Below are 71,556 nucleotides of genomic sequence, written 5' to 3'. Positions count from 1 at the left end.
TCCAGGCTGGTTGCTATCTCAACACAGTCCAGCTCCATCCCTGCCATCTCACTGGCACCTATACCTCCACCACTGTGCCAACTCTGCTCCATCTGCAGCTCCCTGCTGCACTGCTCCTTGCTGCCACTGCTGTTCCTGCCCTTCCTGTCTTCAGTCTCTCTGCTGCTCTGTCTGTGCAAGCCTTGTGTTGGCCTTTTGTTCCTCCTGTTGCATTTGTTTCTCTTTGTATGAGGTCCAATATCCTTCAAGGTAAGAACTTGGCCTCCTTACTGCTCCCTTCTCTAGCTGTCAACCATAGGATGGTTAACTGGAGTGACATAATTTTGCATTAATTCCATTTGCGCTGCTACTCACAGATATTTTAGTAAGAAGCAATTTTTTTTTTAATGTTTTCTTATTATTCTAGTGTAATGGCAGATGTTAATAAATGCATTTCACTTGAGCTGTTTTAGCAATGTAGACATTTCCTTTTCTGTTGAGAAATCCAGTCTGTCTGTCTCTCTCTCAGTTTCTCAGCATTGTCCTAGATACTGATGAGATGCAAATGTCTCTCCCTCCTGAAAAGCTCCTTAGGATGAAGTCTACTTCTGAGACGTTTCTCATCACCTTCTGTCACTAAGCATGATGTTTTCTCTTCTTGGCCATCTCAAATTTGCCATGCAGATACTTCCCCAAGGTTGCTCTATTATATATACTCATTTTACTGTTTTTGCCTTACTAGGTTAATATTTTGAAAGATGCAGTGTTTCTGGATGAAGGCATTAGATCAGATTTGTGGTTTTGTTCTTGGCTTCTCGTGCAGTGGAATGGAATCTTTTTTTTTCTCTCTTCTTTTATGCTCATGCAACTGCATCCTCTGACTCTGTCACTTTTTCATGGGTGTTTCCTTGGCATGTTTTCCTGCAACATGAGTTTCCGTAACCCTTTGGGAAATTTAGCCCATGGTAGTCACGAGGGTTCTGGGGGAAAGGCATGATCATGTAATCATGTATTGTGATTGTGAAACTGTGGTTGCTCTTGTTAATAAAGGAGGTCTTCATGTCATACTATTATGTCTTTACTAAGACATTGAAACATGGAAATCGGTTGTCCAAAATTTTATAATTAAGGCTAAACATATTCCAGGACACCACAATGCTTTTGTAACTGCTCTCTCTCTCTTGCTCCTGCTTGCAGGATTTCAGATATCAGATTTTCAGCAGCCAGCAAGGATCCAGTGCCTTGCCCTCTATTCTCTGGCCACATTTGAATTAAACGCCTATTATAGCATAATAGACTCAGCCAGGTTTAGCAAATTCAACTCTCAGAGCTTAAAATTAAGCAGGGTCATGGTTTATACTGTTGTTTTTTTCCCTTTAGAATCCTGTTTTTTCCTGTCCTTGTAGCCACTGTGTACAGTTGTCTTAAATCCTCATCAATTCATATGATATTAGTGGTCATTCAGTTAATACCAGATGTAATGACCCTAGCTATAACCATTCTACCTGCTTGCTTCTCAAAGGTTCAATTAAATCAACACCAAACAATATGGATAAACATTTACCATTAACTCCTAACATATATAAACACTGTTATGTATTGAAGCTCTTTTTCTCTTACTGCATGTACCATGAGTTGCTGCATTGTTACTGTTTTAGCAGGTTGATATGGAACTTTTGGTGCTTCTTGCTCTGCTCAAGCATAAGTCACTGGTCCCACTTTCCTGGTGAATTTATATGGTCCATGCCCTCTGGCCAGGAGTTTACTGTCACTGGTTAGCAGAAGAAGCAAGACTTCCTGTCCTGGCCTGCACTCTCAAGTATGGGCTTTCCATCTTTACGGGCTTTTCATCTTTACCACATAGGCTACCATGCTCTCTTCAGTGGCCTTGGGTTCAGTGCCCCTTCCCCCCCCATGTCATCCATAAAGTAACTCAAAGGGATAAAACCCTGTAGATGCCTGGGGAACCTCTCTGTAAGCAACAAGAAGATAGGGAAGCCACTGGTCCCAGTCAGTACCGGTCTGTGAGACAAATTTACAGAGCACTGACTTCAGGGTCTGGTTGAATTGTTCCACTAAGCCACCTGTTTGATGATGATGATAGGGGGAGGTCTTAATGCCATGTATGCCTAGCAACTTGTAGACACCTTGCAGTAAGCTAAATAGGAAGTTTGCTCCCTGACCTGTCAATCTCCCAAGGGAGACGTACCCTTGCAAAGAGAGGGCTTCAGGGTATCGTGTAGCATAATCACATACCACCAATATATACCTGTTCCCTTTCCTGCTCCTTTCTAAGGTGCCTGCTATGTCCATTCCTATCCTCTCAAATGGAGTTTCAATTATAGGAAGAGGATGCAAATGTGTGGTAGGCACTGATCTGCCTGATGTTAATTGGTACTCCTGACATGTTTTACAAAATTCAGTCTCATCAGAGTATAGGTTTGGCCATCTGAAATATGCATCAATGCGAGCTAGTGTTTTATGTTTACCCAGCTGTCCCTTCGAAGGTATGGAATAGCCCAGTTTCATTACAGTTAACCTTAGGCAGCTTGAACAACTAGCAGCTCAAGTTCACCTCTACATTCATACAGGATTCCTGTTTTTCACAACATAAGCCTCCTCAGTTAGCCCTTTGTTCTTCTGCTTTACCCCATCAGTCACAGACACATCATTATACCATGGTTGGATTATGGCCATGCAGTGTGGAAATGTTTGATGGTATGTCACGATCTACTGGAGTGTCTGGCTAGGTCTACTAATGCTGACCTCAGGAACTTTTCTCTGCATCTCTGTGCTTTAGGTTTGGTTGGTTTGCTCAATGTCTTTAAAAGGTAATTCTGCTAGAGCCTCTCTTGTACTCTGTGCTCTTGTCATTATCATACACTGTTGAGTTTTAGGAAGCAGGTATACAGTCACTGCAATGTCCTGGCCTAAAACTACAGGATATGGTAACTGAGCTACTACCACTACGGGCATTAAAAATGTTTGTCCATCTACTGTTATATAAACCTCAGGGTAACTTCTTTCATCCCCATGTACACAGCTCACCTGTACCCTAGCCTCCTTCCAGTCTTCTGCAGGAACCAAGCTTTCCCTTACCAGTGTCTGAGTACTGCTTGTATCAACCATTTTCTTGCTGACCATATATCAGTACTGCAATAGTTGGCCCTGTCTCCTGTTCAGCTACAGCTTTTTGGATCTGCTCTGGGGACTGTACACCAAAGGGTTGACTTAGTTTTCCGATGTTGACCATAGGGTTTAGTATTACCTAATTCTCCACAGTAGAAGCATCTAACTTCTTTACTGGCTCTTTTTATATGCATGTAGGCCACTTTGAGGTATACTAGTATTTTAGGTGGAGAACGTCTACTCTGAAAGTATGTTTTGCTATTAGCATGACCAAGGCCCACATCATCCCCTACAGACTTACGGCTGAAGTGCTGGTCTCGGCTGAAGCTGCAGGGTCCTTGACTCCTGGCAGAGATGAAGACTTTAGCCAGTTGCTCGTTCACCATCTGCAGATATTGTTCCAGGATCATCTCAGATATTTATCTTACATTGTTATTTAAATCTGCTGTCGAACATGACATAACTGGTTTGAACTAGCAGCGAACGTGGGACAATCTCTGAATTTCTTTTCTCCCCCCCTATTTGTTTTCACAATTTTAATGGCATGGCCTCTGCTCGCCATCTAAAGCTAACAGTTGTGCTCTTCCCCATAGCCACACCTCTATTCAAACACTCTTTTGGGTTTGTTTGTCCAAGAGGTTGCATAGGTGCATGTATGAGCCTAAAGCCCTGAGATAACATGGTGCATTATAGGCCAGTTACTCCAGCAAAAGTAATGCATTTATGGGCCCATGGCCGAAGCAAACATGATGCTTTGTATGGGCCTTTGGCCCAAGCAAACACAGGCCAAGGGGACCATCCATCCATCCATCCATCCATCCATCCATCCATCCATCCATCCATCCATCCATCCATCCATCCATCCATCCATCCATCCATCCATCCATCCATCCATCCATCCATCCATTTTCTAAGCCGCTTCTCCGTCAGGGTCGCAGGGGGATGCTGGAGCTTATCCCAGCGGTCATCGGGCGGAAGGCAGGATACACCCTGGACAGGTTGCCAGTCCATCGCAGGGCACCAAGGGGACCATACATGCACTAAGTCAATGTAGTGCATCTATGAATCCGTGGCCTTATGTGGTGCTAATGTATGGTCATAGTGCATGTATGGACCCATGGCCCAAGCTAGTGCAATGCAAGCGAATATAGTGCATTTATGGTCTTGTTGTCTAAGCGAACATAGTGCATAGGCTTGTGGCCTGAGTGATTGTGGTACATAAAAGGGCCTGTGGCCTTGAACAAATGGAATGATGTTCTGCGCTGATGAGTGTATACATGGGCCTGTCAGCTGATTCATGAGCAAATGTTCACACCCACACCCCAAGTTGATGTAGCAAATGCAGTAGGCAGTACGAAGCTTATGAGCTTCATGCTATGGTTATGCATGGGTCATGGCTCCAGACTTTGCAAACATTAGTCACTCTTAGAACAGAACACAGTGGGCACAAACTTCATAGGCACCCTGCATACATCATGTAGTAGTAAAAAACACAATAGATGAAAGGCACCTAAGTTTTGTAAGCACCAATCACTCTAAACAGTAGCAAAGGGGATGTAGCTCAGTGGTAGAGCATTTGACTGAACATCAAGAGGTCTCCAGTTCAAATCTAGGTGCCCCCTTGCCTGAAAACCTTAGAATTACTATGGTGTAGTGTACTGGGTAAAATCTCCATCTTCTATGCTGTAGCTTGGGGTTCAATCCCCACCTGGGTAAGCACCCTACACTATGCCAGAGTCCATGTGCAAGACTCCTAACACTACCCGTGTAAAAATTATCAAATTGTAAATTGCTCTGGATAAAACGGTCTGCCAGTTGCTGACATTTAAACAGTTCTCTCCTTCCTCCCCACCACCACCATGGATTGTCCAGAGTTCTACTTCCTCCATACCTATCCAGCCAGATCTGTGAGGGTTTCTGTGCACCAAGACCTCGGCCAATTCTCTTGGTTCTTTAATTCTTAAGATTATACAATTTGAAGGATGACAATTATGAAAGATTAAAATATTGTCTCCTATTACTCCTGTTTTCTGGCTATATCTGGTAGAATGGCCTTACAAAACAAATCCAGAAGGCTGCAGTCAGTAACCTCTGAACACTTTTCTACATCCATTAGATTAGGTAGTGACGTTCTTCAACTGTGTTGCACCAAACAAAAAATGTACATGTGATAACAGGGGTGTGGGTGTGGATCAACCATGTAACTTTATCTGAATAACACACTAAATACTTAATATAAGCTAATTAACTTTTAAAATTTACCAACCATGACTTTACCCTAATATAAACCTAAACAGAAAACTTTGGTCCTCAGCCTATACCAGGTAACAATACTAATTCCGTCTGTTGAGAATGAATTGATTTTAAACAAAGAATTAAATTAAAGAAATTTAATTAGATGTCCTCTTTAAACATTATCCATTGCCTGCTAGGTGGAATTGGCATAAAGAAAAAATAAATAAACGTCAACATGTGCTTGTTGAAAAACAGTCTTGCTTGCACAGTGGTAAGCATATGACAGGAAATATTTTTCTTCGAGTGTGCTGAACTGCCCAATGGCGATGCATTACGAACATTTAGAGAAGACATAGTTTCAACACACTCAACGTTAGTCAAAGTTGACGGTTGTTTCTGTTTCATTATCAAATCATCGCTGCGCACCCTGAGCTCTAGAATTGGGTCCATGGCTGCTTTCTCCAGTGCAATAGAGACACACAAATGCAAAAGTGTTGTTAATTACTGCGGTTACAATTCAAGACATAACCACGCCTCCTGACTCTGAGCTCATACCCAGAGGGCATCATTACAGGGTGGCTATTTAATGGCAGTCATCCTCGGCTGAGAACTGCCGAGCATGCCATGCAGCTCACTTCAAGTCTGATGACGTTTATATTAATGTTGTGGCTAATACAACTCAGTCCAGCATTTTGTAAAGCTGACCCGGTCCGCTGCAGGCTGTGGGCTGAGCCTCAGATGCCTGCCCTGTCTTTGAATGGAGACTTTCTAATCGGAGGGACTTTTTCTATTCATTTTTACACGAGTTCAGAAGAGAACACCTACACCAGACAGCCACAATATTTACAGTGCTCTGGGAGGTCTGTCTGTGAGGGTGAACAGTTGCAATGAGCGCTAGAGAGAAATTATGATAATCAGTTTGACAGTTTTTCGTAGTCGTGTATAAGTTATTATTTGCTATAGTGTGTGTGTGTGTGTGTGTGTGTGTGTGTGTGTGTGTGTGTGTGTGTGTGTGTGTGTGTGTGTGTGTGTTGAATACAAAACATACATATAAATCCAATCTACATTCTCAATCTAATGTTTCTAAACAGTATGATTTTCAGAGAGCTGCGCTTCGCCCGTGCCATGGAGTTCGCCATCCACGAGATCAACAACAGAACAGATCTCCTGCCGGGAATCACGTTAGGATACCAGATACACGACTCCTGCGGTGCCGTACCGATGGCGATCAAAGTTGCACTTCAGTTTGCAAACGGCATGGAACCATTTTTCAGTGATACTGATTCCTGTTCAAAATCTGCAGCTGCTGCTGTTCCTGCTCTCGTGGGAGATTCTTTTTCCTCCACCTCCATTAGCATGACTAGAATGTTGGGTCTTTTTGGAATCCCACAGGTAGGTTGTCCAAAATGCTGGGATAATAGAAATCTAATATTCTATTATTTAAGTTTAGTAACAACTGAAGAACAGTGTCATGTCCCACAAATAACAGCAAAAATGCCTTAAGGTTTCCTAAATATTTATTCTTGTTCCTTTTTTATGCTGAATTACAGGTGAGTCACTACGCAACCTGCGCATGTCTGAGCGATAAGCGTCAGTATCCTGCCTTTTTTAGGACCGTACCTAGTGACCACCACCAAGCGGCCGCACTAGCAAGGATGGTCAGACACTTTGGCTGGACATGGATTGGGGCAGTGCGCAGCGACTCAGACTATGGAAACAGTGGGATGACATCGTTTCTAAAGGCTGCGCAGGAGGAGGGAATCTGTGTGGAGTACTCCGAGTCCTACTACAGAACAGATCCGCGCAGTAAACTGGAGAGAGTGGCGAACGTCATCCGGAGATCAACAGCCCGGGTAATAGTAGCGTTTCTTTCCGCAGGCGAAATGAGAGTTCTCTTAGAAGAGCTGGCAAGGCAACCGCTGCCTCCCCTTCAGTGGATCGGCAGTGAGGCGTGGATCATTGATCCAGAGTTTCTGCGCTTTAACATGTGCGCTGGGGCGATAGGATTTGGGATCCCCCGCTCGGTGATTCCAGGTCTCCGTGAGTTTCTTCTGGATCTCTCTCCAGCACAAGCACTGAAATCTCCTCTGCTAACGGAGTTTTGGGAGAGCTCGTTCAGCTGTAGCCTGAAAGGCTCCTCAGAGGGCGCGCGGGAATGTGATGGCAGTGAGGATATCCGCGCGCTGCAGAACCCGTATACAGACACGTCGCAGCTTCGCGCGACTAACCTGGTGTATAAAGCTACGTATGCCATAGCGCATGCCATCCACGGTGTTATCTGTAATGACACGCAGTGCGACAAGAGCGCTACATTCACACCATGGCAGGTATAAAACCGCGTTCTCTAAAATAGACCACAGCTTCTACTATAATTTGAACTAGCAAGTTAATTTAACTATCAAATATTCTACTTGCGATTTTCTAAAATTGCAGCAGCAAACGGGAGCTTTTTTTATTTAATGTCACTTTTAACAGCATTTCCTGTTCCATGAGTAATATCAAACTTACAGACATGTGGCAACACAAAGTTGTCAAACTTTGTGTTGCCGAAGTCATTTTAAAAGATCCCTTTTCTTTCCTTTAATATTTTGTATTACAAGTGATTAACATGTTTGTAGAAAATAAGATAATAGGAAATGTTTTTCATAATCATTTTACCATTGGCCTTATTAATAATCTAATAATTGAATTGGACTTTTACAATTCTGATTGAACAACAAGCATTGAAATGACTGTTTCTCGTTTAAGAATATTTCAGCATCTGTGAAACGCCACTGCACACATTTTCGTTCACACTAAAATTTGGCGCTGAAACTGTGAAACACTATTTATCATAACGAGGTTAGAATGGTCAATATACTCATTCACGATGAATAATAATGTCGATATTAATTTGTTCATATTTTTTAGTAATCCGTTCAACGAATTTGTTACGGTTAAAAGTCACAGTTCTGTTCACGGTTTTTTACATTGTATGTACCACTACAGATACTCGACCAGCTCAAGAGGGTAAACTTCAGTACAAAGAATGGTTTTCAGGTCTCGTTTGATTCCAGTGGAGATCCTATGGCCGTCTACGAGCTCATAAACTGGCAGGTTAAGAAAGATGGTGGTTTGGATTTTGTGACAGTGGGTCACTATGACTCATCCAGACCAAGAGGCCAAGAGTTCAGTATGAGCAGAGCTATCAGCTGGGTGGGAGGACAGACCGAGGTATAGTACAGTCTTCCAGTAGTCTTTAACATGTCATCAGATGTAAAATTAATTCACTTCTTTTTGCCTAAAACTACGACACGATTATTGAAAATTTGCAATTCCAAAACCTCGAAAAAAATCAAGTACTCCATATGTGTACTTTATTTAAATTGTTGAAAATATTTTATTTCTCATAAAATAAGAGAATTGTACGGAGCCCGCTGGTGACATCATGTATAAATAAAATAAGGTGTGGCCTGGCCAGGCCTTATTAACGAGTGGTAACGAAAACCTAATGTATGGCCACGGCTTCACGGGAATTAGATCACGGCTTATTAAGAAGTGGCCGCGAATTAAGATCTCGTTCCCACGCTTTATTAAGTCATTATTTTTTATAAAATGTAACCAGCCGTGCACCATAGTAATTGGGGGGGGGGGGGGGTGCTGTTGCTGGAGTGTAATTTCGACTTTCATCCTATCCCTAAACCCACCCTTACCATCAACAGAAAACCTCACCCTCTCTCTGTTCCTCACACTAAACTTGACACTAGTACAAAAAAACATTGATCTGTGTATAGCATTTTGACTTTGTGATTTTTTTTTAATAAAAAATGAATGATTTGTCTAATGTCTCTTAGGTACCAAGATCTGTGTGCAGTGAGAGCTGTCCTCCAGGAACCAGGAAGGCTGTGCAGAAAGGAAAGCCAGTCTGCTGCTTTGACTGTATACCATGTGCAGAAGGAGAGATCAGCAACAAAACAGGTCATGTATTGTCAGTGAGAAATTTCACTCTGGATAATTGTAGCTTTGTTTTTTCACTTCCTCATGGTTCTTTCTAAAATAAGGTTCTAAATAAGTTTTTCTAATATCTCAGACTCTTTGAACTGTGTGGGCTGCCCTCCTGAGTTCTGGCCAAACATTCAGCGAAGCAGCTGCCTCCCCAAGCCTGTGGAGTTCTTATCCTGGGATGACACTCTGAGCGTCGTCTTGACAGCATTCTCCCTCACTGGGGCCTTCATAGCTGTATGTGTGGCTGCTGTTTTTTATAAACACAGAACTTCTCCAATTGTTCGAGCAAACAATTCAGAGCTGAGCTTCCTGCTGCTCTTCTCACTGACTCTGTGTTTCCTCTGCTCACTTACTTTCATTGGTCAGCCCTCTGAGTGGTCCTGTATGCTGCGTCATACAGCGTTTGGGATCACCTTTGTCCTCTGCATCTCCTGTGTTCTGGGGAAAACAATAGTGGTGTTAATGGCCTTCAGAGCTACACTTCCAGGCAGTAATATCATGAAATGGTTTGGGCCTCCACAGCAGAGACTCAGTGTTCTTGCCTTCACTCTGATACAGGTCCTTATTTGTGTTATTTGGTTGACAATTTCACCCCCTTTTCCCATTAAAAATTTTAAGCACTACAAGGAAAAGATAATCTTGGAATGTGGATTAGGTTCAGCTATAGGTTTCTGGGCTGTGCTGGGTTATATAGGATTTCTGGCTCTGTTGTGTTTCATTTTGGCTTTTTTAGCACGAAACCTGCCTGACAATTTTAATGAAGCCAAGTTCATCACATTCAGCATGCTCATATTCTGTGCAGTTTGGGTTACTTTTATCCCAGCTTATGTCAGCTCCCCTGGAAAGTTCACTGTAGCTGTAGAGATATTTGCTATTCTGGCCTCAAGCTTTGGTTTGGGTCTTTGTATTTTTGCTCCCAAATGTTTCATAATAATGTTTAGACCAGATCAGAATAATAAGAAACACCTTATGGGTAAAGTTCCCTCCAAGGCTCTTTGAAACATTCACAAAAATTGTAAATGTGGTGTTGTGCGTCATTACCTTATGCAAAATGCACAAATTAATGATTAGGTATTTTAATACATAATACAGCAGCAGCATTGCCATCATTTTAATTAAACTGAATGTTATGTTTCCACTGAAATGATAATAGATGATAAAATATAAGGTCATATTAAACTTAATTGTTTATAAAGCAGCTCTTCAGTACCCTGCATTAAAATGCAATCTGTATGATTCTTATGAGAATGTATTGCTTGCAATATTAAAGATATAATGGAAGACTTCTATCTAATTAAGACCTGGTCCCTATTTCCTCATCTCCCAATGCAATGCTGTACTATGTAGATTCATCTTACAGAACTAATCATTTGTATTTAATAGTTCTCCTGGCATGTTTTGAACTGTCCAAAGATGTTAACATGTATTACAAATTACTCAGTTCTGTGTGTCATATTTGCTTGTACTTTTAGAATATTTCATTCTAAATCTATGAGCATTGATATTTTAGCATTGGCACAGAACAATCACCAAAGAATTTTATTTTTCTGCTCAAGGAAAGTGCTTTTTTATTGAAAAAAGTAATAAAGGCCACACACAGCAATAACAGCGGGGAAGGCCACTTTTAACCACACAACATTGATTATCAGTAAACACTTAACCACACAAACCAAACATTATCCAAACAAATAAGCAGCATCAATAACAAACACAACAAATGTCCTATGTAATAGACAGGGTGACATGCTAAATTACCTGTGCCCCAGGTAAAAGCAGCTTTTCCTGTCAGCATGAGCCTTATGTTCATTTTTAGTAAGAGCTGGCCTTGCCCTGGTCTTATTCCTAGCAAGCTGGCCTCCTCCCACATCAGCAGGCAGCTGTACACCAGTTCCATGGGCATCCTAAACTCATGACTGAAGATAAGAACAGCTGGGGTGAACCTGTTCAACTCCTGAACAGCAGAGCATTCAAGCAGGGCCAGAGATCCTAATCATGCTGGTTCTGGCCAGTGAGGATGTCAAGCTGAGTGTTGAGCGTCTGCTTGGCAAGGACATTACTTTAAAGGTCATGTGGAACAGTCCAAGTCTTCTGAATGTCCTGCTGATTATAGATCTAAAATTCCCGGTCACTGTGGATTATAGATCTAAGATACTCGGTCACTGTGGAGTTCCTATGGCGCTCTGAACTAGCAGAAGTAGTCTTCAACTAGCCAGTCAAACATGGTGGCCACATTCTGGTCTGGGACTGCTGAAATCCCTAAACCAACCGTTAGGGGTATACTTTGTGTACTTCTGGTGCTGGTCCCAAGCGCAGATAAATGGTGAGGGTTGCGTCAGGAAGGGCATCCGGCGTAAAACTTGTGCCAAAACTATCATGCGGATCACAAATATGATTGCCATACCGGATCGGTCGAGGCCCAGGTTAACAACGACTGCCTCCGGTGCTGTTGACCAGCAGGGTGTCAGTGGAAATTGGACTACTGTTGGTCAAAGACCATCAAAGAGGAGAGGAGGAAGGCGGGTTAGAAGGCAGCGAGAGAGAAGGAAAGGCAGGAGTGTGGAGGTTAGAGTAGGGACTCTGAACACTGGGACAATGACTGGTAATGGCAGAGAGCTTCCAGACATGATGGAGAGAAGGAAGGGAGATATTCTGTGTGTCCAGGAGACCAGATGGAAAGGAAGCAAGGCCAGGAACATTGGAGGTGGATTCAAACTGTTCTATCATGGTGTAGAGAGGAAGAAAAATGGAGTAGGGTTAACCCTAAAGGAACAGCTTGTGAAAAGTGTTCTTGATGTAAAGAGAGTGTAAGACAGGATCATGAGCCTGAAGTTGGAGGTTGATGGTGTAATTTTGAAAGTGATCAGTTCATATGCACCACAGGTTGGTTGTCAGTTAGAGGAGAAAGAGGAATTTTGGAGTAAGATGGATGAAGTGGTAGATGGTGTCCCTAGAGAGGAGAGATTAGTGATTGGTGCAGACTTCAATGGACATGTTGGTGAAGGAAACAGAGGGGATGAAGAGGTGCTGGGTATGTATGGTGTTAAAGACAGAAATGCAGAAGGTCAGATGGTTGTAGATTTTGCAAAGAGAATGGAAATGGCTGTGGTGAACATGTATTTTCAGAAGAGGGAAGAACACAGGGTGATGCAAGGAGTAGAGGTCGTAAAGGTGGATGACTTCAAATATCTTGGGTCAACCATCCAGAGCAATGGACAGTGTAGAAACGAGGTGAAGAAGAGGGTGCAGGCAGGATGGAGTGGGTGGAGACGGGTGTCAGGGCTGATGTGTAACAGAAGGATAGCAGCAAGAGTGAAAGGGAAGGTTTACAAGACAGTAGTGCGTCCTGCTATGATGTATGGTTTGGAGACTGTGGCTCTGTCTAAAAGACAGGAGGCTGAGCTGGAGGTGGCGGAGATGAAGATGCTGAGATTTTTGTTGGGAGTGACAAGGATGGACAAGATTAGAAATGAGCTGATCAGAGGCGCAGTGAAGGTGGAGCAGTTTGGAGATAAAGCCAACATTATATAATGTTTATTATTTTGTCTGACTTTCTACATATTTATACTCCTATCAAAAAAAATAAAAATAACAGAAGTGGTGAGACCAAGACAAGATTTAGACTGAGACAAGATTTTTCAGCATTCAAAAATGAAAAGAAAGAAGAGAAAAAGCACTGAAACAACTAAAAAGATTATTTACCGTTCATTATACATTATAAAAATAAAACATAAAATATTGTGAAATATTATTGCATTATAATAATAGTCCAATATTGCATTGTAACATTGATGGTAGATTATTCCCTGTCCTTTCATTACCTATGGTCAAGTAAATATAAACCAAAAGACCTACATACATTTTTATGTATTTATGTATTTAAAAATCCATTATTATTAAATGAAAACATTCTGATCTGTCCAGCTAAGCTGTCATGGAAAGATCAGTTAGACTTTATATGAAATAAAATATAAAATACAAGTTCTTAAAGTTACTTTTTTTTGTGGGCCAAGTTTCAGGTTGTCTTCTCCAAAAATGCCTGGTAGAAAAAAATGTAGGTAAAAAACATTCTGTAAATTGTAAATTTAATCCAAGTACTTTAAATATGCACTTATTTAAGTGCCTCTAGGTCAGTGCATATTAGCGTAAGTCTTCTAATCCACTACTACTATTGATGATGATGATTATGTTGATGATGATATTATTATTATTATTATTATTATTATTATTATTATTGTTGTTGTTGTTGTTGTATAAATACATAGATAGTTGGGCAAATAAAATAAACATTTTAGTGTTCTTTTTAATTAAACATACATTTAATAGTAGAATTGCAGGGGACTCTTGTTATCATAGCATTGATAATTCTGTTATTAGTTACAAACTAGCAGAACAGACTCAGCACTAATATAGAGACACAATTAGCTGACTTGATAACTAATCTGAACTAAGTAGGTATGGTCTTCTTGTACAATGTCTGTACAATTTACTGTCTTGTTTCATAATTATAAACACGTTAGTGCTTTATTAACCCTAATGCTGCTGCTGATATTCTGTTATGAATGTGTGCTAGGTAGTCAGTTATTTTAGCTAATATGAGCTAAGCTAATAGGCAGTAAAGCTTTATGTAGATATGGAACTGAAAGATGTGTAATTATGTAATCATATCAGAACATGCTGTGATCAGTCTCAGCTCTCAGACTTTCTCTTCAGTAGTAATGACAAATTGAGATCATCTGTTTGGGTGTATTTTCATTATATTATATTTTTATATGGCATAGCTACAAAACTCAGGGATGTTTTCACATTTGGATTGTACACAGATAAAAAAGGACTCAATAAACAACATATTTACCCTTACTTTTTTCACAATTTCTTTATTAATATTTTTGGTACTAAAGTACATCATTTCTTAAGGGGATTTTATTACTAATGTATGTCACTTTATAATACTTTTACTAATTTTCATTAACTTCTAGTTCATTAACAATGAGTTACCATGTGTTTCACTTTATAATACTGTTTATGATCATCATTCACTCCTAGTTAGTTATTAATGAGTTACCATGTGTTTCACTTTATAATACAGTTTATGATCATCATTCACTCTTAGTTAGATATTAATGAGTTAACTTGTGTTTCACTTTATAATACTGTTTCTGAACATCATTAACTCCTAAGGAAGACCACAATAACAACATGTTCATTAATAATGAGTTACCATGTGGTTCACTTTATAATACTGATCCAGATCATCATTCACGCCTAGTTCATTAATAATGAGTTACCATGTGTTTCACTTTATATTGTTCCTGATCATCATTAGCTCCTAATGAAGAGCAGCAACACTTCAATCATCATCTAACAGACAGTAATTACACAATCACTTCGTAATATTTAGAACCAAGTGAATTTGAAGGCAAGACACATACACAGGCAGATACTTCCATGAGCATCTCTTTTCAATTGACCCTGCCCTCAAGAGGAAAGGAGAACTCCTATTCAGAAGAAACACTGACAAATGTGCTTCTTCTGAAAAGAATGGTGTTTTCTTTTCTAAGGATGAGAGGAAAGCAAACTGGTCTACTGAATACTGTAGTAGTTTAGCGGTTGTCCCATAGGCTGATGTGCAACTTGGTTCTCACTGCCAAATATAAAGATGTGCACTAGCCTTTTAAGGTTTCTGATCAAAACAAACACATGATTAGATTAATTAATTAGTAATTTATGAGTAGTTATTCTATGAATCCATAGTTACTAAGTACTTATCTGTGAGATTCAGTAGTTACTGTATAGTTAATAGTGAATGACCCTAATCATTATTTCTCTATTACCTACTGAGTAATTAACTAGTAGACCTTCATAGTTAAGAGCAGTTATGTAAGTGTTAATGCCACACTGATTGTTCATTCCTGCTTAGTTCTTGATTAGTTATTATTAACTAAGGAACAGTATTGTAAGGTGTTACCTGAATTGGTCAAGCAGTGGACCTGGTCTTAATACAGCTCTACTTGAGCGTGCATATGGCTCAAGTGAATTGTGCTTAAGTTCACTGTCTGAATCTCAAATCATTGAGACGCACTCATGTTTTGCGCAAGCTCAATGTTATACTCTAAGCTGACGGAGCAGAGATGCTTCAGTATCAAATCCTCAGTGCGCACCCTAAATTCAGAATGAGGGCTATAAGGCTTTCTCCAGTACACAACTCAGTACATTGGCAGCGCACAGGTGCAAAAGTGTTGTTAATCACTGTAGTTACAGTTCAGGACATAACCACGCCTCCTGAGTCTGAGCTACCCACTGGGCATCATTACAAGGTGGCTATTTAAAGGCAGTCATCCTCGACTTCACAGGGCTGAAAACCATAGCAAGCAGACTATGCAGCTGATTTCCAATCTGAGGACGTTCATACCAATGCTGTGGATATTTGGGTTCAGGCCAGGATCTTGTAAAGCTGACTCGGTCAGCTGCAGGCTGTGGGCTGAGCCTCAGATGCCGGAAATTTTTATGACTGGAGATTTTATAATTGGAGGGGTTTTTTCTATTCATTTCGACACAACCGCAGACCAAAACACTTTCACTAGACCACCACTCCAGCTACACTGCTCTGGGAGGTCTGTCTGTGAGGGTGAACGGTTGCAGTGAGCACCAAAGAGAATTTATGATTATCAAATTATCACTTGTTTGCAGTAATGTGCTAGTTATTGACTTAGTGACATCTGAAATTACTTGTTAAAATGTATTGAATACTTGTAATACATTATTGGATCATGTTTACAAAACACAACCATACATATTTATGTATTATGTAATGTTTCTAAACAGTATGATTTTCAGTGAGCTGCAGTTCGCCCGTACCATGGAGTTCGCCATTCACGAGATCAACAACAGAACAGATCTCCTGCCGGGAATCACGTTAGGATACCAGATACACGACTCTTGCGCTGCAGTGCCGATGGCAATTAAAGTTGCATTTCAGTTTGCAAACGGCATGGAACCATTTTTCAATTACACTGATTCCTGTTCAAAATCTGCAAGAGCCGCTGTCCCTGCTGTCGTAGGAGATTCTTTTTCCACCTCTTCCATTAGCATGACAACAATATTGGGTCTTCTTGAAATTCCACAGGTGATTGCTTGTTGCCGAAATTGAGAAATATTCTAAATCTAGATTGCTATCATTTGTGTTTAGTAATAATTGAAGAATATGACAATGAATGAATAAGATGAGCACTCCTTTCAGGTTTCTCAAATAAAGCTTTTTTTTCGTTTCTATACTGAATAACAGGTGAGTCACTATGCAACTTGTGCATGTCTGAGCGATAAGCGTCAGTATCCTGCCTTCCTCAGGACTATACCAAGTGACCACGACCAAGCAGCCGCACTGGCAAGAATGGTCAAGTATTTCGGCTGGACGTGGATTGGGGCAGTGCGCAGCGACTCAGACTATGGAAATTATGGAATGGCGTCGTTTCTAAAGGCTGCGCAGGAGGAGGGAATCTGTGTGGAGTACTCCGAGTCCTACTACAGAACACAACCGCGCAGTAAACTGGAGAGAGTGGCGAACGTCATCCGGAGATCAACAGCCCGGGTAATAGTAGCGTTTCTTTCCGCAGGCGAAATGAAAGTTCTCTTAGAGGAACTGGAGCTACAGCCGCCGCCTCCACTTCAGTGGATCGGCACTGAAGCGTGGATTATAGAACCAGAGTTTCTGCGCTTTAACATGTGCGCTGGGGCGATAGGATTTGGGGTTCCCCGCTCGGTGATTCCAGGTCTTCGTGAGTTTCTTCTGGATCTCTCTCCAGCACAAGCACTGAAATCTCCTCTGCTGACGGAGTTTTGGGAGAGCTCGTTCAGCTGTAGCCTGAAAGGCTCCTCAGGGGGCGCGCGGGAATGTGACGGCAGCGAGGATATCCGCGCGCTGGAGAACCCGTATACAGACACGTCGGAGTTGCGCGCAACTATCCTCGTGTACAAAGCTACATATGCCATAGCGCATGCCATCCACGGTGTTATCTGTAATGACATGCATTGTGAGAAGAGCGCAAAATTCGCACCTTGGCAGGTATAAAACTCCTTTGACTAAAACACCCCCTTGCTTTGTATTATAATTTGAAAAGTCATGGTTGCATTATATATAGGGATTAAATTAATATAATTATAACAATTACACTCTTTCAGATATTTTTTCATTACGGTGGCAAATTATAGATATTTTACACAGTTATATGCATTTTATATAGGGTATATAAGATATAATTACAGACAAGAAAATAATAACTGCAACTGCAAAATGCATTTTAATTTTAATAGAAAAAACAAGCAATGAAACTTTGGCTTCTCTTAAAAAACACTTGAGTATCTGCGAAGCCACTGCAGAGACAAATTTCCATGCACATCACCAACAATCACAAAGAAGAATTATCAAAATTATTTTTGAGCTCTTTTCATAATTTTTACATTGTGAAGTATTTTTCACAACGAGTTTAGAATTGCCCACATTATCATTTACACAAATCACAATGGCAAAATTAATTCAGAATGTTAATGTATTTATTAACGCATTACATCAATTAATCACGGTTGAAAATCACAGTTCCGTTCACAGTTTTTCACATTGTATGTGCCATTGCAGATACTCGACCAGCTCAAGAGAGTGAACTTCACTACAAAGAATGGTTTTCAGGTTTCGTTTGACTCCAGTGGAGATCCTGTGGCCGTCTACGACCTCATAAACTGGCAGGTTAATAAAGATGGTGGTTTGGATTTTGTGACTGTGGGTCACTACGACTCATCCAGACCAAGAGGCCAGGAGTTCAGTGTGAGCAGAGCTATCAGCTGGATGGGGGGGCAGACTGAGGTACAGTACAGTCGTTCTGTTGTCTTTACTGTAGCAGAGCTAATACACAGCTTTTTAAGCTGTGTAGAATACATCGATTTAGGGTGAGCGTTATTGTTATTTTTTCTTATGTCATTTTTTCTTAATTTATACTTAAAAAATTGAAACGTGATAAATATTCTCAGGAAATAGAAGGTGTTTATTTGCTTTATTATTCACAGCAATTGCTACATGAATGATTACTGACATATTTTGTGGCGATTATTGCCTTAAATTAATTCAGTACTATTAACTCAAAAGAAAAACATGTAATGACTACACATACATAGAAATATTTCAATTACATTAATTCTGTGCCTTACCGTAAACACTTGCTTAATGATAACATTATATGAGCACTGGCCTCAAAGAACTGGGTTACTCATTCTCTAAAAAAAAAAACTTCAATACAACCAGTATTCCATTGGGCCAAGTTATTTATATTTATAGTATTAACAAAGATTGCACTCATTAACTACAGCTCAAAACAACAGGAAGTTATTATAAATACATGTGACATGCACCCAAACATTTCATAAGAAGATGGCATACAAAGATGGCATGCATTAACTTCTAATTAGCATTATTTGATCATGCCTGATGAAATGCTTAAAAAAAAAAAAAACAACAACAAAAAAAAAAAGATAAATTAAATGAAACAAGCAAACCACTTAAATTGATTTCTGTTTAATATATCATCAGATATAAAATTCATTAAAATAAAATTCCAGTCTCAGTGAATCCATCACACACAGTTATTTTTACTTAAAGCTCCAGACAATTCTCTGAAAGTGTCAAACTTGAAAAATATAAAAAAGTAAATAAATAAACATTCAGAATGTGTATTTTATTTACATTTTTGATAGTATTTTATGTTCTTTACTCAGTTCAACTAATGATTGAGTGAATGGGGTTGTGGTATGTAGGGTAATATTATTTGAATAACACATTATAAATGCATAAGAAAGGTTTATTTTATGCATGACTTACATTCTACAAATCATCTATAAAATTTCCACCCCAACCATAATGTCTTGAAAACCTAACCCCCACTCTGTTGCTAAAACTAAACATGGCACTAATACTAACTCTAACACTATTGAGCATCAACAAACTTTCAAAAATTGTTTATTAATGAGTAAAACTTCTGAATTAAACAACATCATTATTTAGGGTACTTCTAAATAAACTGTATGACTCAACTGCATAACTTTCTATCCTCCAATAACCTCTATGAGCCTTTTAAGTCTGTTTTTTGCACCCTACACAGTACTGAGTCTGCCCTTGTGAAAGTTGTAAATGACCTGCTGCTGTCTACAGATGATGGATTTCTTAACGTCCTGATTTTCCTAGATGTAACAGCATCTTTCGACACCATTAACCATAATATTCTTATATCTAGTCATCTGTTGGCATTATTGGCCTTGCCCTTCTGTGGTTACAGTCATACCTTGCTCATAGGCATCAATACATTTCTATGGGCTCCCATGCTCCTGTTCATCATGATGTGCGTTTTGTTTTGGTTTAAGTCCTGCCCCTTGTTTGGTAACTCCTCCACTGATTGTTTTCCCCTGACCCTTGTTATTCCTGTGCATCTAAGCCCTGTATTTGCCTCTTGTGTTTGCCGGTCTTTGTTTGATGTATCAGTCTCTGTCTGATATTTTGGTCTGTTGTTAGAACTGTTTGTATTGCTTGTCATGTTTGTACCTGATTCTGTCCATATTGGCTCTATGACCCTGGACCGTCTTGACCATGACCCTGGATTTGCCCCTAATAAGTCTTGCTTATCTCAGCGTATGCGTCCGTCTCCTCGCTCCTCCTTACAATAGTTCATATTTTCTTCACTTTTTTCAAGTAATACATTTCACTGGGGTACAATTTTGAAAAGGATTTGTTAGTTAAACCTAAAACATATTACTTTCAACTCACAACTCACAAAAAAACATATTATTTTCAACTCAACATATTACCTTAATCTAAAGAATTGTTCCTTTAAAAAATGTATGTAGGTTTAATAAAAATAGATAAATTGCTTGCTGACACATGAAGTGCTTTAGGTTGAACTGACAAACAACATTTTACTGTGTAGAATAGGAAAATCATTCATCTATGCATTGCATTGGAACTTTCTGCCTTTTTTCCATTAACAATGAACGATTTGTCTAAATGTTGTTTAGGTTCCAAGATCCGTGTGCAGTGAGAGCTGTCCACCAGGAACCAGGAAGGTTGTGCAGAAAGGAAAGCCAGTCTGCTGCTATGACTGCATAACATGCGCAGAAGGAGAGATCAGTACCAAGACAGGTTGGATACAGTAAGAAATTTTGGTGTGGACAATAAGAGTTTTATTTATTCACTCCCTTTTGGTTCTTCATAAAATTAAGCTTTAAATATTCTTTTCAAATCTCTTAGACTCTTTGACCTGTGTACAATGTCATCCTGAGTCCTGGCCAAACATCCAGCGAGACAGCTGCCTCCCCAAACCTGTGGAGTTCCTGTCCTGGGACGACACACTGAGCATCATCCTGACAGCATTCTCCATCACTGGGGCCTTCATAGCTGTATGTGTGGCTGCTGTTTTCTACAAACACAGAACTTCTCCAGTCATCCGAGCCAACAACTCAGAGCTGAGCTTCCTGCTGCTCTTCTCACTGACTCTGTGTTTCCTCTGTTCACTTACTTTCATTGGACGGCCCTCTGAGTGGTCCTGTATGCTGCGGCACACAGCTTTTGGGATCACCTTCGTCCTCTGCATCTCCTGTGTTCTGGGGAAAACAATAGTGGTGTTAATGGCCTTCAGAGCTACAATTCCAGGCAGTGATGTTATGAAATGGTTTGGGCCTCCACAGCAGAGACTCAGTGTTCTCATCTTCACTCTCATACAGGTCCTAATTTGTGTTCTTTGGTTAACAATATCTCCTCCTCTCCCCTTCAAAAATCTAAATCATTACAAGGAAAGGATAATCCTGGAATGTGGATTAGGTTCAGCTATTGGTTTCTGGGCTGTGCTGGGTTATATAGGATTTCTGGCTCTTTTGTGTTTTATTTTGGCTTTTCTAGCACGGAAGCTGCCTGATAACTTTAATGAAGCCAAGTTCATCACATTCAGCATGCTCATATTCTGTGCAGTGTGGGTTACCTTTATCCCAGCTTATGTCAGCTCTCCTGGAAAGTTCACTGTAGCTGTGGAGATATTTGCTATTCTGGCCTCAAGCTTTGGTTTGGTTTCTTGCATTTTTGCTCCCAAGTGTTTCATAATCATGTTTAGGCCAGAGCAGAATACCAAGAAACATCTTATGGGTAAAGTTCCCTCCAAGTCTCTTTGAAACTTTTACACAAACTTTACATGTAGCAGTGTAGTTCAGCACCTTATATAAAAGTGCTGATTTATTATTAGGCTTATGTGTACATAATAGCTTCAACAACAATTATATTTAATTAACCTGCATTGCCGTGCAAAGGTGTATAGGTTTTTCACATGTACTAATTAAATGATAATTAATAATAATGTGTCATGCTGATTAAACTGATTTATCCACAAAAAAGCCTTCCATTGTGCCTAATTAAAATCATTATGTTTTGATAAGGTATTGCTGAGTAGAAGACAGAGCCCCCCTTTTCCCATTCAGCCTCATGCTTCACAACGATACATAATTACATACTTTATGATGCCATTTTTATTTATTTAATATGAATCTTTATTCGCATTTAGTCATGTTTGTATTTAATATTGGCTAAACAAAATTTTAATTTGAAATGCTATGCATTACAAAAGGTTAACCTGTGGCACTAGACCTAATACACCTTTTGGATATTATCAAGTCAAGTAGCTCGAGTAAGATAAGTTTATAGCAACGTTATACATTCCCTGTTTGAGTGGAGCGACCAGCGATCTGTTCTCCCGTGATTACTACACTGGCTTAGAGTGAACTCACCTCTTTCTGTACATCCTAACAAGCTTTAGCAGCATTAAATCACAATCCTCACAACTACAGCGCTGTTACAGCACTCAAAAAGTCATATTTAAGTATTAATGCATTCCCAAGCAAGAAAAGTAAAAGAAAGAAGTGGTTTCTTGTGATTCACAGCCTTGATTTAAATGAAAGTAAACTGAACTAATATTTTCTGTTCATACTAAGTTGATGTTGTTCGTTCCATCCATCCATCCATCCGTCCATCCATCCATCCATCCATCCATCCGTTATCTTCCGCAAAAAATGTAAGTGTACCCTCACAAGTGCAACAGTGGTTTTAAGGGACAATTGTGTACCTTAAATAAGCTTTTCCTACTGGAAAAGTAGACATTTGTATCTTTTTATAAATTAATGTTTTAAAACAGAGCAATAATATAAAAGGCCTGGAGATGAGACGAGGTGTGTGGAGTCAGTACAACTTAGAAAATATCATATCAATGGATTATGGTTCAGTTATATTCCCTGACTAAAGGCACTGAGATGTACCCCTGAGGGCACAGTGACAAAAAGGGTACTGCTCCAGTGACAGTGTCATACCTGTTTTTCTGAGACGGTATGAACTTCACAGTGCAGCACATAACCTCTCAATGCCTCTAGTGATTTGCTACAAAAAACAGTACATAATCATTTTTTTGCAAACAAACAAAACCACCCATTTTACGTTTTTACTTTTTTTACGCTGCAAATACCACCACTCCACAACAGCATGTAAAACCAAACTGAAACAGTTCAGCATTACCCACCAGATTTAACCCCCGGATGTGTTATTATGACTGCAAAATATGCCCTTGGTCACAAACAAAACCTAGCACTTATCTGACTACAAACTCTCATGTATTTCAAGTTTGGAGAAAATTAATTGTTAGTTTACCAATGCTACAGATCGTGACTGCCTTCATGCACACACACAGCTCCAAGCATTGGCCTCAAGCCTGAACTTTGTCAAGCTGGCAGCTCCCGAGATAATTATGTAGGCTACTCCATTGAAAGAACAGAAACAACCCCTACTGCGCAGTGATTGGACGAGGCAGAAATTCAAACACAGGCATCTGCTTTTGCGGGAATGTAAAATTTACATGGAAAATCAATACAGTTACATTTAAAAAGGCCTTAAGGCAGTATAAATTCAAATTGGCATCACATGTAATGGAAAAACAGAGACTTTTAATTGTATTATTTATAAAGGATTGACAATGACTACGATGCAAAACTAAAGAGCTGGTGAACAGTTATGAAACAGATGAGCATCTGTCAATTTGGAAAACAAAGATAAAAATTCCTGCAGTTCCATCACCTTATAAATACCCTCAAAATACTCTAAAATTGAAACTTGAAAATCTACACATTGTATTTTTTCTTTCAATTTCAGTATGCTGTGATGAGCAGGCAAAATAATAATAATAAGCATAATAAAGTAAAATAGGTCATAATGTATTTTTTTCACAGTGACCTAATATTATTACAGTACTAGCCTAATGAAGTTTTGCTAAATATAAAAGTAATCAAATGTAAACAGGCACATCACCTGTTTTTAAACCCTTCATATTAACAGAATTTTCAGAATTTGTGTATTCATATCTGTAAAGTGTAATGCATTTGTAAGTAATATGGTTTCTTTCTGTATAAAAAAGTTCTGCCTGACAAAAAACATTATTTTAACACTCATGTTCTAATTTTAACTGTGTTGTGTTGCTTTCTGCAGGACAGCGTTTTGTGCTTAAACTAAAGGAATCTATAAAGTCTACAAAGAAATTTAATTATTTTAATATATTCTTACCTTAAAATGAACAGTTGTGTTTGGTTTGGTATTTTAGTAGAGTATACATGTGAATTAAACACTGCCTCATTATTTTTCTTTTTACGTTTTTTTTTTTTCATGTCATGATTGTACAGCACTTCACTGATAATTTTACAGACATTATTACAGTGTAATAAAAACAGAAGCTGTATCCATCCTTGCAGTTATTATTCAAGACATAACCACGCCTCCTGAATCTGAGCTCATACCCACAGGGCATAAGAACAAGGAGGGAACTTAAAGGCAAGCACCCAGGCCTTCAGAGGGATGGGCAATACAGAGCATGCAGCTCACTTCAAATTTAATGATGTTTGTATTTATAGTTTGGGTAACTGGGCTCAGTCCATCAACATGTAAAGCTAACCCAGTCAGCTGCAGGCTGTGGACTGAGCGTCAGTTATCTAGTCTTTACTTGAATGGAGACTTTATAATAGGAGGGATTTTTTCTTTTCATTTCTACACGAGATCAGAGCAGAACACCTACACCAGACAGCCACTCCAGCCACAGTGCACGGGGAGGTCTGTCTATGAGTGTGGAGTGAACAGCTGCAGAGAGCATTTCAAAGTGATCTTAACAATCAAATAGCCACCTTTTGCAGTCAAGTGCTTCATTTGTATTAGTGAGAGTTGCAAATTCTAACTGAAACAAGAGAAAATCTCATTTTGTTCGAATTTTGTGTGTCTTATGTTTCTAAACAGCATGGATTTCAGGGAGCTGCGCTTCGCCCGTGCAATGGAGTTCACCATCCACGAGATCAACAACAGAACAGATCTGCTGCCGGGAATCACGTTAGGATACCAGATCCACGACTCGTGCGCTGCAGTGCCGATGTCTGTTAAAGTTACGTTTCAGTTTGCAAACGGCATGGAACCATTTTACAATGATACTGATTCCTGTTCAAAATCTGCAGCCGCCGCTGTTCCTGCTGTGGTGGGAGAGTCTAATTCCTCCCCCTCCATCAGTATGGCTAGAATGCTGGGTCTTTTTGGAATTCCGCAGGTGACTGTATAGGCTGCACCAAACACTGTAATATTAAAATCTAGTTCGCTATTATTCGAGACAGGATAATGATTTTAAAATGTAGTCAAATATATGGTAATAAACAAAGTTATGTCCATTACTTTAGGCGTTTAGTAGAAGAAACACATCAAAGACCTAAAATAAACGCACGAATTCAAAGAACCAACTCAAATAATGTTTTCATCCCTTTTTTCTACATTGAATAACAGGTGAGTCACTACGCAACCTGCGCATGTCTGAGCGATAAGCGTCAGTATCCTGCCTTCCTCAGGACCGTGCCTAGTGACCAACACCAAGCGGCCGCACTGGCAAGAATGGTCAAGCATTTTGGCTGGACATGGATTGGGGCAGTGCGCAGCGACACAGACTACGGAAATTATGGAATGGCGTCGTTTCTAAAAGCTGCGCAGGAGGAGGGAATCTGTGTGGAGTACTCCGAGGTGTTTTACAGAACAGATCCTCGTAGTAAAGTGGAGAGAGTGGCGAACGCCATCCGGAGATCAACAGCCCGGGTAGTAGTAGCGTTTATTAACGCAAGCGAAATGAGAGTTCTCTTGGAAGTGCTGACAAGACAGCCGCCGCCTCCCCTTCAGTGGATAGGAAGCGAAACTTGGATCACCCATCCAGATTTTCGAAAATATAACATGTGCGCTGGGGCGATAGGATTTGGGATCCCCCGCTCGGTGATTCCAGGTCTTCGTGAGTTTCTTCTGGATCTCTCTCCAGCACAAGCACTGAAATCTCCTCTGCTAACGGAGTTTTGGGAGAGCTCGTTCAGCTGTAGCCTAAAAGGCTCCTCGGGGGGCGCGCGGGAATGTGACGGCAGTGAGGATATCCGCGCGCTGCAGAACCCGTATACAGACACGTCCCAGCTGCGCATCACTAGCATGGTGTATAAAGCTACGTATGCCATAGCGCATGCCATCCACGGTGTTATCTGTAATGACACGCAGTGCGACAAGAGCGCTAAATTCACACCATGGCAGGTATAAAACTGATATTTTTTTAAACAGCCCTTTATCTTGTCTTATAATCTCAGTAAACATGGTTTAATTGTATATATTGTATATTATAATGCATCCATATCATGTCCGTTATTTGGGCCGCAAAATTCTCCTCATGGCAGGTATGAAAGTACTGCCTAAAGATCTCCCTGCCTTGCCTTCGAAGTTGAAATAAGCACAGTATTTCTGTATAAGCTAAAATAGCATATGGCAAGTATATCAATCAGTTAGTGACCATGTTGAATGGATGTTAAATAACAGCACTTTTTTTCTATTTATATTAATCCAGATACTCGACCAGCTCAAGAAAGTGAACTTCACTACAAAGAATGGTTATCAGGTCACGTTTGACTCCAACGGCGATCCTGTAGCCGTCTATGAGCTCATAAACTGGCAGGTTACAAAAGATGGCTCTGTTGATTTTGTCACAGTTGGTCGTTATGACTCATCTAAACCAAGAGGACAAGAGATAAGTATGAGCAGAGCTATCAGCTGGCTGGGGGGACAGACTGAGGTACATTAAAACACCTCCAGAACTGTTTAAGTAGAGCAAGAAAAACATTAATGTATGCACTGCACTTCTACACATCTTCTTTCACATACTGTGAATGATTTGCTTTTGTCTTTTGTTTTTCAGGTGCCAAGATCTGTGTGCAGTGAGAGCTGTCCTCCAGGAACCAGGAAGGCTGTGCAGAAAGGAAAGCCAGTCTGCTGCTATGACTGTATACCATGTGCAGAAGGAGAGATCAGTAATAAGACAGGTTGTGTACCAATATTATTGTCTTTTTAACTCTCTTCAGATTCTGCCTAATATAAGGTTATGCTTTTCCTGTATATCAGAAAAGTCACTTTTGTTATGGAATTGAATGCTTTATTATATGCTTTTTCTATCTATTTGACATTCTGAAAATCATTTTTTGAATCACTCAGACTCGTTGAACTGCATACGCTGTCCTCCTGAGTTCTGGCCCAATTCCCAGCATGACAGCTGTCTACCCAAGCCTGTGGAGTTTCTCTCCTGGGACGACACTCTGAGCATCATCCTGACAGCGTTCTCCCTCACTGGGGCCTTCATAGCTGTATGTGTGGCTGCTGTCTTTTATAAACACAGAATCTCCCCCATCGTCCGAGCCAACAACTCAGAGCTGAGCTTCCTGCTGCTCTTCTCTTTGGCCCTCTGTTTCCTCTGCTCACTTACTTTCATTGGCCGGCCCTCTGAGTGGTCCTGTATGCTGCGTCACACAGCGTTTGGGATCACCTTCGTCCTCTGCATCTCCTGTGTTCTGGGGAAAACAATAGTGGTGTTAATGGCCTTCAGAGCTACACTTCCAGGCAGTAATGTCATGAAATGGTTTGGGCCTCCACAGCAGAGACTCAGTGTTCTTGCTTTCACTCTCATACAGGTCCTTATTTGTATTCTTTGGTTGACAATTTCACCCCCTTTTCCCTTTAAAAATCTAAAGCACTACAAGGAAAGAATTATTTTAGAATGTGAATTAGGTTCAGCTATAGGTTTCTGGGCTGTGCTGGGTTATATAGGATTTCTGGCTCTTTTCTGTTTTTTTTTGGCTTTTCTAGCTCGGAAGCTGCCTGATAACTTTAATGAAGCCAAGTTCATCACATTCAGCATGCTCATATTCTGTGCAGTGTGGATCACCTTTATCCCAGCTTATGTCAGCTCTCCAGGAAAGTTCACTGTAGCTGTAGAGATATTTGCTATTCTGGCCTCAAGCTTTGGTTTATTTATTTGTATTTTTGCTCCCAAGTGTTTCATAATCATGTTTAGACCAGAGCAGAATACCAAGAAACACCTTATGGGTAAAGTACCCTCCAAGTCTCCTTAAGATTCTCACACAAATTGCACTTGTTTCCCTGTAGTTAAATTTTTTATTCATTTTTAGCACTTTAGCAATAAGGTGCAATGCCAAATTAAACATAATTTTTATTATAAGTGCCTTTCAGCACTTTCAATTAATGCTTCTATACAAACATGGAATTTGTACGATTGCTTTAAGAATATATTTCATATTACATGTGATATTCAACAAGTAGTGGGAGGTTTCTATCTGTGATTTGTTGGTTAGGACTCTTTTCCATATCACTCAGTGCAATATTAATCTAATTACTGTAATTCATCTAATTTCATGACTTTATGTAAAAGAACTGGCAATTTTTGTTGACAAGTCCAATTATGGTGCATAAGCTAAAAACTTGGATGAAGCATATATATTAAGTGGGAGAACAAGCTATTGGAAAGCATTCTGTCAAACAGGAGAAAAACTGGTTAAACACACTGTTTATCACAGGTCTACCAGGTCTTTGGTAGCTGGTTCACATTTTTATGATGAATAACGAAAAATTAACACACCTGACATACTTGAAATGCATATAAATAATTATGTATTTGACCTTCTTCTGTACTTTGATGCATTATTTACGAGAGGCATTGTTTAGTATCTAGTAGCAGAGGAGATGTTGAACTATAAGGCAGACGTGTGTCATTCCACATTCAAAGTCACTTAAATCCCCTTTCTTCCCCATTCTGTTCTGATGCTCGGTTTGCGCTTCAGCAAGTTGTCTTGACCACCTCTACATACATAAATGTATTGAGTCGCAGCCATGTGATTGGCTGATTAGCTATTTGTGTTAACAAGCAATTGAACAGATGTACCTAATAAAGTGGCCGGTGAGTGTATGTATATATATATATATTGCACAATACCATACAAAAACCACTTCCCTGAAGACAGATGGATCTTTAGAAAACCATTTAAATAAATGAGACGTGTGATTCTGAAAAGTTATTTTATAGTTGAAAGAACTTCCATATATTGTAAAGGTTCTAGATAGAACTAACTTAAATATTATATTTACACTCCCAAAAATCATCTTTTTAAAGCCCATTCATTTTACAAGTGTGCAAACAATTATAAATCAAATAGGTGGCTGCTTTGTTATGTTACTCCTCTCACATGACATTTTTATCTATTACATTTTCTGAAGAAAATATTAATGACAGTTAATTGTTTTTTTATGTTTTATTGGTGTTAGATATGTAGAGCTTTACTGACCCCTGGCTGCTTTGTTCATAGAAAACAAGCCTTCATGTCATTTTAGTGCTACAAACCCAGGCAGCACATCTATATATGCTTTTTCTACCAAGAATTGAACTTTGCCTTTTGCTGTTTCAATTCTGCTCATCTGGAAAGGCCTTTTTCTAGATTTTGGACCATGTATGCTTTAATTTGCTTCTACTGAGTGAAAAGAGTAGATCCAAGGTAAGGAGCTGATCTTGGCCTGCAGTCAGCATTCCGATTAATTCCGAAATTGATGAATTGGGTTGAGATTAGAGATATGTAACTGTTATTTGGCATGTTGGGCCTATGTGCTGTTTGATGAGATGGGCTGTTTTCAACCCCTTACTTCCTTCAATGTACGCCAGCGCAGAGGAGGGAACTTTGGCAAAATCTTGCTGTTTTGGATGTATGATAGTTTGAATATATAAAAACTGGTTCTGCTACCTTAAATTCACTGCAATCTTAGATTTACTGACACATTAAATTCATTCCTACACTAAATTCAGTTCTACCTTAATTGCAGTTTAACCTTACATTCAATGCTATTTTGCATTTGTGCCACCTTAAATTTACTGCCACATTAAATTCATTGGCACATTTAAATTTATTGATTTACTGACAAATAAATTCCTCTCCATGGATCACCACCTTATCGTGGTGGAGAGGTTTGTGTGCTTGAATGACCCTAGGAGCTATGTTGTCTGGAGCAAAAGCTCCTGGTAGGGTCTCCCATGGCAAACTGGTCCTAGGTGACAGGCCAGACAAAGTGTGATCCATAAACCACCTCTATGAAAACAAGAAACCAGGACTTTTGTACCCTGCCCGGAACAAGGTTTCCGGGGCCCCACCCTGGAGCCAGGCCTGGGGGAGGGGCTCACCAGCAAGCGTCTGGTGGCCGGGCATTCACTCATGGTGCCCGGCTGGGCCCAGCCCGAAGGAGCTACATGAGTCCCCCCTCCCATCGACCCACCACCGATGGGAGGGGCAGTAGTAGGGGTGCGGTGCATTGTGGATCGCGCAGTGTCCAAAGGCGTGGGCCTTGGCGTTCTGATCCTCGGTTGCTGAAACTGGCTTTTGGAACTTGGAACGTTACCTCACTAGTGGGGAAGGAGCCTGAGTTGGTGGGCGAGGTCGAGAGATACCGGCTAGATATAGTCGGGCTCACCTCAACACACAGCTTGGGCTCTGGGTCCAATCTCCTTGAGAGGGGCTGGACTTTTTTCTTTTCTGGAGTTGCCCATGGTGAGAGGCGGCGGGCAGGTGTGGGCTTTCATATAGCCCCTCGACTCGGCACCTGTATGTTGGGGTTTTCCCCGGTGGATGAGAGGGTAGCTTCCCTTGTCCTGACTGTTGTCTGTGCTTATGCACCGAACAGCAGTTCAGAGTACCCAGCCTTCCTAGAGTCCTTGGGAGGGGTGCTTGAAAGTGCTCCTCCTGGAGACTCGATTGTCCTACTGGGGGAATTCAACGCATACGTGGGCAACAACAGTAAGACCTGGAGTGGTGTGATTGGGAGGAATGGCCTCTCTGATCTGAACCCGAGTGGTGTTCAGTTTTTAGACTTCTGTGCAAACCACAGTTTGTCCATAACGAACACCATGTTTGAACACAAGGATGTCCATAAGTGCACATGGCACCAGGACACCCTAGGCCGCAGTTCAATGATTGACTTTGTAGTCGTGTCATCGGACTTGTGGCCATGTGTATTGGACACTCGGGTAAAGAGAGGAGCTGAGCTGTCAACTGATCACCACCTGGTGGTGAGTTGGATCAGGTGGTGGGGGAAGATGCCAGTCAGACCAGGCAAACCCAAACGTATAGTGAGGGTTTGCTGGGAACGTCTGGCAGGAGAACCTGTCAGATTAATCTTCAACTCACACCTCCGTCAGAACTTTGACCAGATATCGGGGGACGTGGGGGACACTGACTCAGAATGGGCCATGTTCCGCTCCTCCATTGTTGAAGCGGCTGACTGTAGCTGTGGTCGCAAGGTAGTTGGTGCCTGTCGGGGCGGTAATCCTCAAACCCGGTGGTGGACACCCCAGGTGAGAGATGCCGTCAAGCTGAAGAAGGAGTCCTACCGGGCATGGTTGGCCTGTAGGACACCAGAGGCAGCTGGCAGGTATCGACAGGCCAAGCAATCTGCGGCTTCAGTCGTTGCCAAGGCAAAAACCCGGGTGTGGGAAGAATTCGGTGAGGCCTTAGAAAGTGACTTTAAGTCGGCTCCGAAAAGATTCTGGCAAAGCGTCAGGCGACTCAGAAGGGGAAAGCAGTGTGCCACTAGCACTGTATATAGTGGAGATGGTGTGCTGCTGACTTCGACTGAAGACGTCATTGGGCGGTGGAAGGAATACTTTGAGGACCTTCTCAATCCCACCAACACGTTTTCCAGTGAGGAGGCAGAGTCTGGGGACACAGGAATAGGCTTGTCCATTACTGAGGCTGAAGTCGCTAAGGTAGTTAAAAAGCTCCTTGGCGGCAGGGCTCCAGGGGTGGATGAGATCCGTCCCGAGTTCCTCAAGGCTCTGGATGTTGTGGGGCTGTCTTGGCTGACATGCCTTTTCAACATTGCGTGGACATCGGAGGTGGTGCCACTGGATTGGCAGACTGGGGTCGTGGTGCCTCTTTTTTAAAAAGGGGGACCGGAGGGTGTGTTCCAACTACAGGGGAATCACACTCCTCAGCCTCCCTTGTAAGGTCTATGCAGGGGTACTGGAGAAGAGAGTCCGGCTTATAGTCGAACCTCAGATTCAGGAGGAGCAGTGCGGGTTCCGCCCTGGTCGTGGAACAGTGGACCAACTCTTTACCCTCTCCAGGATACTGGAGGTTTCATGGTATTTTGCCCAACCAATCCACATGTGCTTTGTGGATTTTGAGAAGGCATTCGACTGTGTTCCCCGGGGTATTCTGTGGGAGGTGCTTCGGGAGTATGGGGTACATGGCTCTTTGCTACGAGCCATTCAGGCCCTGTACAAACAAAGCAGGAGTTTGGTTCGCATGGCCGGCAGTAAGTCAGACTTGTTCCCAGTGAAAGTTGGACTCCATCAGGGCTGCACTTTGTCACCGATTCTATTCATAATTTTTATGGATAGAATTTCTAGGCGCAGTCAGGGGATGGAGGGTGTCCGGTTTGGTGACCTCAGGGTCACATCGCTGCTGTTTGCAGATGATGTGGTCCTATTGGGGACATCAGGCCATGAACTTCAGCTTTCACTGGATTGGTTTGCAGCCGAGTGTGAAGCAGCCGGGATGAGGATCAGTACCTCCAAATCCGAGGCCATGGTTCTCAGGCGGGAAAGGGTGGAGAGCCCTCTCTGGGTCGGGGATGAGCTCTTGCCTCAAGTGGAGGAGTTCAAGTATCTCGGGGTCTTGTTCACGAGTGATGGTACAAGGGAGCGGGAGATTGACAGGCGGATTGGTGCTGGGTCAGTAGTGATGCGGGCTCTTTACCGGTCTATTGTGGTAAAGAAAGAGCTGAGCCATAAGGCAAGGCTCTCGATTTACTGGTCGATCTACGTTCCCACCCTCACCTATGGTCATGAGCTTTGGGTAATGACCGAAAGAACGAGATCACGAATACAAGCGGCCAAAATGAGTTTCCTCCGCAGGGTGTCTGGACTCTCCCTTAGAGATAGGGTGAGAAGTTCGGTCATCCGGGAGGGACTCAAAGTAGAGCCGCTGCTTCTACATGTCGAGAGGAGCCAGTTGAGGTGGTTCGGGCATCTTGTTAGGATGCCTCCTGGACGCCTCCCTTGGGAGGTGTCACAGGCAAGTCCACCGGGGAGGAGACCCCGGGGAAGACCCAGGACACGCTGGCGTGACTATATCGCCCAGCTGGCCTGGGAGCGCCTCGGAATCCCCCCCAGGGAGCTAGTGGAAGTGGCTGGGGAAAGGGAGGTCTGGGCTTCATTGCACAGGATGCTGCCCCCGCGACCCGAACCCTGGAGAAGCGGAAGATGATGGATGGATGGATGGATGGATGGATGGATGGATGGATGGATGGATGGATGGATGGATACATCAGGTTGCTTAGAAAAGCACAATCACTCTAATCCTTTACACATCTTATGATCCTGCAAAGCTTGTGGTTTTAGCTGGAAACTGCAGGACAAACATTTTATTTTTAAGTGTAGAATGATAATAATAAGAAATTCATGAAGGTAAGTATATTGGGTTTTTCAAGGCAGCTTAATATAATAAGAAGACAAAAAAAGGGAAGGTCCACAAACAAATTTTGTGCTTGCTTGAAAAAGCCAACTAATTAACTTAAAATATTAAAATGGTGGAAAACTGTTGATGGTTGCTAAAGTGATACTAAGATTTTACCAGGTGGATGCTACAATATACAAGGCAGATGGCAATTTTGTAGCCAGATTCTACCTTAAACTGCTTGGAGTACGCTGCCACCTTAATTTCAATGCCACCTTATATGTACTGCTACCTTAAATTTAATCATGAATTGTGCCATCTTAAATTAATTAGGACCTTATTTACTGAAATGTACTGATATTGTGCATTCTCTGCCACCTAAATTTACAGATATCTCCTTAAAATTTCTGTCAACCTAAATTTACAGATAACTGAATACACTGCCACCTAAAATTCTCTTCCATCTTAAATTTAGTTAAATCTTACATTAACTGCTACCATAAGTTTATTCATATCTAAAATCAACTAATACATTAAATCCATTGCCACCTTAAATCTATTGCCATTGTTTCTCTGCTACTCTAAATTCAATGCCACCTAAATTTCCTGCTACCTTAAATTTACTCCTGCCTTAAAATTCATTTTAAATTTATTCACACCTTAAATTAATTACTACACTAAATTCAGTGCTACCCTAATTACAATTCAACCTTACATTAAGTGCTATTTTGCATTTACTGCCACCTTAAATTCACTGCCACCTTACATTTATTAATTTATTATATCCACACCCAACACTGTCATCATGAATTTAATTCATTGATAAATTACATTTACTGCCATCTTAAATTTACTGCCACTTTAAAATAAACACCAATTTAAAAGCCCTGTAAATTATGTTCTTCCCTAAATGCAATGCCAAGTTAAATGTATCAATACATGAAATGCAGTGCCACTTTAAATTTACTGATTCATTGAATGCAGTGTCACCTTAAATTCACTGTGACCAAAAATTTAATGATGCATTAAATACAGTCCCACTTTAAATGTACTGATCCATTCATTCTAGTGTCACCTTACATCCACTGCCATCTAAAATTCACTGCCATCTTTATTTCTTGTCACCTTAAAATCATTGCCATTTTTAATTTACTTACATATTAAATTTACACAGTCACATTAGATTGTTTGCCACCTTATATACAGTGTCAAATTAAATCTCCTGGTACCTTAAACATACTGCCACTTTAAATTGACTGTCATCTTTAATGTACTAATGCCATAAATTCACTGCCAATTTTAATTCACCACCACCTATAATTCAGTGCTACCCTATATCTACTGCCATCCAAAATTCAGTGATAACTTGTACTTCCTGCTCCTGCCGATTTAAATTCAGTGCTACCTTAAATTTATTCAATCCTTAAATTTATTGATATCTTAAATTCACTGCCACCATAACATTCTTATATTCATTGCCACAATTAATTCAGTTCTAGCTTAAATTTACTGCCACCTTAAATTCAGGGCTACCTTAAATGGAGTTCCACCTTACATTTTTTGTTTGGGCTGTTATTGCTGTGCATTGCTGTGCTGTGTGTCAGTCAGACTTGAATGTCCCAAACATTCCCCCATTCATTTCCTATAGGAAAATTATGACCTTTGAATGATAATCTTATGAAAAACAGGTGGCTGCTACAACCTTAAACTTCCTACCTTCAAACTACAGCCACCTTTAAATTCAATGCCACCTTATACGTACCACCACCTTAAATGTAATTATCGATTCACTGCCATCTTAAATTCACAAGCTTCTTAAATTTGCTGATATTTTAAATTCCATTACAGTGTTGCTATAAATTTATTGATACCTAAAATCCAATAACACATTCCATCGCCACCTTAAATTCAATTATACCTCAAATCCATTGCCACATTAAAATCAGTGCCACGTTAAATTCCCGTTAACTTAATTTTGCTGCTACCTTAAATATAATGTAACTTTAAAACCACTAATCACTTAAATCCACCATTACAATAAATAAAGTGCTACTGCCACCTAAATTTACTGTCACCTTAAATTCAATGCTACCCTAAATTCAGTTCTACCATAAATACAGTTCAACCTTAAAAGCAGTGCTATTTTGCATTTAGTACAATCTTAAATGTATTGCCTCCTTAAATTCACTGGCACCTTAAATTTATGAATGTATTATATCCACTGCCATCTTGAATTTACGGATAAATTCAATGATACTTTACATTTACTGTCACCTTAAATTTACAGCCACTTTAAAATCACTGCCCAATTAAATTACCGCCACATCCAGTTTATTGACACCTCCATAGATTCACACTTCTACATTACATACAATGCCAACTGAAATTCAGTGCCACCCTAAACATTTCGCTACCCTAAATTCTCTGCCACGATAAATTTACAAATACCTTAAATACACTGCTACATTAAATTTACTAATACACTAAATTTAGTTTCACTATACATTTACAGATTCATTCATCCCATTGTAACCATAAAATGTACTGCCTTCAATCCACTGTCACTTTAAATTCACAACCTCCTTATATTTCCTGCATTCTTTGATTTACAGATACATTAAATGCACAGTCACAATAAATCCTCTGCCACCGTAAATACAGCGGCAAATTAAATCTCCTGCATCCTTAAATGCACTGCTACTTTAAATTCAATTCCAAATTAAATGTAGTTATACATTAACTTAAATTCACAGCCACTTTAAATATACTGATACATTAAGTTCATTGCTAGTTCACGTCCACTGCTGCCTTAATGCCAATGATATCCTAAATACAGTTTTCTTTAGATTTGTTATTACATTACAAGCACTGCCAACTTAAAATCGCTGCTGTCTGAAGTTCACTGCCACCTTAAATTTACCATAACCAGAAAACAATTGCTACCTTAAATTAACTGATGCAGGAAATGTACTGGCACCTAAAATTTAGTGCAACCTAACAATGGTGCTACCTTCAGAAAGGGAAAGTTGCCGTAAAAAGGATTTTGTAAAAATGTTAAAATTTAAGACTTTTGATGGCTGCTAAAATGTTCTTGAGATGTTGCTATGTTGTTGTAATGGTATCCAAGGTGGTTGGTTCTGTGCTGTTAGGTGCTTCCATAAGTGCTACGTTAAATACACTAGCACTTTAAATTTGTTGCCACATTAACTATAACCATAGCTTAATTACACGGCCACCTTAAACTTACTGGAATCTTAAATGCACTAACACTTTAATTTTACTGATACCTTAAATTCAGTCTTAACTTAAATATACTTCTGCTTTACACTTACTCATACCTTAAACCGACTGGCAACTTAAATTTATTGCCACCTCTATTCTGCTGCCACCTTAAATGTATTGATATATTAAGCTCACTGCCACGTTAAACTCACTGCTGCCTTAAATACATCTGGAATTCAGCGCCACCCCAAATTCAGTGCTACCTTAAAAAATATTGCCACCTTAAATTAATTATTTGTTGGGATACTGCCGTACACTAGGCTGTAAGCATGTCGGTCTGTGTGCACTGTGTATGTCTGTGTGAGATGTTTGCATTACAGCATGCTTAAAATCATGGCATGCTTGAAAAGGGCAAACAGGTAGTTTGCCCTTTTCAAGCCAACTTAATAATAATAATAATAATAATAATAATAATAATAATAATAATAGTAAGACGAAGAATAATAGTAAGAAGAAGAGTAAGTTGGCTTTTTCAAGCCAAAATAATATTCATAAGATCACAAAGAACAGTAAGTTGTTGTTGTTGTTGTTGTTGTTGTTTTTTTCTATATCTTTATATTTAATTAGCTTTGAATTTATCGTATTTCACCCTTGTTCTAATCCTACTGTCAGTCTAACACTGAAAACTAACCCACAGTCTGATCTTAACTCTCGACCTAGTACGAATACTTACCATAGTGTGAAATTTTGCGTTCAATTAGCTCTTCACAGGGGTGAATATATAGATAAAAGCGCTCACGTTCAGAGTCTGAATAGCTCCACGCTTGTTTTGTGTAACCTCCACCTCATAATCCAACTATTAGATACTTCATGATGTTATTATGTATTTCTTTATTTAATATTATTCTTAAAATGCATGTAATCATTTTTTGTTTGTTGTCAATATCGGCCAAAGAAAATCTTCAGTTTGAAATATTGCAAAAGTTTAAACTGTGGCAGTGGAATTAATACAGTTTTAAGATATTACCAAAGGAATTGCACGACAATTCAAAGTGCACTGCAGCTGAGTAAAACACACCCCTGTTTTGCTCAAACGGCCCTAAGGGCATATTTCATGTAGATGATGAGGCCGGGAAGGTGACGTCAGCTTAGCCTCAATGACACCTTTCAATACACCAGAGACAAATAAATACAGCAGATATGTCCATCCCTGCAGTTATTATTCAAGACAAAACCACGGCTCCTAAGTCTGTGCTCACACCCACAGGGCATCATAGCAAAGCGGCTACTTAAATGCAGCCACCCTGGCCATCAGAGGGTTGGGCAATAGAAACATGCCATGCAGCTCATTTCTACTTTAATGATGTTTAAGTCAATAATTTGGTTAACTGAGCTGAGTCCATTAACATGTAAAGCTGACCCGGTCAGCTGCCGACTGTGGACTGAGCCTCAGTTCCCTAGTCTTTACAAGAATGGAGACTTTATAATAGGAGGCATTTTTTCTTTTCACGTCTACGCGAGATCAGAGCAGAACACCTACACCAGACAGCCACTTCAGCCTCAGTGCACGGGGAGGTGTGTCTATGAGTCTGAAGTGGACAGTTGAAGAGAGCATTACAGAGACATATAATCAAATTGGCACCGTTTGCAGTCATGTACTTTCTTTGTATTAGTGTCAGTTGCAAATGCGAACTAAAACGTATTTTGTTACTCTGTACAGTATGAATTTCAGGGAGCTGCGCTTCGGACGTGCCATGGAGTTCACCATCCACGAAATCAACAACAGAACAGATCTCCTTCCGGGAATCACGTTAGGATACCAGATCCACGACTCGTGCGCTGCAGTGCCGATGTCTGTTAAAGTTGCGTTTCAGTTTGCAAACGGCATGGAACCATTTTACAATGATACTGATTCCTGTTCAAAATCTGCAGCCGCCGCTGTTCCTGCTGTGGTGGGAGAGTCTAATTCCTCCCCCTCCATCAGTATGGTTAGAATGCTGGGTCTTTTTGGAATTCCGCAGGTGACTGTATAGGCTGCACCAAACACTGTAATATTAAAAACTAGTTCGCTATTATTCGAGACAGGATAATGATTTTAAAATGTAGTCAAATATATGGTAATAAACAAAGTTATGTCCCTTACTTAAGACCTAAAATAAACGCACGAATTCAAAGAACCAACTCAAATAATGTTTTCATCCCTTTTTTCTACATTGCATTACAGGTGAGTCACTACGCAACCTGCGCATGTCTGAGCGATAAGCGTCAGTATCCTACCTTTTTCAGGACCATACCAAGTGACCACCACCAAGCAGCCGCACTAGCAAGAATGGTCAAGCATTTCGGCTGGACATGGATTGGGGCAGTGCGCAGCGACACAGACTATGGAAATTATGGAATGGCGTCGTTTCTAAAGGCTGCGCAGGAGGAGGGAATCTGTGTGGAGTACTCCGAGGTGTTTTACAGAACAGATCCTCTCAGTAAAGTGGAGAGAGTGGCGAACGTCATCCGGAGATCAACAGCCCGGGTACTAGTAGCGTTTATTAACGCAAGCGAACTGAAAGTTCTCTTGGAAGTGCTGAAAAGACAGCCGCCGCCTTACATTCAGTGGATCGGCAGCGAAACTTGGATCACCCATCCAGATTTTCGAAAATATAACATGTGCGCTGGGGCGATAGGATTTGGGATCCCCCGCTCGGTGATTCCAGGTCTTCGTGAGTTTCTTCTGGATCTTTCTCCAGTAGAAGCATCGAAAACAGCTCTGCTGACGGAGTTTTGGGAGAGCTCGTTCAGCTGTAGCCTAAAAGGCTCTTTGGGGGGCGCGCGGGAATGTGACGGCAGTGAGGATATCCGCGCGCTGCAGAACCCGTATACAGACATGTCGCAGCTGCGCATCACTAACATGGTGTATAAAGCTACGTATGCCATAGCGCATGCCATCCACGGTGTTATCTGTAATGACACGCAGTGCGACAAGAGCGCTAAATTCACACCATGGCAGGTAAAAAACGGATACATTTGAAAACAGACCCACAGGGTGCCTTATGATTGAAATAAGCGCAAAACGAATATATAAGTTGTAATGACATACAGCAAGCATATGAACACTGTAGTCACCATATTTAATCGATGTTCATTAACATTGTTTTAGTAATTTAGTTAAACATAAGTTCATAATTTTGTTCTTATAATATATATATATATATATATATATATATGATTTTTTTCTTTCTTTCTTTTTTTAAACCACTCCAGATACTTGATCACCTCAAGAAAGTGAACTTCACTACCAACAATGGTTATCAGGTCTCATTTGACTCCAGTGGTGATCCTGTGGCTGTCTATGAGCTCATAAATTGGCAGATTAAAAACGATGGTTTAATAGATTTTGTCACAGTTGGCCACTATGACTCATCCAAACCAAGAGGACAAGAATTCAATATGAGCACAGATATCATCTGGCTGGGGGAACAGACAGTGGTATGGCGCCACACTTAAAGTACTGTTTTACTAGAGAAAGAAAAAGAGTAATCCGAATAAAAGTTTGACTCTTGGACTACACAATCTGAATTGCTTGATTTGTCTTTTGTTTTTCAGGTGCCAAGATCTGTGTGCAGTGAGAGCTGCCCTCCAGGAACCAGGAAGGCTGGGCAGAAAGGAAGACCAGTCTGCTGCTATGACTGTATACCATGTGCAGAAGGAGAGATCAGCAACAAGACAGGTTACGTATCATAATACAGTGGGAACTTTTACTGGGAAAAGTCTTTTTTTTTACTCCTTTGTAGTTCTTTATGATTGAGGTTATATGTTGTTTTTGTGTATCCCCTACTGTGTACAATATCTACGTTTGATAAAGATTTTTTTGTTTTGTTTTATTTTTTATTATTGTCTAATTTAAAATTCTGAATATGCTTTTCTAATCTCTTAGACGCTTTAAACTGTGCACAATGTCCTCCTGAGTTCTGGCCAAATACCAAGCAAGACAGCTGCCTCCCCAAGCCTGTGGAGTTCCTGTCCTGGGACGACACTCTGAGCATCATTCTTACAGCATTTTCTATTGCTGGGGCTTTCATAGCTGTAAGTGTAGCTGCTGTGTTTTATAAACACAGAATCTCCCCTATCGTCCGAGCCAATAACTCAGAGCTGAGCTTTCTGCTGCTTTTCTCTTTGGCCCTCTGTTTCCTCTGCTCACTTACTTTCATTGGTCGGCCCTCTGAGTGGTCCTGTATGCTGCGTCACACAGCGTTTGGGATCACCTTCGTCCTCTGCATCTCCTGTGTTCTGGGGAAAACAATAGTGGTGTTAATGGCCTTCAGAGCTACACTTCCAGGCAGTAATGCCATGAAATGGTTTGGGCCTCCACAGCAGAGACTCAGTGTTCTCACCTTCACTCTCATACAGGTCTTAATTTGTGTTATTTGGTTAACTATTTCACCCCCTTTTCCTTTAAAAAATTCAAAGCACTACAAGGAAAGAATTATTTTAGAATGTGGATTAGGTTCAGCTATTGGTTTCTGGGCTGTGCTGGGTTATATAGGGTTTCTGGCTCTTTTGTGTTTTATTTTGGCTTTTCTAGCTCGGAAGCTGCCTGACAACTTTAATGAAGCCAAGTTCATCACATTCAGCATGCTCATATTCTGTGCAGTGTGGGTTACATTTATCCCAGCTTATGTCAGCTCTCCTGGAAAATTCACTGTAGCTGTAGAGATATTTGCAATTCTGGCCTCAAGCTTTGGGTTGGTTATTTGTATTTTTGCTCCCAAATGTTTCATAATCATGTTTAGACCAGAGCAGAATACCAAGAAACACCTTATGGGTAAAGCACCCTCCAATTCTCTTTGAGACTCTCACATAAATTGTACAGCACTGTAGTACAAGACCTTATATAAAATGTGTTGATTTATGATTTTTCTATGTTCATAATGTCTTTATTAATACATAATTTCATTTAATAATTAATAGATAACCATGTGTAATGCATAATTAAACAGAATTGCAGCTCTTTCACCTCTTTTAATATGTGTATATATATATATATATATATATATATATATATATATATATATATATATATATATATACATATATATATATGGCATTCTTACAGTTGCTTTTAAAATGTATTGCTTTTTATATTCAATATTAAACAAGTAATTGGAGGCACCTATCTGAGATTTGGTGGCTAGAATTGTTGCCCACTCTCTCTCTCTCTCTCTCTCTCTCTCTCTCTCTGTTACACACACACACACACACACACACATCACTCAGTGCAATGTCAATCTAATTACATTAATTCAGCTAATTTAATTTCCTTATGTAATTTTCATCCACAACGAGTGAGTTGAAAAGTCAAATTATGTATATACGTGGCTGCTTAAAAAGTCAGAAGTAGTTTATTGAAATTGATGTATAAAGACAATGAAATACTACACAGTGCAATTTTATACATAGAGCTCATGTATACCAAGTCTATCTATGGTAGTTGTCTCAGATTTGTTTTGTAATAAATAACATTTATACCCCTGACATATTTTAAATGTGTATTAATAATTTTAGTTTTGGCCATTTGAGAAGTTTGATGCATTATTTATAAGAGGCATTGTTCAGTGTCTCAAAGGTGATGCTGGTATTTAAGGCCAGAGATGTGTTCAGTGTGTCCGTAGTCCCTAGACTGGAAAATGGTCCTTTTTGCAGTGAGAGGGAAACCACAGGAAAACTACACATACTTGTTACAGTAACTTTGGAATGCATTTAATTATATATACACAGCACATTTATTGAATAAAACTATTCTATTTACTAAACTATTCTAATATAACTATCTATTCAGATAGCATACCTAAAAGGCAAATAAATATATGCCATGAGTAAAAACAATAAAGTCTATTTTTTTTTCTGAAAGTATTTTTTTGTGCAAAAACAACTTCACTGAAGATAGATATTTCTTAAGCAAACTATTTTTATGAAATGATGATGAAGCCTTTATTGGGGGGCAGAAGGGGCCTGAAGAAGGCACCCTACTCGGCATCCCAGTCCAGGTATCTCAGTTCGCAGGGTGATATGGCGATAACACAGCAAAATTGCCATGGAGACAACCGTGATCGGGCCCAGACAGAGACAACAATCAGCAGGAATCCAGGGAAGTGGGGGAGGGATAAAAGAGCGTCTCGCAGCAGTGTTCCTCTGGGGAGGATGTGATGTACCAGCCAAGGCCAAGGCCCACGCTGATACGGGGAGCCGAAAGCAGGTAAGAAAGGGTTGCAGGCTTCGAGCGAGTAGCCGTATTTTTTACGGTAGCTCACCAAGTCCATTATGGTCACACAAACGATCCATTTATTTAGCAAAGCCGCCAACTTCTCCACGATGTTATCCAGGGTACAACATACAGTCATAGTCTGAGTGTTGACAGCTCTGCCCACCACGTCAATCATGTCGGGCAGCTTCAAGGGGCCGTGGACAGCTGCCCCCATTCTGTGAATTTTGCGATATACCAGGGCAATGCCTAATCCAATTAACAAAACACCTGTGATCATGGTTCCGAATAGGTAGACGTCCTCAATATCCTCCATGGAGAGAGTCGCCAGGCACACGACACGCCACCTCTCCCATGCGTCCATCATGTAGCCAGCTGCAAACATTCTGGCAGGACAGGCTGGTTAAAGTTGTACCTAAGTTGCAAATAAAAAAGGATATATCCTGCAACTAAAGAAATGTAAGAAAAATGACAAAGAAAGTACACTTATCTTTGGCATCCTCAGGGAAGGAATTTAAAGGGGCACTAAACATAACTTTTTGCAAACTTTTTGAAAAGCAAAGTTTCAGTTTAAGATTTATTTGCAACTTAGTTAGAAATTTAAATTGAATAAAAACTTGCTTTAAACACAGGTTCCTTTACTATATTGCAACTGTAGGTCTCTGTTCATTAACTTAATCTAGTCAAAATTAATTTAATATCAAATGAAAGTGTTGATGAAATGAAATGATGAAATGATCAAATGAAAGAAAAAAGATACATGCCAGTCATAACTGTACATATTGCTATATTGTGGTCTATTTACATAAAGTTTGGTTGGTTCCATCATTTATGTTGAATAGACTCTCCCAAAATGTTACGCTGCTGCACTGACATTGACAACCGTGCGCTTGTTTTGGGTCAGTATGACCAACAGGTCAAAACAAGCTCGAAACAAAGTGCACACTGTGCACTGATTGGTGTGTTTGCTTCACGCTTCTTTCGTTTTGATGTTATGTTTTTTTACACACATAAGCCAAAAGGAACTGCAAATTTCGCAAAATGTAGTGAAGTAAAAAGAAAGATATTTGACTTTGAAATGTAATGAAATTAAAGTAAAAAGTCACCTAAAATGGAAATGCTTCAGTAAAGTACAGATACACAAAAACTACTTAAATACTGTAGCAAACATTTACTTACTGTCCACCAAAATCAGTGCCATCCTAAGAAGGAGCATTAGAAATCACCCTCTTTCCATGAAGGCAGGGTTTGGTTTTGCAGATCTATAGAAGAAGAAAAAGTACTATCACTGCTGAGTGGTTTAACATGTTTGAGTTTGGCACAAATTAATTGTATGAAAATGGTAGAGCTTCACAGTAGAGTGGAGGCTTGAGATTGGAAGGGGATAGACTAAACAAATTTGTTTCTTTGTGAGAGTCCTGCAGACCTAAACAACATTAGCTGTGTGAGGACGGTTGCTTCAGCACCAAGAGATTTTGGAGAATTTCATGCTCCCAACTTTGTGGGAACAGTTCAGGGATGGCCCCTTCCTGTTCCAACATGACTTCGGACAGTGCACAAAGTACGGTCCACAAAGACATGGATGAGTGAGTTTAGTGTGGAAGAACTTGACTGGAGTCCTGATCTCAACCCAACAGAACACCTTTGGGATGAATTAGAGCAGAGACTCCTGAGCCAGGCCTTCTCGTCTAACATCAGTGCCTGATCTCTCAAATGCGCTTCTGGAAGAACGGTCAAAAATTCCCATAAACACCCTCTTAAACCATGTGGAAAGCCTTCCCAGAAGAGCTGTAGCTGTTATAGCTGCAAAGTGTGTGCTGCCATCATATTAAACCCTATAGATTAAGAATGGGATCTCACTCAATTTTATATGTGTGTGAAGGCAGACAAGTGAACACGTTTGGCAAGTTAGTGTATATTCTAAACTAGTGCTGTTGGGGCTTAGCTGGAGAAATAAATTTAGTGTTGGTTTAGTCTCTGCAGTACAGTAATGGTGAATGTTATTATTTCTGCATTGTGATTCTGTTGTCATTATATTTATGTCATACCTTTTCCATGTCTTATTTTATAAACCACACATTTTAATACTACTAAGTAAGACCAGCTACCTATGTCACATTCTGATCCAGAACCTCCTGTTGTCAGAAGGGTGTGACAAAAAAACCATTGGCACCAATATAAGAGCACTGAGTGCCAAAAATGGAGAGGACACCCAAACCACCACATATGGACAACGTACCTCCTGAAGGACAGCGTCACTTTAAGCAAGTGTTCTATTCCACTGGTGTGGACCATTTTATGCGCTACCTGATTAAAATAGGAATCCAGAACAAGAAAGGATGGGACATATTGTTCAAGTGTCTAACAACCAGAGTGGTTAATATTGATCTTCTTCTTCTGACTTATGTTGATGGATTCATTTTGCGCTGTGGTTTGTACATATGGTTAGCGTTAGTCAACATTATACTCTGTGTTCCCTTGCTTACCAGTATATTTGATGAATATATGATGTTAACCTGTTGTAAAGATGTGTAACCACTATGCATGTTCTACATTTGTATTGTTGGGACACATTTGGTGAAAAGGCCATTCTGGTGGAAAAATCTCTGCGCTGCAGGGCTTTGATGGTTTTTTTGAGGGCTTTTATCATTTTTCATGCTGCATTACTGCCTCCCTGTGGTTAGTGATGCCATGATTATGTTAATATGGAGAATTAGTACTTTGTTCATATTTATGTCTTAGCTTTTCAGTTCCTTACACATTTCCAATACTACAAAGAAAAAGCAGTTAACTTCACTGGGATACAGAGTGCAATAATTTTCATCAGTCTTGACAGACTGTCGGCAGTGTTTCAAACGGAATAGAACCATAGTTACGCAGTTTTCAGCCTGTATGCACGATGTGTTCTGTGTCTTCTTCTGAGCCCCAGCTACAATAATAGTATTGCTTTCAAATGTAATTTCACGTTTGTTGTTTGCATTGCACACATTGCGCAGAGACAACTTTTAATGTGAAATACTGTGATTATACTTGTGCTGATTATCACCAATAGGTGATAAAATCCAAAGTCTGAATTGCAAATGACTGAGACATGCACCTGTTCAGATCAAAAGGCATTGAATGCATATTTTCTGCAGATGATGAGGCCGGCATTTACTTCAGCCTCTTAATGTATTTAAAGTTACCATTCAATACACCAGAGACAAGCAAAAACAAAAGTTATGTCCCTCAGTGTACTTGCCATTAATTATATAACCACGCCTCCTGAGTCCAAGCTCACACCCACAGAGTATTATAACAACAGTTATTTAAAATCAGACATCCTAGCCTTCAAAGGGCTTTGGAGCTACTGGGTATGCCATGCAGCTTACATCAAGTCTGATGACATTTTTATCAATGCTGTGGATGACTGGCCCCAGCCCAGTAGCTTGTAAAGCTGACCTGGTCAGCTGCAAGCTGTGGTCTGAGCCTCAGATGCCTGGTCTTACTATGGATGGAGATTTTATAATCGGCGGGATTTTTTCTATTCATTTCTACACAAGCTCAGAGCAGAACACCTACACCAGACAGCCACTACAGCTACAGTGCTCTGGGAGGTCTGTTTGTGAGTGTAGGGAGCACTAGAGATAAATTACAATAATCATCTTGACATTTTCTGCAGTCATGTGCTACTTATTGAATTAGTGACATCTGAAATTCTTTAATTGTTTAGTCAAATTTATTGTATAATTGTATTGTTGTGTTTTGTGAAAATGTTTTTGAATATGGCCTGTGTTTCTAAACAGTATGAATTTCAGGGAGCTGCGCTTCGCTCGGGCCATGGAGTTCACCATCCACGAGATCAACAACAGAACAGATCTCCTGCCGGGAATCACGTTAGGATACCAGATCCACGACTCGTGCGCTGCAGTGCCGATGTCTGTTAAAGTTGCGTTTCAGTTTGCAAACGGCATGGAACCATTTTACAATGATACTGATTCCTGTTCAAAATCTGCAGCTGCAGCTGTTCCTGCTCTCGTAGGAGATTCTTCTTCCACTCCTTCAATTAGCATAAGCAGGATGCTTGGTATTTTTGGAATTCCACAGGTGATTGTATGTTGCACCAAATGGTGCAGAATTAAATATCTCGTTTGTGATTCCACCGGACATCTCAAATAATGCTCCTTTTTCCTTTTCTGTACTAAATAACAGGTGAGTCACTACGCAACTTGTGCATGTCTGAGCGATAAGCGTCAGTTTCCTGCCTTCTTCAGGACCGTGCCTAATTTTCACCACCAGGCGGTCGCACTAGCAAAAATAGTCAAGCATTTCGGCTGGACATGGATTGGGGCAGTGCGCAGCGACTCAGACTATGGAAATTATGGAATGGCGGCGTTTCTAAAGGCTGCGCAGGAGGAGGGAATCTGTGTGGAGTACTCCGAGGCCTTCTCCAGGACAGATCCGCGCAGCAAAGTGGAGAGAGTGGCGAACGTCATCCGGAGATCAACAGCCCGGGTAATAGTAGCGTTTCTTCCCACAGGTGAAATGAGGTTTCTCTTGGAAGAACTGACCAGACAGGCACCGCCTCCACTTCAGTGGATCGGCAGCGATGCGTGGATCATAGAACCAGAGTTTCTGCGCTTTAACATGTTTGCGGGGGCGATAGGATTTGGGATCCCCCGCTCGGTGATTCCAGGTCTTCGTGAGTTTCTTCTGGATCTCTCTCCAGAACAAGCACTGATATCTCCGCTGCTAACGGAGTTTTGGGAGAGCTCGTTCAGCTGTAGTCTAATAGGCTCCTCAGAGGGCGCGCGGGAATGTGACGGCAGTGAGGATATCCGCGCGCTGCAGAACCCGTACACAGACACGTCGCAGCTGCGCGTGACTAACCTGGTGTATAAAGCTACGTATGCCATAGCGCATGCCATCCACGGTGTTATCTGTAATGACACGCAGTGCGACAAGAGCGCTAAATTCACACCATGGCAGGTATAAAACTGTCTTGTTTAAAAACATCACCTTATTTTGTCTTATAATCTTAGTAAACATGATTTAATTGTATATATTATATACAATATTACATCTACATCAAGTACGCTATTTGAGCTGTTCTGTCATTGTGGTGGTCGTTTCAGTTTCAGCACTTTTTGTCCCATGATTAACATCAGTATCACAGGCTTAACACCAAACGTGAAGGTGTCCCTCTTCTAACCAAATGCATCAGATATATAACAAGATATTTCTCTAGATGTCGATTTCGAGAATCGAATATTTTCAAAGACCTGCTTGTTATTTGTTTAGCTTTTTCCATTAATAACATGTTACATATCTGTATGAACATTGACAATTATGATGGTACAATATTTTTTATGAGAAATAGTTTTACATGCACTATTTACCGTAATTTTAACATACAACAGACAAGAATATAATTATTGTAATACATTTTGACAATTACAATTGAAAAAAAATAAACATCACCATTTTGGTTTCTTTTTAAAAACCAACTCCATCTGATTAGGCACTGCAGTGTCGAACCTGTCATGCATAACATGACTAAAAATAGGTACCTTAAAAAAGCTTAAATATGTCTTGTTGCTGGTTAATTTAGGAGTAGATTAAAAAGTAAACATACATCATTACCCTGATTTTGATTTCTTTTTCATGCATTAAAATTTGTGGGACATCACTTTTTGATGAGATTAGAATGGCCCATATATTCATTCACAATGAATCATAATGTTAATATTCCTTAATAGTATTTTTTTCAGTAATTCACCCAAACAATTGATAACAGTAAGTATAACAGTTCCGTTCATAGATTTTGAAATTGTATGTTCCAATGCAGATACTTGACCAGCTCAAGAAAGTGAACTTCACTACAAAGAATGGCTATCAGGTCTCGTTTGATTCCAGTGGTGATCCTGTGGCCACCTACGAGCTCCTAAACTGGCAGATTAGGAAAGATGGTGGTTTGTATTGTGTAAATGTGGGCTACTATGACTCTTCCAAACCAAGAGGACAGGAATTCAGTATAAGCAGAACTATCAGCTGGATGGGGGGACAGACTGAGGTACAGTACGAGAGATCCATTAGTCTTTGACTGTACCCTGTAAATGATCATAAGCAGAACTCAAACAGTTAAGAGTATCGTTTGCTTTATTTGTTGTTGTCAAATCTTGCTTTAAAATGGTTTTAAAAAGGTAACGTTCACAAAATCAAGTTTATAAAATCAGTAGTTAACTAGACTAGACTATAAACAATCCATGTTTAGGGTTAGTTATGTGCATAATACGATTGATCAATGGATTGAGAAAAATAACTTTTCAGTTGACTGAAAATATGAATTTACATTACTAATTTAGTAATGGAAAAATCTCAATTGCATAAGTCATCACTGTAATAAGCATTTGTGTGCTGATTGCCTTTCTACACAGATGATACAATGCTTTTTTTGGCTTCATAGTAGTAATACAGGCTGGACTTTTAAACTGCAACACAAAACACAATCATGACAGTATAATAAATAGCTGTAAAATATATCCACTCCAAAATTTTACCGTGATGAATTTCATTTGACAATAACTGATGAAATTTTTGAAAAATTATAGCTAACTCAAAGAAACCAACAAATCTCTTAAATCACATTCTGTATCTTAATGTCATTACTTGTCAAATTTATTCAAAAGTCTTAATCGGTCATGCACTGCTCTTTTTACAAAGAATTCCAAATATGACTTTATTAAAAGTCACCAATTCCACAAACTAAATAAGATACAACACTCATTATACACTAATCAGGCATAACATTATGACCACCTCCTTGTTTTTACACTCATTGTCCATTTTATCAGCTCCACTTACTATATATGTGCACTTTGTAGTTCTACAGTTACAGACTGTAGTCCATCTGTTTTTCTGCATGCTTTGTTAGCCCCCTTTTACGCTGTTCTTCAGTTGACCCTCACAGAACAGGTACTTTAGGTGGTAGATCATTCTCTCAGCACTGCAGTTACACTGATATGGTGATGTGTTATACAAGGGTACAAAGGGTAAAATTAGTTGAATAACAAATGGTAAATGCTTCATAGATGCTTTTTTTCTTACATTTGATTTACATTCTTATTATTATCTATTAAAATTAACATCCTAACACTAACCCCAACCTCAACCTCAGCAGAAAACCTAACCTTTACTCTGGATGTCAGCCTGAACTTGGTATTTTTACTAATTCTAAAACTGTTGAAAATCAACTTTCAACAAATAGTGTTTTGATAGATCAGAGTTCTATAACTAATCCGTTGTGGGTTTTCCCAATTAAAGGTAGTCCATATCTAGTGGATGTCAATTGGCCTCAACCAAACTATAGAGAAAGGTTATCATAATATGTATATGTTTGTGTTATTACAGAAAGTGTAAACATACTCAATATGTGTAATACATTATAACTACTGAATATATTTTGTTTTCTTCAATCAATCTAAGTAAGGACTTTAAATATTGGGGTAGAGTAAGTAAAACATTCATTTGTGCATAGCACTGTAATCTTCAGACTTTTTTCAACAAGAAATTAATGGCTTGCTTTCGTTTATTGTTTTTCAGGTGCCAAGATCTGTGTGCAGTGAGAGCTGTCCTCCAGGAGCCAGGAAGGCTGTGCAGAAAGGAAAGCCAGTCTGCTGCTATGACTGTATACCATGTGCAGAAGGAGAGATCAGTAACAAGACAGGTTGTGTGTTGTCTATACACAATTTCACTGGGGACATAGTTTAGTTTTTTATTCCCTTGTGTTTCTTTCTAAAATAAGTTTCTGAATATGGTTTCTAATCTCTCAGATTCTTTGAACTGTGTGAGCTGCCCTTCTGAGTTCTGGCCCAACAACCAGCAAGACAGCTGCCTCCCCAAGCCTGTGGAGTTTCTGTCCTGGGACGACACTCTGAGCATCATCCTGACCATGTTCTCCATCACTGGGGCCTTCATAGCTGTATGTGTGGCTGTTGTCTTCTATCAACACAAAACTTCTCCCATCGTCCGAGCAAACAACTCAGAGCTGAGCTTCCTGCTGCTCTTCTCACTGACTCTGTGTTTCCTCTGCTCACTTACTTTCATTGGTCGACCCTTTGAGTGGTCCTGTATGCTGCGCCACACAGCGTTTGGGATCACCTTCGTCCTCTGCATCTCCTGTGTTTTGGGGAAAACAATAGTGGTGTTAATGGCCTTCAGAGCCACAATTCCAGGTAGTAATGCCATGAAATGGTTTGGACCTCAACAGCAGAGAATTAGTGTTGTCACCTTCACTCTCATTCAGGTCCTTATTTGTGTGCTTTGGTTGACAATATCTCCTCCTCTCCCTTTTAAAAATCTAAATCATTACAAGGAAAGGATAATCCTGGAATGTGGATTGGGTTCAGCAGTAGGTTTCTGGGCTGTGCTGGGTTATATAGGATTTCTGGCTCTACTGTGTTTTATTTTAGCTTTTCTAGCTCGGAAGCTGCCTGATAACTTTAATGAAGCCAAGTTCATCACATTCAGCATGCTCATATTCTGTGCAGTGTGGGTTACCTTTATCCCAGCTTATGTCAGCTCTCCTGGAAAGTTCACTGTTGCTGTAGAGATATTTGCTATTCTGGCCTCAAGCTTTGGTTTGATTATTTGTATTTTTGCTCCCAAGTGTTTTATAATCATGTTTAGACCAGAGCAGAATACCAAGAAACGCCTCATGGGTAAAGGATCCTCATAAGCTTTTTGAGATCCTCACACAAATTGTAAAAGTAGCTCTGCATCTCATAGAAAATGTACTTACTTATGATTATGTATGTAATATACACAGTACAGAAGCTTTGTTCCTACACCTTTTTTTTATCAAACTGATTTTTTGTTTTAATATGCAAATAGAAGTAAGATGTTTTTTCATGTAAACCACTGAAATGATAATAGATAAGTATGTTGTCAAATTAAATTAATGTCAAATTAAACAGAGTTTCTTCAAAACATTGCCTTTTAGAATTTTCAGGTAATGCCTCTATTTCAAATTCTAATCAATATAACACACACACACACACACACATATATATATATATATATATATATATATATATATATATATATATATATATATATATATATGTATATATGTCTGGGAAGATGGTAGATGGCAGAGGCATGTTTAGTGACAGCATAATTCCTAGACTGGACCAGGGTGCTCTTTATCATTGGGATAAAAGCCAGAGGAATGCTGCACATGTTAAATACTTTGATTCTGGAATGCAAAAAGTATTCAGGACCTTTATTATTTAAAAAATCTATTCAAATTGTATTCCTGACAGGCAAATGAATATCATCATCATCATCATCATCATCATCATCATCATCATCATCATCATCATCATCATAATCGTTAACCGCTTAGTCCAGATAGAGTCGTGGTAGCAGCTGAGAGAGCAGACAATGCCAGACGACCCTGTCCCCTGCAACTTCCTCCAGCTCATTCCCGGGGACCCAGGCTAACTTAGAGATATAATCCCTCCAGCGGGTCCTAGGACGACCCCAGGTTCTAGGCTGTGCCTGGCACACCCCCACCAGGAGGAATCCAGGGGGGTTGTAGATCAGATGCCTGAACCACCTCAGCTGGCTCCTCTCAATATGGAGGAGTAGCGGCTCTACTCTGAGCTCCTCCTGGATTACTGAGCTCCTCACCCTATCAAATAGAGTGTAGCCCGCCACCCTGTGTAGAAAGCTTATTTCCGCCGCTAGTATTCATGATCTTATTCTTTCAGTCATTACCTGCAGCTCATGACCATAGGTGAGGGTCGGGATGTAGACTGACCAGTAAACCCTCTTCACCACTACAGTCCAGGACAGTGACTACATTACTGCTGCCACCTGTCCCAGCCTGCAGCTGATCTCATGATCCCTCTTCTCATCACTTATGAACAATGAGCATGCCATCCTTTTCCGGGCTAAGACCATGGACTCAGACTTGGTGCAGATCTGGAGCCCTGGAGGCGTCCATGTGATCCAGCCCATAAAACAACATCATCTGTAAATAGCAGAGATGCCACCCTCCGGCCTCCACAGATAATGCCCTCCTGCCCCAGCTACGCCCTGAAACTCTGTCCATGAATATCACGAACTGGAGTGGAGACAGGGCACAACACTAACACTGAAAAAGTCTGACTTAATATACGAACACAGCTCTCACTCTGGAAGTGTTCCTCAGGGAACATGGTCATAAGTCTTCTCCAAATTCACAAAACACACATAGACTGGGTTGGAAAACTCCCATGTCCCCTCAACAACCTGTGAGAGGGTGAAAAGCTGGTCCATTGTTCCACGGCCAGGACGGAATCCATATTATTCCACCTCATTCTGAGGTTCAACTATCGGTCGAAGTCTCCTTTCCAGCACCTTGGCATAGACTTTCCCAGGGAGGCTGAGCAGTGTAATACCCCTATAGTTGGCACACACCCCTTTTTAAAAAATAGGGACCACCACCTAGTCTGCCAAGAACTATTCCCGAGGTCCATGTAATATTGTTAGCCACGACATCCCCACAATATCCAGAGCATTAAGCATCTCTGAACAAATCTCATCCACCCTGGTTTTACCTATCTGCTGAGTCGGCAGTCCTTCAGGTCATCCAGTCCCTAAAGGCCTCTTTCTTCAGCTTGACGGCCTCAATCACCACCGTTGTCCACCAGGGGGTTCTTGGGTTACCGCCCCGGCAGGCACCCACAAGCTTTTGGCCACAGTTACGTCTGGCAGCTTCCACAATGTAGGTTTTGAACAGCGTGCGTTCAGACTTCATGTCCCCTACCTGCTCTGGGACATGAGAAAAGCTCTCTCGGAGGTGTTAGATGAAATCATTCTGAACAGGGGCCTCTGACAGTCATTCCTAGCACACCCTCACTATTTGCTTGGGACTACAAGGTCTGATCATCAGTCACCCCTGCCATTTGATCCAACTCATCTCCCAATGGTGATCAGTTGAAAGCTCACGGCCTCTCTTCACCTGAGTGTTGATCATTGACCTTTGACCCAAGGAGCTCTGGTGACATGTGCACTTATGTACATCCTTGTGTTCGTTTTGGACAATCCACGCTTGACACCAATAACAATTTACCGTTCAAGTTTAGATCAGGCAGGCCGTTCTTCCCAATCATTGTCAACGTGAGCATCAAAGTCTCCCAGTAAGACTATGGAGTTTGTAGGCGGAACTCTTTCCAGAACCCTGCCCACTCACTCCAAGAAGCCCGAATGCTCTGACCTGTTGTTTGGTCCATAAGCACAGACAACAGTCATAGTTTTCCTCTCAGCAATTTTAATTCACATTGAGGTGACCCTCTTGTCCATCGGGGCAAACTCCAACTGCATGGCTACCAGCCAGGGACTCATGAGTATCCCCACACCCACTCAGCGCCTCGCACCCTATGTAACCCCTGAGTAGGAGAGAAACCAACTCCTATCCAGGAGTTTGGTTCCAGAGCCAACACTATGGGCAGAGGTGAGCCCCACTATATCTAGTTAGTACCTCTCAACCTCTTGCACAAGCTCTGGCTCCTTCCCCCCAGTGAAGTTACATTCTATGTACCAAGAGCCAGGTTCTGCCACAGGGGCCTAGGTCACCAAGAGCCTCACTGCAATCTCCCATTGCTTATATGGCACTGCACAGCTCCCCCATGCTGGACCTTGCGGGTGATGGCCTGTATGGTCTCCCCACATTGCCTCTTTGGGCTGAGCCAAGCCGGGTTATGTGGGCTGCCTGGCCACCAGGCCTGGCTCAAGGTGTAGGTCCCAGTGACCCTCTCCTAGGCAGGGTACACCATTGTCTGTGTCCATTTTAATGGTGTATTTGGATCGAGTTACTCTGGGTCTTCACTCCAGACCTGTTCACCCTGGGAGACCCTACCAGGAGCATATTGCTCCCGACACCTTAGCTCTGAAGATCCCTAGACCACACAAGCCCATGACAAGGCATCGACCCAGAAGGCAAATAAATATGTGACATGAAAAAGTGTGAAGTCTACTCTTAAAAATACATTTGCCAAAGGGGTTTTGTGCAATGCCCTACAAACCAATGACTGACAAATCTTTCAATGGATTGTTTTTCAAAGTGCCTTGTTATGTACTTTTATCTACTACATGGGGATAATGGGCATAGTTGCATAAAATGGGGAAAAGTATGTGAGCACCTAGACACCAAATCCGTATTCCCGTGGTCTTGGAACATCTCATTCCAAAACTATTGGCATTAATCTTTGCTGTTGAACTTTGCTGTTTGCTATAGTAATTCCACTCATCTGGGAAGCCTTTCCACTACATTTTGGATGACAAACACATGTATATATAGATTAGAAATAGTTAAAATGCTAATACACACTATATGGACAAAAGTATTGGGACACATACACTTTACATCTACATGAGCTTTATTGACATCCAGTTCTAAATCGATAGCATTAATATGGAGAAGGTCCCCACTTTAGTGTTATACCATTTTCTGCAAGATTTTGAAGTGTCTCTGTGGGGATTTTTGTCCATTCCTTCAGAAGATCATCAGGAATTCCAAGTCTGCCCTGAGAAAGTATAGGCGAAACAGTGTTGTTCAGTTGAGCAGAAGTACAATACATGGGTGAGTAGGTTTTGCACCCTATACCTATGAGAAAAAAAAGTTTGTATTAAAACTGTACATAGCATGGAAAAGCTAAATACAAGCACACCATTTCAGATCCAGTGGAACATTATGAAGTTGGAATCATGCTGATAGCTGTGCAGAATGAGTTGAAATGTAGCATAAAAAAAGAAAACAAAATAAAGAAGGAGAGAAATCAGATAACAGTAGTGTTGCTTTGCAATATGCAGTCAATAGTAATTATAGTCATTGTTATTAACACTGAGCACATAGCCACGCCCCCTATGCAAAGTTCACACCCTCACTTAAGTCATACCAGTACGGATATTTAAAGCACTGTGAGATAGTCATGTTGGCTTATAGAGTGCTGGGAGCCACTGAGCAAGCCGGGTAGCTCAGATCAAATCTCATACCATTGTTAAACATTCTGTGGATAATTGGCCTCTGCCTTGCATCATGTAAAGCTGACCCGGTCAACTGCAGGCTGTGGGTTCAGTCTCAGTTATCTGATCTTTCTATAAAGGAGACTTTGTGATTGGGGGATTTTTCTCCGTTCATAGCTATATAAGATCAGAGCAGAACAGCTACACCAGACCGCCACCGCAGCCACAGTGCTCTGGGAGGTCTGTTTCTGTTTGAGTAGAAGGGGAAATTCTAATACATTTCATTGCTTTTTAGTTTTTTTGTTTGTTTTGTTTTTTGTTTGTTTTTGTTTTTTTTTTTGCTTTTTTACAGGCACATATAAAATTCAAGAGTTTCAGATACGAAACACTTTTTAAAATTGTGTCTGTTTTATTGTCTTTAAACAGCATGGATTTCAGGGAGTTGCACGTCGCCCGTGCCATGGAGTTCACCACTCACGAGATCAACAAAAGAACAGATCTCCTGCCGGGAATCACGTTAGGATACCAGATACGCGACCCATGCGCTTCCATACCTATGGCAATCAAGCTCGCGTATCAATTAGCGAACGGTGTGGAGTCAGTTTTCAACCACACTGATTCCCGTTCAAAATCCGCGTCAGCTGCTGTACCTGCTGTCATAGGAGAGTCTGGCTCCACACCTTCAGTTAGCATGGCCAGACTGTTGGTCTCTTTGGAATTCCACAGGTGAATGCTCTCAGCTGCAGCTTTGTGTCTTAAAACAAAAATCAGTCCATTTAATTGTTTTATGTATTATATATTTTTTTTGATGTGCACAGGTGGAAAAGGTATTAAAAAAAAAAACCTACTCCTGAAAGTGAAATGTGCGTGTTTATAAGCAGTCGTACTTTAACTTGACATCAATTAGGTTTAATGTTTGAAAATGGATAATAACCATAAAAAGTACATTCGTATGTGGGGGCACTCGACTGATTGGAGAGACAAGTTTTACAAAATTATTTTTGCAATTTATAATAAGCACTTTGAAAGTCTAAATGAAAATGTAGTTTAGTAAAATTGCAACTTCAAGAGAAATTTTCAAAAATTACAATTTAGTACAGCAAATAATCACAAAGACGTAAGTTTTTCATTACCACTTCTTTCTTCTTCCACTCACTAAATAACACGTGAGTCACTTCGCAACCTGCGCATGTCTGAGCGATAAGCATTAGTTTCCTGCATTCTTCAGGACCATACCAAGTGACCACCACTAAGCAGCCGCTCTAGCAAAATTAGTCAAGCACTGAAATCTCCTCTGCTAACGGAGTTTTGGGAGAGCTCGTTCAGCTGTAGCCTAAAAGGCTCCTCAGAGGGCGCACGGGAATGTGATGGCAGTGAGGATATCCGCGCGCTGCAGAACCCGTATACAGACACGTCGCAGCTACGCGCGACTAACATGGTGTATAAAGCTACGTATGCGCATGCCATCCATGGTGTTATCTGTAATGACGAATGGTGATCCTGTAGCTGTCTATGAGCTCAAAAACTGGCAGGTAAAGAAAAATGGCTTAATAGATTTTGTGAAAGTCGGCCGTTATGACTCATCCAAACCAAGAGGACAAGAGTTCAGTATAAATACAGCTATCATTTGGCTGGGTGGACAATTCTGAATATACATTTCTAATCGCTTAGACTCTTTGAACTGTGTACAGTGTCCTCCTGAATTATGGCACAATGTCCAGCGAGACAGCTGCCTCCCCAAGCCTGTGGAGTTTCTGTCCTGGCACACAGTCTGAGCATCATCCTGACCGCGTTGTCCATCACTGGGGCCTTCATAGCTGTATGTGTGGCTGCTGTTTTCTACAAACACAGAACTTCTCCAATCCTGCGAGTAAATAAATCAGAGCTGAGCTTCCTGCTGCTCTTCTCACTGACTCTGTGTTTTCTCTGTTCACTTACTTTCATTGGTCAGCCCTCTGAGTGGTCCTGTATGCTGCGCCACACAACGTTTGGGATTACCTTCGTCCTCTGCATCTCCTGTGTTCTAGGGAAAACAATGGTGGTGTTAATGGCCTTCAGAGCTACACTATCAGGCAGTAATGCCATGAAATGGTTTGGGCCTCCACAGCAGAGACTCAGTGTTCTCACCTTCACTCTCATACAGGTCCTAATTTGTGTGATTTGGTTGACAATATCTCCTCCTCTCCCCTTCAAAAATCTAAAGCACTACAAGGAAAGGATAATTCTAGAATGTGGATTAGGTTCAGCTATAGGTTTCTGGGCTGTACTGGGTTATATAGGATTTCTGGCTCTTTTGTGTTTTATTTTGGCTTTTCTAGCACGGAAGCTGCCTGATAACTTTAATGAAGCCAAGTTCATCACATTCAGCATGCTCATATTCTGTGCAGTGTGGGTTACCTTTATCCCAGCTTATGTCAGCTCTCCTGGAAAGTTCACTGTAGCTGTAGAGATGTTTGCTATTCTGGCTTCAAGCTTTGGATTGAAAATTTCTATTTTTGCTCCCAAGTGTTTCATAATCATGTTTAGTCCAGAGCAGAATACCAAGAAACACCTTATGGGTAAAGAACCCACCAAGTCTATTTGACTAACTCACTAAAATTGTACATATAGCACTAAATGTGCTGATATATGATTACGTTTGTGCATACATATTGCCTTCAGTAATACATGTTTTTAATTAAACAATTGAAACTTTTTTTAATGAAGATTAAATTTTACATTGTAATGTGCAAATATGCATGCGTACATACATTTACCTGCAACACTTTACTGATAATACATAGTAATGTCCAATGCCAAATTAAACTTAACTGTTTAGTTTAGTACATTTTCACATTTCTAGATAACATTTCTTAATGATACCTTTTAGAATGCATTGTTTATTACATGCATTAAAGTAATGGCAGGCTGTTATTTAATAGCAGGTAGGATTGCCTTCCCTTTCTGCCCACCCAGATAGATGATATTCTTTGCAGCGTGTCTTCAATGAAGTAACAAAATTGTCAACCAACCAATTCTTCTCACTGAGTGTGTTGAACTGTCAAATGACATTAAGTTAGGGGCCATTATAAGAGAACCACTTATGGGTATTCATTTAATAAAAGAAGCATTGTTCAGTATCTCAGAGGAGATGGTGAACCCTAAGTTGGAGGTATGTTCAATGACAGCACAATTCCTAGACTGGACCAGGTGCTCTTTATCAGTGAGAGAGTCAGAGGAATGCTGTGTGCTTGGCTGTTACTTCAACTAAATGCACTGTAATAAATATGCAGCAAATTTATTAGGTAAAAAAATCAACTCACATGGCTTTCCTGACAGGCAAATAAATATGTGACATGCATAAAAGGAGTAAAGCCCACCCTTACAAATAATTTTGCCTAAAGGGTTTTTGTACAATGCCATAAAAAAAAAATACCAAAAAAAAAACACTTGTCTGAAGAATCTTTCAATGAATTATTGTTTAGACAATCATTTATATGAAAATGGTGTGTATTTGTAAAGAATATTTTTAAAGATGAAAAAACCTGCAGATAGTGGAAAGGCTCTAGAAACAACCTCTAGATGACCATAATTTTACATTTACACTTCCAAACCTCCTTTTCAAACATCATTTTTAAGAAAAGCAATACAAGATTATTGTAATATTTTTGCAGCCTCATTATTTTGTGTGCAATTTCTAGATCTTTTGTGTTTTGGCTTTTCTGGCTTATAAGCTGTCTGATAACTTTAATGAAACCAAGTTCCTTTGGTTTGATTCTTTTTTTTTTTTTTTTTGCTCCCAGACATTTTATATTTTTATATCACATTTATTTACAATAAAAAAACGACAATTTTTCATTTTTGTTTCTTTTTTTAATATGTCATCTATATGAAATATGTAGAACTTTACTGACACCTGGCTGCTGTGTTTATGGAGTACAGGCATTAGTGTCTATTTTTAATACTGTTGGGGAATGATGGCATAATTACATTATTTGGGCTTAAATATGTGGACATCCTCATACCCTTCCCAGTGAACCAGCCCTGTCTCTCAACTGAAGAAAGAGGTGGGCAGCATTATGTTGAATGACAAGTCAGTTGGTAGAAATGCAGAGGGTCGGAATTTCTTTATTATTTATTTATTCATTTTTATTTTGGTTATTATTGTTATTTCATTAATGTTAAGAGAATTTCTATTTCTATTCTAGAATTTTACCATTAAATTTGCATATAAACTATAAAAGATGGCCTATTGTAAATTCTTATAGAGGGTCAGTCATGCATCAAACAGTAATTCCACTGTATGCAGAATGTTGAAAGCATGTCTGCCCAATGATATATTTTCAGGGTTGACATGGCCTGTGGTGGTGGGGCCCAATGTAATATTTTTTCATGGGGCCCAAAATCCCTGGTGGCACCCCTGCTTATTGATGTAAGAACTCCCTGTGACACCCATGCACCAATAAATCCCTCCACACGAGAACCAGGGATGAATTAAAGCATTCAATCCAGTCATTTATTTATGGATGCCAGTGAAGAGGTTTTAGCTGAAAGATGTTTGCAGATGTTAAATTTTTTGCCTATACCAAGGAAAGGTATAACTGCATTACAAGCCTTTCTCAGGATGATTGCATTCAGGAAACAGAACATAAAGTCTGTCAGAATTTAAATGTAACTGATCAGATAGACCATGTTCTCAATCTACTCCCAATGACTTTTGACTTACAGGAGAGACACAGGGATATAACTGTGAGATGTCACTGACATGCATTGTCTCCTAATATCTAACAAACTACGGAGGCCTATCTAATGTCTCCATACACACAGGTGACAGTATGGGGAACCTCAAATTGGTATTGTGGGAAAGAAAAAGGGCAGAATTTGCTACTGGAATCCATAATGACAGTGACTAGACTATTGTCCCAGGGAAGACAGGCCATGAGGGGCTGCAAGAGCTAGAAGATGTCAGCTTACTGCACTTTGGACCTGATGAAGTAAAGTCAGGCTCTTTGAGTTTTGTGAATAGATGTAATTGTTTAATCTCCTGTTGGCCAAGTGTATCCTATTTGTTTTAAAAGTATTTAAAATGTTGATTTACTATGAGATAATGCTTTAGATCAGTCCTGAAAGTAAAGATAGATTATAATCAAGATGAACAAAAATGAGTGTAAATATTGTTCTATATTCTGATATTTCTTACCAACACAAGGACTCATACAACAAGAAGTTATGGCCATTGTAATTAACACTGAGCATGTAACCACACCTCCTGTGCAAAGTTCACACCCACAGTTACTTGAACAGCAGCCAAGGTGGGTATTTAAAGCACTGGGTGAGAGTCTTCCTGGCTTTCAGAGTGCTGGGAGCCACTGAGCAAGTCATGCAGCTCTGTTTAAGTCTGAAGCCTTTCTTATCAATGCTGTGGATAACTGTGTTCAGCTCTGCTGGATGTAAAGCTGATCCGGTCAGCTGCAGGCTGTGGGCTCAGTCCCAGCTGTCTGGCCTTTCTATGACTGGAGATTTTGTGATTGGGGGGATTTTCTCCATTCATAGTTACATGAGATCAGAGCAGAACAGCTACACCAGACCGCCACCGCACCCACAGTGCTCTGGGAGGTCTGTCTTTGTCGAGGGAGAAATTATAATACATTTCATTGCTTATTATTATTATTATTATTTAGTTATTTATTTTTTCAGTCATAAACTTGCTATTTTCGTTAATAATAAGTTTCAAGGGAGACATCAGAAATGAAACTTTTTCTTATATTTTTGGTCTGTTTTACTATCTCTAAACAGCATGGATTTCAGGGAGTTGCGCATCGCCCGCGCCATGGAATTCACCACTCACGAGATCAACAACAGAACAGATCTCCTGCCGGGAATCACGTTAGGATACCAGATACGCGACTCTTGCGCTGCAGTGCAGATGTCAATAAAAGCTACATTTCAGTTGGCGAACGGTGTGGAGTCAGTTTTCAACGACACTGATTCCTGTTCAAAATCCGCGTCAGCTGCTGTACCTGCTGTCATAGGAGAGTCTGGCTCCACACCTTCAGTTAGCATGGCCAGACTGTTGGGTCTCTTTGGAATTCCACAGGTGAATGCTCTCAGCTGCAGCTTTGTGTCTTACAACAAAAATCCGTTCAAATCCTTTGAATTAATTCATTTTCGTATTTCAGAACGATTTAACTTCTGAATAATTATGTTTGACAGCCTATTGTAATTATGTATGCTATTTATTTGGAGGTAGAATGTGCAGCGGTGGTAAATGTATAGAAAACTGTTAGACAGTATGGGCGCTGTGCCAATTTAAGAGACAATTTGGAGCGAAAATATACTTAGAAATAATTTACATTTAGACACACGCAAGTATGTAACATTTTCTAAATGAAACTGAAATCCAGGATACGTTTTATGTTTTGCTCCGTCAATAAAGAGGAATGGGCATAGATGTGATCAGTTATTGTTACCGTTGATATTAGGGTGGATACATAAACAATAAAGATGATAATGAAAAAAATGTATATATACTGTATATATAATGTATGTATATAGAAAAACAAACATACAAAAAACTTTCTAACACTTCTTTCTTCTTTCACTTATTGAATCACAGGTGAGTCACTACGCAACCTGCACATGTCTGAGCGATAAGCTCCAGTATCCTGCCTTCTTCAGGACCATACCAAGTGACCACCACCAAGCGGCCGCACTAGCAAAACTAGTCAAGCACTTTGGCTGGACATGGATTGGGGCAGTGCGCAGTGACTCAGACTATGGAAATTATGGAATGGCGTCGTTTCTAAAGGCTGCGCAGGAGGAGGGAATCTGTGTGGAGTACTCCGAGTCCTACTACAGAACACAACCGCGCAGTAAACTGGAGAGAGTGGCGAACGTCATCCGGAGATCAACAGCGCGGGTAATAGTAGCGTTTCTTGCCGCAACAGAAATGAGAGTTCTCATGGAGGAGCTGGCAAGACAGCCTCCGCCCCACCTTCAATGGATAGGAAGCGAAACGTGGATCACTCAACAAGATCTTCTAAAATATAACATGTGCGCTGGGGCGATAGGATTTGGGATCCCCCGCTCGGTGATTCCAGGTTTCCGTGAGTTTCTTCTGGATCTCTCTCCAGCACAAGCACTGAAATCTCCTCTGCTGACGGAGTTTTGGGAGAGCTCGTTCAGCTGTAGCCTAAAAGGCTCCTCAGGGGGCGCGCGAGAATGTAACGGCAGCGAGGATATCCGCGCGCTGCAGAACCCGTATACAGACACGTCGCAGCTGCGCATCACTAACATGGTGTATAAAGCTACGTATGCCATAGCGCATGCCATCCACGGTGTTATCTGTAATGACACGCAGTGCGACAAGAGCGCTAAATTCACACCATGGCAGGTAAAAAAAAACTGAAACAGACTTTAAAACAGACCCTAGTTTGCCTGATATTTTAAACCACATAGAATCCATGATCATTAATAGTGTTCTAATGGTTTATTTAAACATGGCTTTTCATTTCATACCACTATAGATACTCAGTCAGCTCAAGAGAGTGAACTTCACTACAAAAAATGGTTTTCAGGTCACGTTTGACTCCAATGGTGATCCAGTAGCCATATATGAGCTCATAAACTGGCAGGTTAAGAAAGATGGCTTAATAGATTTTGTCACAATTGGCCGTTATGACTCATCCAAACCAAGAGGACAAGAATTCAGTATAAGTAATGCTATCATATGGCTGGGGGGACAGACTGAGGTACAGTATAACACTAAAAGTTCTATTTTACTAGAGTAAAAGGAAAAAACACATCAATATGGCATTTTTTACATACCAGAATTAGTTTTTTCTAATGTCTTTCAGGTGCCGGTGTCTGTGTGCAGTGAGAGCTGTCCTCCAGGAACCAGGAAGGCTGTGCAGAAAGGAAAGCCAGTCTGCTGCTATGACTGTATACCATGTGCAGAAGGAGAGATCAGCAACAAGACAGGTTGTGTATCAGTATACAGGTACTTTTGCTGGTCACAGTCTTCTTTTGTTTTTGTTTTTTTCCCTTGTTGTTCTGTCTCAGATGTTAATATTGGCTAAAGCAAATTATGGTCCTTAATACGGTTTTCTAATCATATAGATTCTTTGAACTGTGTACAATGTCCTCATGACTTCTGGCCTAACGTCCAGCGAGACAGCTGCCTCCCCAAGCCTGTGGAGTTTCTGTCCTGGGACGACACTCTGAGCATCATCCTGACAGTGTTCTCGATCGCTGGGGCCTTAATATCTGCATGTGTGGCTGCTGTTTTCTGCAAACACAAAACTTCTCCCATTGTCCGAGCCAACAACTCAGAGCTGAGCTTCCTGCTGCTCTTCTCACTGACTCTGTGTTTTCTCTGCTCACTTACTTTCATTGGCCAGCCCTCTGAGTGGTCCTGTATGTTACGTCACACAGCGTTTGGGATCACCTTCGTCCTCTGCATCTCCTGTGTTCTGGGGAAAACAATGGTGGTGTTAATGGCCTTCAGAGCTACACTTCCAGGCAGTGATGTCATGAAATGGTTTGGGCCTCCACAGCAGAGACTCAGTGTCCTCACCTTCACTCTCATACAGGTCCTAATTTGTGTGATTTGGTTGACAATATCTCCTCCTTTTCCCTTTAAAAATCTAAATCATTACAAGGAAAGAATTATTTTAGAATGTGAATTAGGTTCAGTTATAGGATTCTGGGCTGTGCTGGGTTATATAGGGTTTCTGGCTGTTTTGTGTTTTATTTTGGCTTTTCTAGCACGGAAGCTGCCTGATAACTTTAATGAAGCCAAGTTCATCACATTCAGCATGCTCATATTCTGTGCAGTGTGGGTTACATTTATCCCAGCTTATGTCAGCTCTCCTGGAAAATTCACTGTAGCTGTAGAGATATTTGCTATTCTGTCTTCAAGCTTTGGTTTGATTATTTGTATTTTTGTTCCGAAGTGTTTCATAATTCTGTTTAAACCAGAACAGAATACCAAGAAACAACTTATGGGTAAAGTTCCCTCTCATTCTTATTGAGAATTCCACATACATTTTTAAAGTAAAACAATCGTTTATTTATTTAGAATAAATTTTATTTAAATTGTCCTGATTTAAGGTTATTAGAGAGTTTAGGCAAATGGAATTCATGGGGTTGTAGTCAGAGTTATATTCAGTTCAGAGACATTCTTCATGGGCCTAATACTGTATCCTTGAGAACTGTAAAACAGAAACAGGGAAAGGCCTTAACTGTCTGTTTACTGAGATCCAGAAGTGTACATTTAGTGAACTCTGAATGCTTTCCCTTACTTAGTTTTTGTTTAACTGTCTAAGGACATTCATTTATAAGCAGAATGCCATGGCTTCATGTGTTTCAACAGAATTATGTGTGGTGGATGGTGGTCATTATAGGGTTCCTAGGTTAACATCGGGGTTGAAATAGCTACCGAAAATTTTGTAGTTAGCTATATTGGAGCTACTCTACCAAAATTTGTAGCTAGCTTCAATTTAGCTACTTCAAAGCATGATTTTCAGAATGTTTGTGAATCTCCACCTGTCACACCAAACAAGCCCAACTGAAAGTGTGAACAAGACGCTGCATCTAATCATGTGGCAGAAGGAAACATCAATTAAAAAGCTGCAAATATACAAATAAAATCACCAAAAAGTTTTCATGTAAACAACAATCAATCTTACATAACCAGAGGCGTGATATCCAACTAAAATTTAGACTAAGTAAAGACAAAGTCAATCATTCCAGGTTTTCCTAACAAAAATCAACAAAAATAACCGAATACAAACCAATTTAAACATTTCAGCAAGATATTTACAGACATGACATTCAGAGTCCTTTGCTAAACTTCAGCAACACTTTAGCCTTAAAAATTCTCATCAGTAACCCTGGCTTTGCGCAGTACTATTAATAATAATCTATTACAAAAATGTTTTTTCACTTTGGCTAAGCCAGGGGTTGGCAACACACAGCTCTTTAACTGTCCTGTTGCGGCTCCACAGCAGAACTAGATTTTTAGGTAAAATAACATAGTCCTCCTTTGCTGTAAAATAATGCCCTGCTGATCGTTATTATACACAGTTCTAACTGTGTGTCTAATAAAGGGTCTTAAACGCTAAAGTTAATGCATAACTGTTAATTCAACGTTCATTTACCCTGAAGTTTCGGGCACAGACTCCTGGTCACAAAGTGACACAGACAATCTCATCTAGCTCATAGCTATAGAAATGGCAATGACAAAGATTTAAGACAGACATTGATCATTTGGAGATGAATGGACTTATTTGCATTTATAAGCACTCCAGCTTTAATCTGCAGTAAAAACTGCCAAACATTAAGTCGTGAAGTCAGCTTTTCTTTCACCACATTCTCAATAGAATTGTCCTGTTCTTCCTTAAATGGCTCAGCAGTGCATTCTGGCATCTCTGCCACCATTTAAGGTGGAATGGGACAATTCGAACAAGAAGCTGACGATTGAGAAGTGACTTCAGCCTCGCAAAAAGTCAAACGTTGATAGACATTTTACAAGAAACTGTAATGTTACTTTCACAGAAAAGTTTCCTGACTGAGGTGCGAGAACAGCAGCTAAAGTTGACCTAAAGGTTTAAGCACAGGAAAGTACTTCTTTGTTTTTCATTAGCATATACTGAGATATACTTACAGCCATGATGGTAAAACGAACATAAATTGTTGCGGCTCCCAAGGTGGTTTCATTTTTGTTGAAAGGACAAAATGGCTCTTCGTAACATGTCGGTTGTGACCCCTGGGCTAAGCTTATTAATAATGGGTAGCGTGTGAGGTCAGTGCGTGCCCATTTGCTAGAACTGTCAGCGGCTCATTCAGGATCACAGAATCACCACTAGCCCAGTTAACGACCACACTCTATAGTTCAGATATGTCCGTTGGGAGGCATCCAGAGGCAATCCTTGCCAGATGCCAAACCACCTCTTCTGGCTTCTCTCAACGTGGAGGAGCAGCAGCTCTACTCCAAGCCTCTCATGAATCTCCGATCTTCTCACGCTATCTCTAAGGGAGAGCCCGGCGACCCTGTAGAGAAAGCTCATTTCAGCCGCTTGTATCTGCAATCTCGTTCTTTCGGTCACTACCCAAAGCTCGTGACCATAGGTGAGAGTCAGAACGTAGATTGACCGGTAAATTGACAGCTTCGCCTTCTGGCTCAGCTCTCTCTTCACCGTGATTCACTGGTATAGGGTCCGCATTACTGCAGACATGATATGTAAACTCCTCCACTTGGGGCAAGGATTCACTCCCGACCTGGACAGAGCACTCCACCCTTTTCCAACATGAGGCCACCATACTGGAGACCCTCCGCCGCTTGGCTGTTCTGAGAAATTCTGTCCATAAAAGTTATAAACAGAATTGGTGACAATGGACAGCCCTGGCATAGTCCAACCCTGACTGGAAACCAATCCGACTTAGTGCCAGCTATACAAACCAAGCTCCTGCTCTATTTGTAGGGACTGAATGGCCCTTAACAACAAGCCCCTCACCCCGTACTCCTGGTGCACTCCCCACAGGATCCCCCGAGGGACGCAGTCAAATGCCTTCTCCAAATCCACAAAACACATGTGGACTGGTTGGGAGAACTCCCATGCACCCTGCAGGACCCTGGTGAGGATAAAAGGCTCGTGCAGTGTTCCACGACCTGGGCAAAACCCGCATTGTTCCTTCTGTAGCTGAGATTCAACTATCAGTTGGACTCTCTTCTCCAGTACCCCTGCATAGACCTTACTGGGTAGGCTGAGAAGTGTGATCCCCTGGTAGTTGGAACACACCCTCCGGTCCCCTTTCTTAAAAAGCGGGACCACCATTCCGGTCTGCTATTCCAGGGGGACTGCCCCAGATGTCCATGCGACGTTGCAGAGGCATGTCAGCCAAGAGAGCCCTCAGGAATTCCGGGTGGATCTCATCCACCCCCAGTGCTCTGCCACCAAGGAGTTTTCCAACCACCTTGGCCACCTCAGCCCGAGTGATGGACAGACCCTCGCTTGGATCTCCAAGCTCTGCCTCTTCTGGGGAAGGATCATTGGCGGGATTGAGAAGATCCTTGAAGTATTCCTTCCACCATCCAATGACGTCCCCAGTCGAAGTCAGCAGCCCCCCCAACCCCACTGTATACAGTGTTGGTCGGGAACTGCTTTCCTCTCCTGAGGTGCCTGATGGTTTGCCAGAACCTTCTTGGTGCCTGTTGATAGTCTTTCTCCATGGCCTCACCAAACTCCTCCCACACCCGAGTTTTTGCCTCAGCAACCGCTGAAGCCGTGGCCCACTTGACCCTTCGGTACCCATCTTTTGCTTCCAGAGTCCCACAAGCCAACCAAGCCCGATAAGACTCTTTCTTCAGCTTGACGGCTTCCTTTACTCAAGGTGTCCACCAGCGGCTTCGGGGATTGCCGCCACGACAGGCACCTACGACCTTACGGCCACAGCTCCGATCCGCTGCATCAATAATGGAGGCACGGAACAGGGCCGTTCGGACTCAATGTCACTGGCCTCCCTCGGTATACGGTCGAAGCTCTGTTGGATGTCGGAGTTGAAGATCTTGCTGGTACTTTCCTCTGCCAGACATTCCCAACAAACCCTCACAACTCATTTGGGTCTGCTAGGTCTGTCCGATATTTTCACACGCCATCTGATCCAACTCACCACTAGGGGGTGATCAGTTGACAGCTCTGCCCCTCTCTTCACTCAGGTGTCCAAAACACATGGTCGCAAATCCGATGACACAACTACGAAGTCAATCAACAAACTGCGGCCTAAGGTGTCCTGATGCCATGTGCATTTATGCACACCTTTGTGTTCGAGCATGGTGTTTGTTATGGACAGACTGTGGCAAGCACAGAACTCCAATAACAAAACACCACTCAGGTTCAGATCGGGGAGTCCATTCCTCCCCATCACGCCCTTCCAGTTCTCACTGTCATTGCCCACGTGAGCATGGAAGTCACCCAGCATGACAATGGAGTCCCCACAGGGGGCACTTTCCAGTACCCCCTCCAGGGTCTCCAAGAAGGCCGGGTACTCCGAACTGCTGTTCGGTGCATAAGCACAGTCAACAGTCAAAGTCCATTCCTCGACCCGAAGGCGCAGGGAAATAACCCTCTCATCCACCGGAGAAAACCCCAACGTACAGGTGCTGAGCCTGGGAGCTATGAGTAAGCCCACTCCTGCCTGACGCCTCTCACCCTGGACAACTCCAGAATGGAATAAAGTCCAACCCTTCGAGAGAGAGTCTGTTCCAGAGCCCCTGCCATGTGTTGAGGTGAGCCTGACTATATCTAGTTGGTATCTTTCAACCTCATACACTAGCTCGGGCTCTTTCCCTGCCAGAGAGGTCACATCATGTTCCAAGAGCCAGTTTCCGTAGCCGAGGATCGGAACGCCAAGGCCCCCGCCTTCGGCCGCCACCCGATCCACATTGCACCAGACCTCCATAAGCAGCTCTCCCATGGGTGGTGGGTCCATGGGAGAGTAGACCCATGTAACTCTTTCGGGCTGAGTCCGGCCGGGACCCATGGGTAAAGGCCTGGCCACCAGGCGCTCACCGAGGAGCCCCTCCCCCAGGCCTGGCTCCAGGGCCTGGCTCCATAATTTATTGGGTGAACTTCAGAGAATGATAAGGAAGGCTAACAATCTTCTAGCATACGGTATCTGCAGGTTATCTGAAGTGGAACAGAGAAGTTGTGTTTTTGATTCAATCATTGTTCACGAGGCCTCTTTAAAATATCCATATCAAGATGGGCCAGTACCAGAGTGGCTGTTGGGAAACATCAGTCAGTTCAAGCAGTTGGAAGCTGATGGTGTCATTCTGAAAACATCAAGTAAAGATAATTGCAGTGCCATTGATGGAAAAGTTGTTTCTGTGCAAAACATAGTTGTTAATGAAAACAGAGAGTATGCCATGTACAAGGAGTCGAGTTAAAGAAGCACGTTACAGTTACCCCCTTGATTCAGGAGAGCTGGGAATACGCCTTGTATCCCACTTGTCCCCTGTGATGCACTGTGTAGAGATTGTTAAGCCTATGCAAAAGTGTGTAAGGTTGCCCCTGGGAGACTACTTCCTCACACAAATTAATCCCATGTACTTGTTTAGTCTTTGTACATAGTTAAACATGGTTATGAGTTTGTAGCATATTCTCTTTTTTAAGTGCAGTTTTTGTTACTTTTATTACTGGATCGTGTACATTAATTTGGTAAGTGCAGTTCTCTGTCATACAATTACCATTAATTAGTTGTTCCATGTTTTCAATCTTTGTAATCAGTTTAATTTTGTCCCTCATCTTGTACAAGGAGATGTTTCTCATTGTTATTTGAATTCACAAATGAAGTGGTGCCTGAAATTTAGGTAAAGAAGAACACTTGTTTGTGGCCACCACACAAACAGGATGAAATTGTAAAAGTACTAAGATCACAGGAACCACCTGGAGCACATTGGATTCCATATGGAATACACATAATATTAAGCAAAGTTTGAAGGTATGAAGAAGCCATAATTGACCTATATTTGCTGTATTTAGGATTACATTATTTCCATTCTTAGATTCACTCTTTATTTTACTTTCATAGCTGCATGGGAGGAAGCAAGAGTGAAATTGCCAGAGGCTGAACGATTCACAGATTTGATAGATTCAGAAGACTCTCCACACAAACGCAAACAAAGAAGACTAAGTTAAAGACATGGAGCAATGGAAAGGTTTGACTGATGCCCAAGTCATCATTACTTCTTCCTTATTTAACTTTTCTTGTAATACAGAATGAAGAATCCTTCTTATTCCTTCAAGACGACGAGGAGGGTGAACATGAGAGGCAGGAAACATCCTCACTACCTAGTCCTCCAAGAATGGGCACTGCAAAGATACTGCCATGCTCACGCCCCCTGCTTTCACGATGTATGAACACACATCATTGTCCATTTAAGCATATTTTTTTTCGTGGTTGAATATTATTGAATAATTGTGCTTTTGTTTCTACAGCTTTAAACGCAGGAAAGTCTGTTAATAAAAGGACTGCCAACAGTGAATGTGAGTGACCAATGAAATACTGCTTCTAACTACTACAAATACGGACTTGCTTAAAGTCACGCTGTCCACAAATTCCTGTTGCTTTTATCTGCAGTGTGCTCTGAAAGAAGGTGCAAAAGAACACCTGTCCTGCCCACCTGACCTTTCATTGTACATTGTGGTGTGGGGGTGTTTGTGTATTTTGAGTTTCTTTGGTTTATGTATTGCTGTGAATACTTTATGTTGTGGAGGGCATGCTTTCTTTTTTTCTTTTTCCTAATTGGCATCTGACGACCCGCAGCTGGACAGCTTATACCATGGAGCATTGTATTAGAGATTATCCAATCAACGGACAGGAGGGGTGTACTGTTCGGGACTTTTATTTTAAAAGGTAGACTGTGACAGGACACAGGGTGCTGGTCAGGGGAAAAGTTCCCTGGAGCAGCGACTGGAGTGGAACAGGAAGTGGCTGTCTGGGAGTCAGCGTGGTGTACATGCGAATTCCTAGGTTGCTGCCACGAGCGACGGAGAGAACTGGAAGCGTGATTAGTATAGCCGGAGTGGCACGGCCACCGTAGGCATGATGACGCGAGGACACGCCGGTGCCGCAACTCAGGGGGAACTGAGCTGTCAGGACAGGAGAAGTTACGCACCACTGGCAAGTTGCTGCAGCTCTGGGTAGTGGTTACGACCGCTAACTGGACTCGTACTGGGGTTGAACGCTGTGGAGATCTGGGAAGAGGCTGATCATAAACCTGCCACCTTTCCTTCAAGCTGATTAATCTTGGGACTGTGTTCTGCCTTGGATTTGTAGTTTGGGAAAATAAATGCATTATTTTTTAAGTCCTCTGCTTCCCTTCAATCACT

General features: G+C 41.0%; 5 protein-coding genes and 1 pseudogene across 5 annotated transcripts; all 6 read left to right on the top strand.

Moving 5' to 3' along the window:
* The first annotated feature begins 6,434 nt into the window (after positions 1-6,434).
* LOC108434073 (extracellular calcium-sensing receptor-like) lies at positions 6,435-10,621 on the top strand. The gene is made up of 5 exons (XM_017708986.1): positions 6,435-6,735; positions 6,894-7,670; positions 8,332-8,556; positions 9,177-9,300; positions 9,413-10,621. The coding sequence occupies exons 1-5, from the start codon at positions 6,436-6,438 to the stop codon at positions 10,324-10,326; spliced, it is 2,340 nt and encodes a 779-aa protein (XP_017564475.1). The 5' UTR covers position 6,435; the 3' UTR covers positions 10,327-10,621.
* Positions 10,622-15,702: 5,081 nt separating this feature from the next.
* Positions 15,703-21,522, top strand: LOC108433998 (extracellular calcium-sensing receptor-like). The gene is made up of 6 exons (XM_017708913.2): positions 15,703-15,938; positions 16,150-16,450; positions 16,610-17,386; positions 17,957-18,181; positions 20,377-20,500; positions 20,609-21,522. The coding sequence occupies exons 1-6, from the start codon at positions 15,703-15,705 to the stop codon at positions 21,520-21,522; spliced, it is 2,577 nt and encodes an 858-aa protein (XP_017564402.2).
* Positions 21,523-24,275: 2,753 nt separating this feature from the next.
* Positions 24,276-27,587, top strand: LOC108433997 (annotated as a pseudogene).
* A 10,193-nt stretch (positions 27,588-37,780) lies between these two features.
* Positions 37,781-41,283, top strand: LOC108433996 (extracellular calcium-sensing receptor-like). Its single transcript, XM_037540184.1, has 6 exons — positions 37,781-38,016; positions 38,162-38,462; positions 38,666-39,442; positions 39,697-39,921; positions 40,039-40,162; positions 40,370-41,283. Exons 1-6 carry the CDS (start codon positions 37,781-37,783, stop codon positions 41,281-41,283), a joined length of 2,577 nt encoding a protein of 858 aa, XP_037396081.1.
* A 4,816-nt stretch (positions 41,284-46,099) lies between these two features.
* LOC108433994 (extracellular calcium-sensing receptor-like) lies at positions 46,100-51,410 on the top strand. The gene is made up of 6 exons (XM_017708910.1): positions 46,100-46,290; positions 46,480-46,780; positions 46,886-47,662; positions 48,522-48,746; positions 50,276-50,399; positions 50,506-51,410. The coding sequence occupies exons 1-6, from the start codon at positions 46,100-46,102 to the stop codon at positions 51,408-51,410; spliced, it is 2,523 nt and encodes an 840-aa protein (XP_017564399.1).
* Positions 51,411-54,327: 2,917 nt separating this feature from the next.
* LOC119263682 (vomeronasal type-2 receptor 1-like) lies at positions 54,328-70,163 on the top strand. Its single transcript, XM_037539886.1, has 9 exons — positions 54,328-54,486; positions 55,219-55,301; positions 56,111-56,410; positions 61,460-61,760; positions 62,280-63,056; positions 63,190-63,414; positions 63,520-63,643; positions 63,782-64,254; positions 70,035-70,163. Exons 1-9 carry the CDS (start codon positions 54,328-54,330, stop codon positions 70,161-70,163), a joined length of 2,571 nt encoding a protein of 856 aa, XP_037395783.1.
* Positions 70,164-71,556: the final 1,393 nt, after the last annotated feature.

This window comes from Pygocentrus nattereri, chromosome 7, assembly GCF_015220715.1.
Source record: "Pygocentrus nattereri isolate fPygNat1 chromosome 7, fPygNat1.pri, whole genome shotgun sequence".
NCBI classification, from domain to species: Eukaryota; Metazoa; Chordata; class Actinopteri; order Characiformes; family Serrasalmidae; genus Pygocentrus; species Pygocentrus nattereri.
Note: the sequence above shows the minus strand (reverse complement) of the source record. Positions and strands in the feature narration are given on the sequence as shown.

Coding starts and splice junctions, on each gene's coding strand:
- LOC108434073 (XM_017708986.1), top strand. CDS start 6,436: ATGATTTTCAGAGAGCTGCGCTTCGCCCGTGCCATGGAGTTCGCCATC. Junction 7,671..8,331: donor CTACATTCACACCATGGCAG/GTATAAAACCGC, acceptor GTACCACTACAG/ATACTCGACCAGCTCAAGAG. Junction 8,557..9,176: donor GGGTGGGAGGACAGACCGAG/GTATAGTACAGT, acceptor AATGTCTCTTAG/GTACCAAGATCTGTGTGCAG.
- LOC108433998 (XM_017708913.2), top strand. CDS start 15,703: ATGCAGCTGATTTCCAATCTGAGGACGTTCATACCAATGCTGTGGATA. Junction 16,451..16,609: donor GTCTTCTTGAAATTCCACAG/GTGATTGCTTGT, acceptor ACTGAATAACAG/GTGAGTCACTATGCAACTTG. Junction 17,387..17,956: donor CAAAATTCGCACCTTGGCAG/GTATAAAACTCC, acceptor GTGCCATTGCAG/ATACTCGACCAGCTCAAGAG.
- LOC108433996 (XM_037540184.1), top strand. CDS start 37,781: ATGCAGCTCATTTCTACTTTAATGATGTTTAAGTCAATAATTTGGTTA. Junction 39,443..39,696: donor CTAAATTCACACCATGGCAG/GTAAAAAACGGA, acceptor AAACCACTCCAG/ATACTTGATCACCTCAAGAA. Junction 40,163..40,369: donor AGAGATCAGCAACAAGACAG/GTTACGTATCAT, acceptor CTAATCTCTTAG/ACGCTTTAAACTGTGCACAA.
- LOC108433994 (XM_017708910.1), top strand. CDS start 46,100: ATGACTGGCCCCAGCCCAGTAGCTTGTAAAGCTGACCTGGTCAGCTGC. Junction 48,747..50,275: donor GGATGGGGGGACAGACTGAG/GTACAGTACGAG, acceptor ATTGTTTTTCAG/GTGCCAAGATCTGTGTGCAG. Junction 50,400..50,505: donor AGAGATCAGTAACAAGACAG/GTTGTGTGTTGT, acceptor CTAATCTCTCAG/ATTCTTTGAACTGTGTGAGC.
- LOC119263682 (XM_037539886.1), top strand. CDS start 54,328: ATGGCACTGCACAGCTCCCCCATGCTGGACCTTGCGGGTGATGGCCTG. Junction 56,411..61,459: donor GTCTCTTTGGAATTCCACAG/GTGAATGCTCTC, acceptor ATCTCTAAACAG/CATGGATTTCAGGGAGTTGC. Junction 63,644..63,781: donor AGAGATCAGCAACAAGACAG/GTTGTGTATCAG, acceptor CTAATCATATAG/ATTCTTTGAACTGTGTACAA.